The sequence below is a fragment of the Oculina patagonica genome, chromosome 2, assembly GCF_052425735.1.
Source record: "Oculina patagonica isolate OP01 chromosome 2, crgOcupat, whole genome shotgun sequence".
NCBI lineage: Eukaryota > Metazoa > Cnidaria > Anthozoa > Scleractinia > Oculinidae > Oculina > Oculina patagonica.
Genome location: NC_135759.1, coordinates 1404777 through 1475511, shown reverse-complemented (window position 1 = coordinate 1475511; position 70735 = coordinate 1404777). Strand labels below are relative to the sequence as shown.

At 37.5% G+C, this 70735-nt stretch overlaps 6 protein-coding genes across 6 annotated transcripts in view; 2 read left to right on the top strand and 4 right to left on the bottom strand.

Moving 5' to 3' along the window:
* Nucleotides 1-5755, top strand: part of LOC144642544 (microfibril-associated glycoprotein 4-like) — a 6555-nt gene extending 800 nt beyond the window's left edge. The window contains exons 2-4 of the mRNA XM_078501519.1: nucleotides 1030-1144; nucleotides 1236-1659; nucleotides 3654-5755. Coding sequence (XP_078357645.1) covers nucleotides 1030-1144; nucleotides 1236-1659; nucleotides 3654-3888 — 774 coding nt within the window. The 3' untranslated portion in view covers nucleotides 3889-5755. The remainder of the gene's footprint in view (nucleotides 1-1029; nucleotides 1145-1235; nucleotides 1660-3653) is intronic.
* Nucleotides 5756-17526: 11771 nt separating this feature from the next.
* LOC144642526 (uncharacterized) lies at nucleotides 17527-29672 on the top strand. The gene is made up of 19 exons (XM_078501496.1): nucleotides 17527-17864; nucleotides 18651-18731; nucleotides 19301-19379; nucleotides 19739-19818; nucleotides 19938-20029; nucleotides 20108-20163; nucleotides 20368-21170; nucleotides 22395-22511; nucleotides 23176-23256; nucleotides 24017-24074; nucleotides 24212-24294; nucleotides 24520-24614; nucleotides 24835-24866; nucleotides 24989-25129; nucleotides 25390-25503; nucleotides 25994-26111; nucleotides 26251-26369; nucleotides 26804-26862; nucleotides 27389-29672. Exons 1-19 carry the CDS (start codon nucleotides 17793-17795, stop codon nucleotides 28271-28273), a joined length of 3165 nt encoding a protein of 1054 aa, XP_078357622.1. The 5' UTR covers nucleotides 17527-17792; the 3' UTR covers nucleotides 28274-29672.
* A 1787-nt stretch (nucleotides 29673-31459) lies between these two features.
* Nucleotides 31460-44263, bottom strand: LOC144642528 (uncharacterized). Its single transcript, XM_078501499.1, has 12 exons — nucleotides 44063-44263; nucleotides 43019-43099; nucleotides 38877-38952; nucleotides 37422-37495; nucleotides 36834-36931; nucleotides 36270-36364; nucleotides 35902-36033; nucleotides 35196-35309; nucleotides 34949-35066; nucleotides 34336-34484; nucleotides 34027-34061; nucleotides 31460-33552 (listed from the first exon to the last, which is right to left on the bottom strand). The coding sequence occupies exons 1-12, from the start codon at nucleotides 44132-44134 to the stop codon at nucleotides 31729-31731; spliced, it is 2868 nt and encodes a 955-aa protein (XP_078357625.1). The 5' UTR covers nucleotides 44135-44263; the 3' UTR covers nucleotides 31460-31728.
* A 2668-nt stretch (nucleotides 44264-46931) lies between these two features.
* On the bottom strand, nucleotides 46932-48224 carry LOC144640525 (carbohydrate sulfotransferase 6-like). Its single transcript, XM_078499635.1, has one exon. The coding sequence runs from the start codon at nucleotides 48222-48224 to the stop codon at nucleotides 46932-46934; it is 1293 nt and encodes a 430-aa protein (XP_078355761.1).
* Nucleotides 48225-55865: 7641 nt separating this feature from the next.
* Nucleotides 55866-59528, bottom strand: LOC144641689 (uncharacterized). Its single transcript, XM_078500722.1, has 3 exons — nucleotides 58647-59528; nucleotides 58108-58160; nucleotides 55866-57490 (listed from the first exon to the last, which is right to left on the bottom strand). The coding sequence occupies exons 1-3, from the start codon at nucleotides 59488-59490 to the stop codon at nucleotides 56456-56458; spliced, it is 1932 nt and encodes a 643-aa protein (XP_078356848.1). The 5' UTR covers nucleotides 59491-59528; the 3' UTR covers nucleotides 55866-56455.
* Nucleotides 59510-69637, bottom strand: LOC144640514 (uncharacterized). Its single transcript, XM_078499625.1, has 15 exons — nucleotides 69569-69637; nucleotides 69403-69483; nucleotides 67329-67389; nucleotides 66405-66469; nucleotides 66070-66164; nucleotides 65480-65559; nucleotides 64964-65092; nucleotides 64263-64391; nucleotides 63641-63758; nucleotides 62650-62825; nucleotides 62371-62417; nucleotides 61335-61941; nucleotides 60212-60258; nucleotides 59582-59850; nucleotides 59510-59537 (listed from the first exon to the last, which is right to left on the bottom strand). The coding sequence occupies exons 1-15, from the start codon at nucleotides 69635-69637 to the stop codon at nucleotides 59510-59512; spliced, it is 2001 nt and encodes a 666-aa protein (XP_078355751.1).
* Nucleotides 69638-70735: the final 1098 nt, after the last annotated feature.

Below are 70735 nucleotides of genomic sequence, written 5' to 3'. Positions count from 1 at the left end.
CGTTTTAGTGATAGAGACCCGTTACTTTTTGTTAGACACATGTATGGCAAGACGGATGCCGAAACCATTTTGCAGCAAGAATTTGCTACAAAATTTAAAGCAATCAATTTAATTTGTTTGGTCCTTCAGATTTTTAATGCACGCTGGGATATTGAATTTGTTTAGAGTTCCTTGAATTTAATAACTAGAAGAAAGTTCAAGAATAAAACCTGACACAACTAAAAATTAATAAACTTTCTTCACGTTTTAACGTGAAGAAATTTAATTAATTATTTTTTGTTGTTGTTAAAACACAGATGAATCAAAGGCAATCTTAAACTGAGTAGAACGTGATTTTTTGAGATTTATAATTTTAAGTATTGGACATAAAAATTTTCGACGCTTAAAAAATGCCGAGAAGCTTCAGTTACTTAAGAAATACTCAAGCTCCTTCCCAGGGTCTCTCTATTCCCGCCAGCTCCAGGGGAGGCGGGTGAAGAGAGAGAGAGACCGTGAGAACGAGGTTGAGGGCCTTTATCGACTGTGCTATTAAAACTATTATATTATGCCACTAGGAGTGGCCGAGTTTTTCTAAATTATGCTCAAAATTATGTTATTTCTGAAAATTATTCTTCCTTAAGTATGCTTCTTGATGCGATCGTGAAATGTGACTTTTAATTTTTCACGTCAGATAGATGCCCCTGGGTCTTGTATTTGCCTTTAGTTTGGATCAGGATCCAATTTCTAGCAATATGAGCGGGTTCTGGCCTATCGGGCGGCTGCTCTTCTTCTTGTATCTGCAAGTTGCTTGACGCTATTTTGGTGCCTGTGATCATGAAAGCAGGAACTGAGAATGACGCAAACTTCACTTTCGGTGTGCCCCGTCTTTTAGAAGGAAAACGACGCACTATTGTGGTAACTTTCACTCCCCTCCCCCCTCCCGCTTCCATTCCAAATTAACCTTGTACAGCCATGAACCCCAAACACTCAAGCGCCATTTTATACTCGTTTTGTTTTTAACTCTTTCTTAATTTATTCATTTCTGAACAGAGTATCTGTGAGACCGGACCCTTTCCTTGCGGTGACAAAGGAGTCTGTATTCCTGACTACCAAGCTGAAACTTTCACCTGCATTTGCGACGATGGCTATGCGGGAAAACCTTGCAGTATGTTACTCTGATTATTACTTAAACTGTTTTAAGGTAATACAGGTTATGAACATTTCATAATATTTACATGGTCATGGACATTTTGCAGAGCCTAAGAGCTGTTCCCGCTTGCTAAAAGATGGTTTCACAACCAGTGGGGTGTACACTATCAATCCAGATGGCGGCAAACCAATACAAGTGTTTTGTGACATGGCCACGGACGGTGGAGGTTGGACCGTTTTTCAGAAGCGTTTAAACGGCTCCGTTGACTTTTATCTCGGATGGAAATCCTACAAAAACGGGTTTGGAGATCTGAACGGCGAGTTCTGGCTTGGAAACGACAATCTTCACCGTTTGACAGCCGCTGATGACGTCATGCTGAGAGTTGACTTGGAAGACTTTGATGACGCCATCAAATACGCTGAGTACACGACTTTTAAGGTGGCAGACGAGGGAGATAAGTACCGGCTTTTGATTGGAGGATACAGTGGCACGGCTGGTGACATGATGTACGAGACCAGTCAGTCAGCAAAGTAAGAACTGGCAGTTAATTAGGCAAATAATGCAAACAAAAGTAAATTGATCATATTCATTACATCTAAAGCGTCATTGTTAAAAGTTTAGTTAACCCTGGAAATAACCCCTGAATTTCAAAGTTGGATGTAGCCTTAATCAGGAGTTGTGTGAGCTTTCTCTTTTTTCACTGAGTTTTATATTTTCAATGTTAATCATGGCATGATTATATTTTTTATTTTTGATGCCTAAGATCTAAATTTTGATCCTTAGAGTGACACTGAGTGACAATATTAATACAGTCAGAGCCTAATTTAAATAGCAGAAATAAACATCAAAAAATGAGTCAAATGAATACATGGTTTTCCTTACAAAACATATGTCGTTGGGTATAACCAGGAAATGGAGATTGTACTGGATCCAACGATAGACTTAAACTTACCGATTATAAATTATAAAATTAATAAAAAGAACGAATCTTTTACAAAACATGCACGTTATACACTAAATGGTTATGTCATTGCCGTTTTAATTGTTATTTACTCCTTTCCATTTTCATGTTCATTTTTTTATCACTTTTGCTGACATTTTTGAGTCTAATGCTTGCGTGCGCTTTGCGCATGCGCATTAGACTCTTTGTTATATGAAAAAAGCTGTTAGCAATCCCAAGGGAATGGTTCGGGATCGATAATCGTTCGCTGTAATGTAGAAAACAATGATCAGCTGCAAGAACGGACTCCGTACGGACACGCACGATTAGTTTCAATTAAAAAAAGCCAATCAGCGACACGTGTTCCCACGCATAATTAAAAGTTCTTTCTCAACTCACGATTATTCAACACTTGAACAGGACGAAATAATTTTCCAGTTAAGACATTTGTAAGCTTTTTGTGAAAATAAATCTTCGTTTTCAGATCAGTTAAGCACTTGTGTTTTCGTCTTGCTTAAAAAGCAAGACGTCTTTGAGAAAAAATATTTCGACGGCGACTCGCGTTTATTTACACAATGCGACCAAATATTTATTTTGTTTTAAAGAATAGAAAACTTTACCTCGGTTTTTGTATTTAAGTCATTCGAATTTTGACCAATTTTTTCTTTACAGTGCAAACAAAACCTTCAAAAATAAAAGATGTACATGGATAAATGTAAATCAAGTTACGCGACTAAATCAAAATGCGTTTGTTTGGCCGCTTTGCAGTATTACACTGTCCCGGCCTTTGCCATACACTGAAATCGAATTTCATGCTTTTACGACTCTCAGAGATCTTAAGTTCTTCTTACAGCTAGAAAAATCATAAAATGGTTACATTGATATAGAAGTGATGATTCGCGAAATTTGTACATCATGATAAACAGTCTTCGCTCCTGTGTATGGTAGCTCGATAATAATTGCCTAGTTTCCAGCGTTCAAAAGGTCATCATTATATTGACGTGAGCATTTACACCCGTTTTTAGGAAAATCTGTCACTAAGTGCTTACAGTACAATGGAGTAACAGTCACTATTTCAAGTGCTTTTATTGCAAAATCTGTTTCAAGAGTCATCATCAAAATGGTGAAAAATCTGAAAGAAAACGATGTGAAGTTCTTCAACCCTTGTTGTAATGAACATGCTTTTTGTTAATCGTCACGCAATCTTGTCCAAATGTTTAATCGTTTCTGCTTTTACGGACAATACGGAAGAAGTAACATCAACTCCTGTTCATACTTTACATTTTGTGAAGCATATAACATTTATGACTGTTTCGTTTTCATCCATAATCATCCACGATGCCCCTAGCTTGCTATAAGCATTTTAAATTAAACTCCCGAACACAAACCTCTAACCAATTTTAACCGGCTTACGAAAACCGCGCAATCTGTATCACTATGCCATACGGCATTAGACTCATGTCACCCTTGGTGACCTATTTTTGTTTTTGTTGTTATTTTCGTTTTATTGTTTGATTGTTGTTAATGTTTCTGTTTTTGTTATTGTTGTTCCTTTGACTTATGCCTTCTTTGTTGTGCTGACAGTGGCATGCAGTTTTCCACGAAAGACAACGACAATGATCCTGCAGGTGGAAGCTGCGCTGTTGCATATAAAGGTGCCTGGTGGTATCGTACTTGTCATGCCTCAAACCTCAACGGACTGTATCATGGCGGACAGCATAGCTCTCATGCTGACGGAGTTAACTGGTACACCTTTCGAGGACATTACTACTCACTTAAACGTACTGAAATGAAACTGAGGCCCGTTTCGCAGAATTGATGCTGCTAACGTTGAGGAAATCGGTAATAAAGGACATGTATGAAAATAATGCCCTTAAAAAAAACTAGAAGGAAAACAGCTGTTTTAATTTCGTTAGGATACTTTCTCCAGGCTTTTAATTATTTGTTGGTAGGATAATTTATTAAACAACATGATAAGTGAGTAATCAGTGTGCTGACGCCTTCTATTTCTTAAGAAATAGGAGCCGAAGTCTGCACGCAGATTAGTTAGCAAGACGTTTGTATCTTGCCTAGTTCCTAGGTCTCTATCTTCGTCGCGGTCAATAGGTCACCGAAACGAGTAGTGACGTCAGTAATACCGTGAAGGCCTGGGGGAAAAAAGCCGTATAGGAACTAGGCAAGTTTGTATCAAGGTTCTTGGAGTTTTATCGAGATATTTGGATTTCTCACAAGTTTTGCAAATCTTTATAATCATCACATATTTCTGCCAGAGAGGGCACTAATTTCACACGACTGCTGGAGTGATGTTCTAATGTTTTTATTATTGGTTAAAACTGAATAGTTTTGATGTTAGAACCTCGCACTAGGTAACGCGGAGGTAATGCATTCAAATCATTTTTAGCCTTCTTTGCAAATAGTGCGGTGGGGTCTAGAGCAGTTTGTCACTCCAGAAACTTTGAGCAGAATGAACACTAGCTTTCGATATTTCTGGCACTTTTAATTCAACGTGAAAATGTGTGCATCACTTAACTTATTAGCCATTTATGCTGTCGGATATTAAAATCAACAGCTTTTATGACTATATTTTATTCAACAATTTACACATACATATGTTCTATGTTGTGAATAAATGACGACTCGTATAGTTTTAGAGCGGTTTTCACTTGAGTGTCGAAAGTAAATTGCGTTTGCTTTAATTTGGTTTTGCATTACTACGCTTAGTGATTGGTTTAAAAATCTCGCGCCACTTTCTCAGCCAATCACAAGTAAGACCAAAACCAATCGTGACTCGCTCGCGCACGTTTTCCCGCGCTTCGTGCCAGCTACATGTATTTGCTTCGAGTTTTGATTGGTTCACTGGATTGTCTGTGTCCTTTGTGATTGGCCAGAGTAATTACTTTGGTTTTGGTTTTACGACACTCAATTGAAAACTGCTCTAATTACGCGTAACTTGATACACGATAAGTTAACAACAAGAAGCCATGTGGTTTTATAGACGGGCCTGGTATCGTTATTTCCTTTTCTTGTTCAACAATAGTTGCGTTACATTCTAACTGCCCGATCCTTTTTACCGAATAGTAATGAGGTGTAGTGATCATTCTCGAAGTGATCGGTGACGTGTTTCCGTAACTCGTTCACTCCATTCTGATATTAAACCGCAATTAATTCATGCATTTAACGTTGAACGTGCTGACAGAAAGGTTCTTTGAAACGCCATTCCCGGATGTGGTTTTTAAGCGGATAAATCAGTATTGTCAAAATTCTACTCATGATAGGTACCTTCTGTTGTGTAATAACCTTGAATATATTAGGAGTAAAACATATTGGAACATTGCAAACATTCAACATAAATCCCTGTTTAAAGGTTCTTCAGTATTATCTCTAATTTTATCCACATTTTATGAAAAATATAATAGGAAGTTAATTCTTTTCTCTCTTTATTATACCGTGCCATTTTCACATACTGCTATCTGCGGAATTAATTTTCCGTGTACAATGGTCGATGGTCATTTACACTTTTTCACTCGCGTAACTGAAATCACTTTTTACAACAGTAAGAAATAAAAGACACAGTTCATGTCTTCTCTCTTTTAATATTTTCATACGAAACTTTGTATATGGCTATTCTCAATATTCGGTAAAGGTGCTTTGGAAAAATTGTAGGTTTAAAATCAAACATACATTCATTGCCGGGGCACACTTTCTATTGTGAAGTTCGAGTGTTACGGTGGTATGACGTCATAGATTTCGCAACACCAACTGAACATGTACTTCAGTGTTCTTCAAAAGAAAATTTCAACATAAGAAAGAAAAGAAACACTTAATCCACCCACGATGTTTTTTGAGAGTATGTCATGCATTTCTTATCCGTTCACGGATTATATTAAGTATGACGTTATGCAGCACAAAACGGCAAACGCGAGCTTGCCTACCATTTTGTTACCATTTTATCAAATTTTAAAATCAATCCCTCATAAAAAAGGAAAAGATTCCACATTCACAACAAACACAAAACTACTCATTTCCGTTTCCGAATTCCGAACGGCAAACGGCAGAAGTTGAATTTTTGCCGTTTACGGGAAAAATAAACGTCAATCTTAATCTCCCTATTATCAAATCACGTGAACATCATATGCGATGCACATGTTCAGTTCCTTGTCTCCGGCAAAGGACTGAACTACATTGTGTACATCGCGTATGATGTTTGCGTGATTTTATAACAATCCATCCGTGAAAGAATAATAAAGGTAGCATTACCTTTAAGGACTTGTAATCCAAACTATTTACGTAAGAAAGATAGATCACCTTCAGCTAAAGGCCCTGCAAACGAGGAAACATGTTTCCAGACACATGCTGGAAACATGTTTGATTGTTCGATGTAGGTGGACTGCAAGGTACTCTTATAACTACGAATACTTTCTTCTGGAAATAAACTTGATCAGTTATTGGCTTTTGTGGTACGGTTTCTTCAGTTGCTTTCAAACAAAAATGGAACAAGTGGTTATTATTAGCCTTTTCATTTTGAGTTAACTGTAAATAGACCGTTACAAATTATATCGTTTCTTTTTCCGTTTCATGCGGTTTCAGCAGCGCAAGTAGAATGACTTAGTCATCATAAAACTTTCTCTTCATTCAAATTATATCGTTTCTTCTTCCGTTTCATGCGGTTTCAGCAGCGCAAGTAGAATGACTTAGCCATCATAAAACTTTCTCTTCATATGTTCTCAGAAACGAATAACCGCGGCTCTCCAGTTCCTCATTCCTGTCGAAACCACAGTTACCGACTTAGTGATACAAGGAAATGTACTTTAGACAAGTCGAACGAAGAGCCCGAGGGTCAAATTAATGTTTAAAACGCACACCAAACCATTCCTTAAAACACATATCCTAAGCTTAGAAAAAAAAAAATAAACAGCTCTCCAAAGTGATTTGATTTTATACAGCAATTGGCAGCTTAACTAGCTAGTGATAATCTTTTTCAGTTATTTTCAGTTAATCGACAACCACCTCCTACAGAGTTCATGTGGCAATGCAAACAGAAAATATAATCAATAAACTTAAAACGCTTTGTCAGAGACTCATCAAGAGGCAAAACAAAATAAACTAACACGAGCTTCATCTATGTATGTAGTTGTTTTGTATGAATCCTTTTCTATGGTAAGAAAAATTATTCAATCCTACTTTTCTGTCCTTTTTTACTTTACTTTTTTATTTACTCGATTTAATTACACTTAAAAAATGGCGCAAAACAAAAGTAAAAAAATATATTATACTACGATAAACAACTGCGTTTCCGTTTTAAATACCCGTGGATCCATAGCACTCGAGACAAACGACACTGAAATCACTAAATCCATGAATCCTTGCCAGAGGGTTTGTTTGCGGACGACGACAGAACAATACGTATGCAAATACGAACATCCGCCTGGGATGAGTCAGCTTATTTTTGCTGATTGTTTTATTACCGCTCAACCTTAAACGATGTAAAGACAAAAAAAAAAAGATTCAGTTATGGTCATGCGTGATTCCATTCTGCAAAAATGAATCATTTTATTTCAAAACCTTGTGAGATAAATGTATGATTGATGTAACAACGAACTGAAGCATGAATTAAATGTTAACAACAGAAACGATCTTTTTGTTCCTTCCTACGACAAATTGCGCAACAATAGCTTGCAATATTCGTTTGCGCACTTAAATTCTAGTCAAGTAAATGAACCAGAAACTTTCAGTGCTTGATGCCCTAAAATTAATCCATGTGGACTTACACATTGGTTTTCGTATTTGGTTAGCTTATTGTTGAAGCTGCTACTAATATTCAACTTTGGTTCACTTTAATCATCGTTATTGACCTGACGTCATTCAGCCATTAAATTGCCAACTCAAGGTGTGTCCCATCAATCATTTTAAAGACAGTCTCTGTTAAAGCGGTCTGGCTGATTAGAAAAATAGATTTCTCTCATCTCTTGTGTTGCACAACTTGCCGCGTGTAAACATAATTATACTAAAGCCACAATCTGCCTGATCTGATCATTTTAAAACTTTTATTTAGTGTTACAGAGGATTTTTAACACAACTTTGAAGAGAAACGGAACAAGAATCAACTAACTCTGTACAAAAGAAAAACCACAGTAGATTTTGTTTAATGTTTAATTTGCAAAAGCGACTTTTATAAACATTGCGTTTGCACCAAGCCAATAACGAGACACTACGACACCCTTATCACAGAGATGGGTCAAACATGCAGAAACGGACCAGACTCTAAATGTAGTTTTTTTCTTTTAGTAAGCGTGTTGTGTTGGACTTTTTTTTTTTTTTTTTTTTCTCCCGGAAACTTTTGGGGTACAAGACTGGCTTAAGGGGGAGGAGTTGTCGTGTATTGAGCCAGCGGTTAGGAGCATGCGGATTTATGCGCATTCTGTACCATGTGCTTTCGAATGAAACCAAATACATGACAAATTTAAAACCTTATACAAAATGCGTAGCACGCATGTAATTAAAATCCCTCTTCCCCACATCCTACCTATCTCATCTAAGCAATTTCGAAGATAGATTATTAGTAAACTCATCGCAGCCCACGGAGCGGCTGAATTACGAACTTCTTTACAATTATAATTATATTATTCAGGATAAAATATTACAAACTATTTATAACTAAAAATATGGTTCAAGTGGCCGATGACAGATAAGCTGTAGTAAGCCAAACTATACATTCTAGTGAATTCCTCTCTTTACATGAATATTGAGTAAAAAAATCGGCGACGTTAGTTCAGAATGCAAGTTAGATTGAGTTCAACACTCCCATGCAAACATTTTAAACTTCAACTTTTTTGATTATTGATTCTTTTGTTTTTTTATTTGGACATGTGATTACCTCTTCATATTAGAAAGTGTAATAACAGACTTGATAACAGATGTACTGTTTAATATTTGGCAGGATAAGTAAAGAAACGGTATAAACGTTCCTAACGATGGCTCGAGCCGCAAGGGGTTCTGGGGGACACCAGAAAATTTTGAAATCTAGATGCCCAAGCGCTATTTTTAGCAGTTTTATAAGGTATTTCTTCTGAAAGGTCAATCTCGTTTAACTGTTATTTATGTTTCTAACTATAAAAGTTATTGTTTAATGGTGTACTTGACGAGGCAAGTGCCGCGTCTTCCCTCTTGTTACGTACAGCCCTGAACTTATGCAATTAAGAATGAAAAACAAGTGTTCTGAGCTTAAATATGTCTCAGTAAATTTCCTGACTCATGACTCATAGTTAATAGCTTTATCTCGAAGTTATGTGGTTTTTTAATGGTAAAATAATGATCGGTTTTGGTTATTTTGGGTTAATTCTTACAATAAAGAAAACTCCTGACTCATTACTGTTTTGAATTGTTTTTGTCTTATTGTCGTCCCTAGAGATTAATTTTAATCCCTGACTCATTGCTCTCCATATGAATATAGATTTAGTGTCCTCAATATCCTCCAAATAGTGCTGATTTCCCGGATGTGGTAGGCAGCGCTTAAAGTCTTGATTGCTTTCCTTTTTTTAAGCGGATAAATCAGTATTGTCAAAATTCTACTCATGATAGGTACCTTCTGTTGTGTAATAACCTTGAATATATTAGGAGTAAAACATATTGGAACATTGCAAACATTTAACAAAAATCCCTGTTTAAAAGTTCTTCGGTATTATCTCTCATTTTGTCCACATTTTATGAAAAATGGAATAGGAAGTTAATTCTTTTCTCTCTTTGTTATACCGTGCCATTTTCACATACTGCTATCTGCGGAATTAATTTTCCGTGTACAATGGTCGATGGTCATTTACACTTTTTCACTCGCGTAACTGAAATCACTTTTTACAACAGTAAGAAATAAAAGACACAGTTCATGTCTTCTCTCTTTTAATATTCTCATACGAAACTTTGTATATGGCTATTCTCAATATTCGGTAAAGGTGCTTTGGAAAAATTGTAGGTTTAAAATCAAACATACATTCATTGCCGGGGCACACCTTCTATTGTGAAGTTCGAGTGTTACGGTGGTATGACGTCATAGATTTCGCAACACCAACTGAACATGTACTTCAGTGTTCTTCAAAAGAAAATTTCAACATAAGAAAGAAAAGAAACACTTAATCCACTCACGATGTTTTTTGAGAGTACCTTTGTCATGCATTTTTTATCCGTTCACGGATTAATTTTTAAAGAGATTAAGCATGACGTTATGCAGCACAAAACGGCAAACGCGAGCTTGCCTACCATTTTGTTACCATTTTATCAAATTTTAAAATCAATCCCTCATAAAAAAGGGAAAAATTCCACATTCACAACAAACACAAAACTACTCATTTCCGTTTCCAAATTCCGAACGGCAAACGGCAGAAGTTGAATTTTTGCCGTTTACGGGAAAAATAAACGTCATGCTTAATCTCCCTATTATCAAATCACGTGAACATCATATGCGATGCACATGGTCAGTTCCTCGTCTCCGGCAAAGGACTGAACTACATTGTGTACATCGCGTATGATGTTCACGTGATTTTATAACAATCAATTCGTGAAATTAAAGAATAATAAAGGTAGCATTAACTTTAAGGTCTTGTAAGCCAAACTATTTACGTAAGAAAGGTAGACCTCGGCCAAAGGGCTCGACAAAACGAGGAAACATGTCCACTGTTTGATTGTTTGATTTAGGTGGACTGCAAGGTACTCTAATAACTAAGAGTACTTTTTCTGGAAATAAACTTGATCAGTTATTGGCTTTTGTGGTCAAATACCGAGTAGCGTGATATAAGCGCCCATATAAAGGGTTTCTCCCTTGCTTTTAAACAAAAATGGAACAAGTGGTTATTATTAGCCTTTTTATTTTGAGTAAACTGTAAATATATGGTCGTTACAAATTATATCGTTTCTTCTTCCGTTTCATGCGGTTTCAGCAGCGCAAGTAGAATGACTAAGTCATCATAAGACTTTCTCTTCATTCTCAGAAACTGATAACCGCGGCTCTCCAGTTCCTCATTCCTGTCGAAACCACAGTTACCGACTTAGTGATACAAGGAAATGTACTTTAGATAAGTCGAACGAAGAGCCCGAGGGTCAAATTAATGTTTAAAACGCACACCAAACCATTCCTTAAAAAAAATATCCTAAGCTTAGAAAAAAAAATAAACAGCTCTCCAAAGTGATTTGATTTTATACAGCAATTGGCAGCTTAACTAGCTAGTGATAATCTTTTTCAGTTATATTCACAGCGTTCTGCCGTGAAATATAACTGACATTGTGTGAGACCGTTCGATACTAACGTTCGATAACCTTTGCTATCCTCCCTCATACCTGTAAAAACCGCAGCTACAGAACTAGTGGCACAAGAAAATGTAATTTGGACAAGTCGAACGAATAGCCAGGGATCAATTTAATATTTAAGATGCACACAAAAACATTCCTTTAAGGATGTATCCATGAGTTTATAAAAGACTAGACAGCTCTCCAAAGTGATGTGATTTTATACAGCAATTGGCTGCTTAACTAGCTAGAGATAATCTTTTTCAGTTATATTCAATGCGTTCTTCCTTGAAATGTAACTGACATTGTGTGAGATCGTTCGATACTTGGATTTTTACAAGATTCTATTCATCATCAGAAGAGATCTTAGTAATAGACTTGGGTTGGCCGGATATTAGCTGACTGCTTGCAATTGCACGGAACTTCGAACACCAAAGACCCTTACAGAAATGTTTGTATTTTGCATCCCGATCACACAAAACTACTTTAGAGTATGTTCTTCCACAACCTTTCTGACAACCAACCCTAAATTTGCTCGATTACTAAACTATAAAGAAGTTCAATATTTCATTCCTGTGGAAAACCTTAGAAATGGCCAATGTTTATTCGACAACCACCTCCTACAGAGTTCATGTGGCAATGCAAACAGAAAATATAATCAATAAACTTAAAACGCTTTGTCAGAGACTCATCAAGAGGCAAAACAAAAAAAACTAACACGAGCTTCATCTATGTATGTAGTTGTTTTGTATGAATCCTTTTCTATGGTAAGAAAAATTATTCAATCCTATTTTTCTGTCCTTTTTTACTTTACTTTTTTATTTACTCGATTTAATTACACTTAAAAAATGGCGCAAAACAAAAGTAAAAAAATATATTATACTACGATAAACAACTGCGTTTCCGTTTTAAATATCCGTGGATCCATAGCAATCGAGACAAACGACACCGAAATCAATAAATCCATCAATTTTTACCAGAGGGTTTGTCTGCGGACGACGACAGAACAATACGTATGCAAATGCGAACATCCGCCTGGGATGAGTCAGCTCATTTTTGCTGTTTGTTTTATTACCGCTCAACCTTAAACGATGTAAAGTTAAAAAAAAAAGATTCAGTTATGGTCATGCGTGATTCCATTCTGCAAAAATGAATCATTTTATTCCAAAACCTTGTGAGATAAATGTATGATTGAATTAACAACGAGCTGAAGCATGAATGAAATGTTAACAATCAAAACTAAACCAGAAACAATCTTTTTGTTCCTTCCTGCGACAAATTGCGCAACAATAGCTTGCAATATCCGTTTGCGCACTTAAATTCTTGTCAAGTAAATGAGCCAGAAACTTTCAGTGCTTGATGCCCTAAAATTAATCCATGTGGACTTACACATTCGTTTTCGTATTTGGTTAGCTTATTGTTGAAGCTGCTACTAATATTCAACTTTGGTTCACTTAAATCATCGTTATTGACCTGACGTCATTCAGCCATTAAATTGCCAACTCAAGGTGTGTCCCATCAATCATTTTAAAGACAGTCTCTGTTAAAGCGGTCTGGCTGATTAGCCTTGAAAAATAGATTTCTCTCATCTCTTGTGTGTTGCAAAACTTGCCGCGTATAAACATAATTATGCTAAAGCCACAATCGGCTTGATCTGATCATTAATGTTTGAAAGAATTTCTAACACAACTTTGAAGAGAAAAAACTTGCCAGCGGTATCTCCTAGGTGAAATATTTGTAGCTGTTTGAGCTTGTCAAATGTCGACAGTGTTCATGCTTTGCCCCATGTTAAGATACGTACCATCAACTTGCCTCGTAGACATATCTAAACCCATCAGAACTACTAATAAAGGTTACAGTTCGATTAAATGAGAATAAATCGTGTATCAGTTATTTTCTATATTCTGTGATCTTCTGGCTGGAGTTTCTGGGCATTTTATGAAGAAAGTCAGTTTAGATCGATGTAAATTTCTCTACTGACAAAAGGGGAAAATAATAAAAAAAATTCTATCGACATTTTTTTTTTCACCGACTGGACCTTGACTGATTTCTTAACTTTGACCTTCATTGTCATAATTTTTGCATTGCTGCCCCTGTTTTTTTCCGTGAAAATAACCACAATGATTCCGTTTTCACGAGCATGCAGGTTTAACAAAAGCATTCCAAATGAGTAACATAAAATCGATCCTTTCCAGAAGAAAACCACAGTATCCGAGGACCTCGAGCAAACAAAACTTATTAAAATGCAAATAAAACCTCCATCAGTGAGTCAGCTTATTTAGTTATCAATTTGGGCAAACAAACTTGAACCTCAAAAATTCATTTATTATCATATATCATTCTATCTTATTAAAAGGAGGCATTTTGCCGCCAAACCTCAGACAAGCAAACAGATAAAAATAGCATAGTTTGCCAGACCAAAAAATGCAACAGTGACATAGAACTGCAGGCATAACTATTAGCCGTGCAAAGTTTACAAATTCAAATTCAATTGGTGTAATCCGGTGTCTAGGGAAGTTTAAAAGTGTTAACAATAATTCTGCCAAGACAAACACCACCTAATCCTAATTACATCTACAAAGTGAAAAGCAAAGTTCACCTCAATACAATGCAGCAGAAATGAATTATTGTAGGCTTGTAATTAGGACCAGAATAGACGATCTATATAACCAAAGTAAAATTAATTTTAACAGCAGGAAAACCACACATGCCAGCAACTTATGAGTCAGGAATTTTTATTATTATTCAAATATTTCTGTTATCAATTGTCATCCATGCCCAAGCCACACTACCCACCACAGTTAGCTCATAAAAATTGCAAAATCTGGCAGAAAGAAAAAAAAATATTTCTATTTTCAAATTGTAAAAGAAAAAATAATAATTAATAGCTAGATAGTGTAATTGACGGTAAATATGCCTTTTCTTACAGAGGAGTTGGATTGGTAATAACATCTCCCAAAATGTGACGTAACTCTTGACTTCAGTGAAAGTTCAAAGGGAAATATAATGAAAATTTTCACTGATTAATTTGACTGTTTTTAAGGAAATTTGAAATTGCATTAATGTCTGTTCCTTGTACTGTCAACATTTTCAAAAACAAGATCAATTGGACCGGTCTTACAAGGAGACTACTGTGCCTTACTTTCTCTTCTCGAACAACTACGCATCGACTAAAAATATATGAAGCAGAATTAACGGCAGAGCTTATTATTACTCTTTAAGAATGTTCTACTGATTTATTTATTTTTTATCCTAGATTTTCTTCTGTGTCAGTTATATTTGTACTTTTCTTCAGGTTAAACCGACAGTCAATTTTTGTGTTCTAACTTTCAGTCAGTAGATAAAACTCTTATGTGTTACCATTCAAATGAAAGCTATTGAGCAGTAATTTTATAGGATTCTGCTATTTTGCATTAAGAACTGGTTCTTATCCTTAGAATAAATTCTTATATGTGACTATTCAATTGACTTAACACCAATTAGACTAATACTCCCATGTGGTACCCTTTGCTTTTGGTATTGTTGAAACTAATATTTGAGATTACTTTAAAGTCTTGGGGGTGAAATAACGTTCAAACTTATATACTCATTATAAAATACTCATTACCCCGGAAAAATAACAATCCCTCTACAATGACAAGGTTTGTAATAATGACACAGAGCATTTCTTTTATCATGACTCGGCGACACGCCTTGGCCACGTTACTTTCCGATTGGAGTTTCATACACGCTGGTTATAAAATCTTAGACATTTTGCAACAGATAATGAAATTTCGGTTTTGCTTCTTTGCATCATTTGTTTTATACATCGTAAAACTTTCGTCAATGACAATAAACATTCGGGACAAAAAAACTAGGATAATGTTACAGAGCATAATTCGATTTATGTCAAGTCATCGAAGAAAACAATGATAACACGTGTGCTGGTCAGACAGCTGTCACATGGCATCGTAATTTAGACACGAAAATAAGCTCTTTTACCCAAATTGAAGACGCTTAACCTCTAAGGGGTGCATCATAAACGATATTGTCTTTAAAACCAAAATGTAATTAACTGCTAATGAAATCCTCCTTACTTGGAATGATAATAATGCGAGAAAGTGTTATTTGTTTTTTGACTATATAAACAAACATTCTGGTGAAAAAGCTTAAAGTGAAGAGTGGTGTTTATTTTTTTTTTTTGTTTCTCTGTTTGTTTGTTTGTTAGTTTGTTTGTTGGTTTGTTTGCTTGTTTTTTATTATGTAAAATGTACTTCATGATGAGAAGATGAAAAAGGAAATGTATTACTTTTGCTTTCCAAAAGTGCCAATAAAGTTTATGTCAATTTAAGAAGTTTATATGGACTGTAAGCGCTGACGAAATGTGTCTTAATTTGAATTGCAGTTATCACCTTCTTGGAATTGATTTTACCACAAAATTAAGAACAAAACTGTGTGAGTCTTACGAACAAGCTGAACAGTGTCTTAGCTCAAACTCTTTCGTCTAAGACCTGCATTCATGTAAAAGAAAACAATCACTAGATTCAGCAATGCGTATCACTGAGTCGAATAAACAAATCGCTTCTGGCTGCATTTGAGTTATGAAAGGTGGGCTATCACTATTAAGCTCCATTTGGAAGACTTGCGCTAAACAATGTCCGAAATCTCAGTTGATCATTTAGTAATTCAACAAATAGTTTCTTCAAAGATCATAAATCAAACAGTGGTCACAAAAATGTATTCTTACCTTAATTATCGATCAGTAATACTTGAGTTTTATGCGTGCTTGAAAACATGCTCGTTTTCCTAAAAATAAACTAATTACTAAAGGCAAGCCATTTCTTATATTAATATTCTATCGAAAATATCAAGAAAACATCGCCAAACTAGACGAAAATGACCACTTTAACCGCAATGATAAAAAAAGTGACGACCCTGCTTCAGTTTTCAGCGTCATCGAACAAATTACATATTACTCGTGCTGAAACGGAAAAATTAACTTAAGTGGTCTAAGCTATAAACCTAACACCGGTGAAATAACCTGGTAACTATAAAGACTGACTATACAGTGGTTTTAGCTTATTGTTATTACTTTCTGACATGATTCTCGGAAGAACAGAAATTTAGAGAATAAATATATTTTATTTTCAAAAAATTTTCACTGTATCATTTTCAATCTGATATTGCTTTTGTTGTTTCTTAAAACTTAATTAGCTTCCCTTTAGGCAGTTTTCCCTCTTCACTGTGAACTACGTACAACACTTTGTAACTTTTTGAAAAAGCTATAAGTAAATGACTCATATAACGTATCTTAAGTTAAAGATGTGTTAATATTTATGACAATTATTTATACCGACGTAGAAGGTATGGTTAGCTGACACGTTTCACTTTCTTTTTAACTGCGTACGCACTTAAAAGAAATTTTATTTATGCCCATCACAATTACCTAAAAATGTCAAATCCTAAAAACAATTCCTTCTAAAAATATTTTTGGAAGAAATTTCATATTGACTCTCTGTAAGGCGAACAAGCTTCATGTGAAAAATAGCAAAACTTTATTTAACGGCGGTATGATTATTAAAACTATGTCAATGATTGCTAAATGGTAGTAATGGAATGAATGCAATATGTTCCAGTGTAATGGGCTCTATTGAAAGGCGGTTAGAATATTTGTTCTGAATTGTTTACAATACAAAATGTTGTCGTGCTCGGTAAGGGTGAATAGGCTCGAACTTTGCTTTTGAAGTTTGACGAAAACAAACTGTAGCGAGTTTGATAAATGTTGAAAGGAAGCGTGGCTCAGTATTTAGATACATTTCAAGACATTTGCGTGCAACACACCAAGTGCGCTTTTGTTGTTTAAACGTCACAATAGAACAGGATGTCTGGCTGAGCGAACGCAACACGTAACGAGCTGAGCGACTGACAACGCACTTCACTCACTTTGTAAAACTGCATTTTCCGGTTAATTTTTTATCGTAGAAATTTATAACCTTTTACGCACTTTTAAGCTAAAAAACATAAATGAGGCTTTTGTGTTTGATAAAAAGAGCTTATTTTAACCGACTTTCCAGTGACACAGCTCAAAAGAATGTAAAAAACGTCATATTTTGCAAACTGTTTATTTTGTAAATGACGAGTGCATTCAAGAGGCACTTTACAAAACAACGTGTTACAACAACAGTATTCAGTTTTTTACGCAATTGGCGTTAAGGGAAGGATTCATTCTGAGTTGATCTCTTTTTCATTTGTCGTGATTCGTTTGAAAACCTAACGTTCACAGTTCACTTCACCTGCCAATAACGGGTCAATTGTTGATATTCTATTTAGCAATCACGGAATTTTGCAAAAGGGACGCGGCAGCAGAAGTAGTTATAATTATTTCAATTGACGCAAGCTCTACGCCCACGCCAGTCACAAAAGGCTTATAGCGGAAAGTTAGTCGTTTGGAATCATTCGCAACCTAGCACCATGGAGGGCAAGACAGTCCTTACCGCCTCTGTATCGGGAACCGTAACTCCAATTGATGGCAAAGACTCTGAGGTAAGGTTCTCGTATTTTCTTAACTTAGCTACTTCGATTTACATCACTGAGCGAAGAAACGGCAATAAATTGACACAACGATTTTTGAAATAGCAATAGGATTCGGGCTAATGCGCCGTATAAGTTGTTTATAAGGAGCGATTATAAGCCAAACACAACGGCAGATTACTAAAATCATTCGGTGTTTACAATAACAAATCTAATCTCTTGTCTTCTACATTAAAAACTAACAAAGAACAATTTCGGTCTGTTATGGCTGGTATGAGAAGAAGCGTCGAGCCTTGGTTTGAATTCATTAAAAAATTATCATTTCGTGTCACCGCAGAGAGGCCCACAAGGAAGTCTGTTTTATTTATAGACTCTTTCGTGGCTAGTTCTGTCGACCATTTTTTAAAGGATGCATGCAATATACGTAAAACCACGATGAAACAATACAAGCAAAAACATTATTTATAAAATGCTCAAAACATGTCAATTACCTATTGGAGTGTTTGCATTTGAGGGTTGCTGATGTGCTGAAAAACAGGCAGTCTTTTTATTTACAAAGACTTGATTTAAGTCACGAGAATTTTATACACAGACACGTCGTACTTCATGTTTTTCGATGTTTTCGAGCCAGTGAACTTTACTATTATTCTCTTCTACTTATGCTTATGGCACCATAAAATGAACACGAGTTGGCAATTAAATCCTTAAATTCCTGATCAAATGCAACTGTTACATGACATGTAAATCTACAAGCAAGCACACTTCTGATATGCTCTCGATTCCCTTTGAAACTTGCAGGCCTACAAGATTACCGTTGTTTATAGCGATGGCAGCAAGTCTGTTCTTCGAAAGAAGTACGAGGAGTTTGTCGACTTACAAGTAAGTTTGTAAAAAGTAAATTTTTTGACTTCTTATTGAAAGTTTGTCTCTGTTCGATTGGCATGTTTGAAAACAAACAATCTTGATCTGTAATAACAAAAACAGCCTTTAGGGCTCATTTTTAGCATTATTAATGGCAAACAAACACCTCAGCAAATTTGCTATGATGACAGAGCTACTTTTGCGATTACGGTCGTTGCTGGCGAGATAATCGACCGGTCATTGTTCGAGGAAAAAGAGGAAGTCAGCAGTATCCGGATCCATTGCAGACACTTACGTGGCATATATTTCAAGGAAATATCTAACCTTTGACAAAGACAGATCTAGGCCGGGCAGTAATGTCTTTATTATGTTAATTATTCAAATATGCTCACCCTGAACTGTTTAGTTTTCCGTGTTGAAGGACATGCTAAACCATAATGAAGAACAGGAAAAAGCACTGGAATCTGTAAAAAAAATCGTTTTGTGAACTTTAAAAAGAGTTTTATCCTAATCAAAAATACTTTAAAAAAACTTAAACCGGCAGAGCAAAGTACATATCAAACTTTCATTCTTTCTGTCATTTGCAGGTTAAGGTTTACGACTTACTCAAGCAAAAGGGAGGCTATTCCAGAAAGACGTCAAGGACTCTTATTTCTAGCTTGCCAGGTGCGTTAATTGAAAACCTACGGTGATAAACGACCGCCTCTATCAGTAATTCATTTCTGTTCGCTCTTCATGAGTACGCAAGTCTTCCTCAACTAACGTTCTGGTCCAAGTCCATAAACATAACATTCTCTACAGAAAAATAAACAGAAGCCAAACAAGTTGCATTTGAGTGGTCACACACTTGGGTTTCGTCCACAATCGTGAAAGCTAGAGCCGTACAGTTAATTAACTTAAAATTTGACTTGCTCAGGGAGTGAAAAGGTCAAGGCAAATTTGGGCGACAATTGTTAGGTAATTTCAGGTTTTTTAGTTAAAATAGGGCTTGAATTGCTTGACTGATCAGAACATTTTACTTGCAGAAAACAACTCAGCACTATCCCGCATTTTGTTTAAAGACAGTGATTTGAAAAAGATGGGGAGAATGGATGAGTTTATTAAGGTAAATTCTTGCAACTTTCTCCACTAACTAACATTCAAGCGATGAAACTGTGTTCTTACAAGTCACAAAACAAAAATCGAATCCTCGATCCATTTTTGAACTTTTTTATTTCATCACAGGAGCTGTTAACCCTTCCCACTGTGGTGCGAGAATCTGAAGTCATCCTGAAATTTTTTGGTGCCTTACACGGTCAAATAGGAACCATTGAAAGGTAAAACGGTTATGTACTCCAAAGGTGTAATAATCTAGACCATCAGAAACTGACTGATAAAGATTATTTTTTCCTCAGGTCATCAGAGGAAGAGAAACTGAAAACAGTCAACAAAGTGGCTGAAATGTTAGGCGGTAAGAGGAACAAATCTTCTTGAGAAAGAGATCATGTCATAAGTAAATTGCGACTTGAAGTGCTACACTTCATATTTTTGAGAGGTTCAAAATTAAAACAAGAAAGTAACTTTTTCTATAAAAGCCTACTTACATTTCTGAAATAGACCTTGCTCATCTTTAAAATCCTGTAAAGAAAACCATTTTTATTTTGTTTTGTTTTAGGTCGCGATCCACTCAGGGATATACCTGCGCAAAGTCCAGCAACACGGCGTAAGGCAAAGTATAGTTCCACCTGGATCCCAGAAGATCTTCATATCCTCAGCGAGGAAGCACGAGATCATCTTTACCAAAAGCTGAACAGGCTGAACGAACGGCGTCCAAGCAAGGATATCCCAATGATTCCTGGTAAAACGAGAGCGGTTTCAGTCGATGATGACGTTTTGGACAAAAAACCCGCATCCTCAAGGCCAGGTTTGCAAAGGAGGCCATTTAGTGTCGCTGTTGGTATGGCTGATTTGTTCAAGGAAAGCGAAGAATTGAAGGAAAGTAATCCTGCTGATGAATTAAGCAAGCAACAATCTGGGAGCGATGAAAGTATCTCGGGGCAGGGTGAGAGTTCGGCCATCGACTCCGGGTATTCCGAGGTGGAGGAGACTCGGTCAAGAAAGACGTCTACCCTGGGAAGAACGACCCCCAGTAGGACAAAGCACGTCGTTATTTCATCATTCTTTGCAGAGGAAAGCGGTGAGGTATCTCTGGAAGAAGGCGAGGTGGTTGAGGTGCTACAAAAAGAGTCTAGTGGTTGGTGGTACGTTAAAAATGATTTCTGTGAGGGTTGGGCACCGAGTGCTTTCCTTGCACCTGCTGCAGGATCCAGGTCCACGTCTCCAAAAACACCAGATCAGCCCCAAATTATAGACAATCAAGATGAGTCTTGCCAAATTAAAGAAAAGTTGGATTCCTGTCCCAGAGAGCCAGCTGATAAAGAAGAAGAGGAAGGATTCGTCCCACAGGAAAAATTTAAGGTGGGTATTTAATTCATTAAGTGATAAATTCGCTTAGCTGCTCCGAATGACCGGCTTTCTGTAGGATTACGAAGTAAAACGTACAACCAAGTGAAAAGGGTTTAAGTTTTATTACATCTTCATTATGCGTTTTTTCCTTTTCGTCATGGGATAAGGTTCTCCATTTTATTGTTTTCAAACCGTAAACTTGGGGAAAGAGAAAATGTTTTATGTTCTGTTTAATGTTTTTGAACTGCGATATCACACGTTATTTATTGGTCGAAGCAATTCGCGTGAGAGTGTGGTTAATTGTAACAGTTAAGATAAAAAAGCATATGCTAAGTCACGGAAAGGTTATTGTCTCGTCCAGGGGGTTAATTTTCCTTTGAAATATCCGAGCTGTATATTGTACCCGAGCAGGCATTCGATTGAATTGTTCTTAATTTAAATGACAAAAGCGCAAAATTATGAATTGCTAATTAAAAGAGTTCAATTTATTGAATGGTTACCAAATAGTGATTGCTCACGAAATTCATTTCACTTTTTGTTTCTATCTGTAAGACTCAACCTCAACTAGCACATTTCCTTTCTTTCAGAACGGATGAACTAACACATATATATGTATATATTTACATATGTCACGAAAAAGTGATTCAAACCGCAACCCATCAATCTGATATAATAATTGTTCTACGTGAAAATGCCAAACAAAGAAAAGTTCTGTGCCAGAGTTTGAATCTTTTTTTAAACTCTCAAGGTTATTTCCCTGAAGGCCAACGATTCATGTAGACATTGTTTTTGCAGCTAAACAATTAAAAACATGAGGCTCAACTTTTCAACGAAGAGAAGATTAAATAATCCTTAGAAAGGTTAACCTAAACGCTTTTAAAACGTTATTGCGTTCTAAGGTCAATTGGAGCAAATTTTGTTTTAAAAAAAGTTTTTAAAAGACCACTAAACAGTTCAAATGAATTAGCCCAAAATATTTCAATTATCTGTCGCAAAAAAAATGCTGACATTGAGTGACCTTGTTTTATGAATGGCAACCGTTGCGATGTTCTTGAAAGCAAACAAACAAACAAACGAAAATAGGTAAGCACTTAATTACAACACAGTCAGAGGCATACACGTAAGTCCTCTGACGCCGTTTCCTTACAAGAAGTAGGATGCGGTATAACGTAGATCGGCTCAATAGAGCGTAGACGACATCATATAACATGGGCTCTTCTCTTTTCCTTTTATCAGTCTCTGGATCGAAACGTTGCGAGAGCACCTCAGACGAAAACAACCGAAATGAACCGGCGAGCCAAATATTTAACAGTGGAAGGAATTCAGAAGAGAAAGAATCCCGATAAAAACTACGTAAGTAAAACGATAATGTTTTATTTTCAAGTTTAATTAATAACAAGTTATAATGTTTTAAGCATCTCTCAAAACTGTTGAGATTCAATTGGTTTCAGCGGCGTTTTGGCATGACCAATGATATCTTATACAAGAAATTGTTCACAAAGTGCCATGTTACGAACACGTAAAAACAAAGTATAATGTAAATGTTATTCAAAAATTGTTTGGTTTGTTTAGCCAGTGATATTGAATTGAATTGCTTTCTGTTCATTGTCTTTTGCAATGCTTCGCTAGCTTATAAGATAAACAAAATTAAGAAGATTGATGCTACGTTTGAACGTTGTAAAAATCTCTAAAATAACTTTGAAAATAGCTGACGCAAAACTCAGACACGTATCAAACCTTTTCCTCATAGAAGATCTTAGATTATGAAACCAACATTTGGGTAGTCGATTAAGTTTTAAGTTTTTGTAGAAAACTACTTAGGTGTAAAGTAGTACATACAGCTTGTATTTAACGTTCGTAGTCGAAAGCAACATTGGAACTTAATTTTCGTGGCCGTTGCATCTTATTATATGTTTATTATTTTCATAACATATGTTCTGTGGTGGAAACTTCAGACTTAGCTTGAACCAAAAATTTACACATAACTTATATATATTTCTCACTCTTTCATCTTAAGGTTTATATTCTCAAAGTGGTGTGGTCAGATGGAAGTATTAACATAATCTACAGAACATGCAGTGACTTTTTCTTTCTTCAGGTAAAAAGAAAATACATAGAACACAGGCAAATGTCTGTTTTAATTTTCCAGAGTTTCCATTGGCGCGGCGTTTTGTTTCACATACGTCAATGCATTGTAGGCGGTTTTAGTCATTAAGGATATTGGTACGTAGAGGACTATACAATTTGAAAACAAATATTCAACTTGTGTTGTATTGTGGTCTTTTGTTAGAAAATGACAGGGCAATATTAAACCACGCGTGTTTCCATCAAACGCATTCTTTTGATATATTCATGTTGTTTTAATAGCTCATTATCTTTAAGTACTGTGTATTGCAGTGTCATCCTCTGTTGGTTAACTACCCTGAAGCCAATCTGTTAAGTCATGACCGGCATGATGCCCACGTGCACAGCTCGTGGATCAGGTCATGATGTCCACATGCACAGCTCGTGGATCAGTTCATGCAAAAACTTATTTACATAAATAAGACATAACTTTTCAAAACACAACAGCTGCGATTTGTTTCGGGACAAACTGAAAACTTTTGAAGAGAAGTATTTGTTTATTTATAAAAGAATGAGATACAAGTGCGTATCATCATAACTGTATTTACATAACTAAGACATAACTTTTCAAAACACAACAATTGCGATTCGTTTCGAAAAAAAATTTTTGAAGAGAAGTATTTGTTTATTTATAAAAGAATGAAATACAAGTGCGTATCATCATCATGACAAAGTGATTTTGCTAATAATAGATATGTCAAAATAAACCCAATCTTTTTACTCTTATCCTTTAGGAAAACCTCCGAAAAGAATTTCCGACCGCTATTGGAAAGGAAATCCCTGCGCTTAAAGGTAACGAGATGTTAACAGGATTTTGTTTTAATTTTTATCAGTCATCACTAACTTACCTTTCATGGAATCAAAGATCAAATAGTACGTCCCGCATTGTTCATTCGCAAAATTCTAGATTTATTTTTATATTTTTTCAGGGAGGAAGTTTACAGAAAACTGCCAGTTCTGCTTTAAAGATGGAACATGCAAAAGACAGAAGTTTATGAATCAGTTTTGTGATGTAAGTTAATAAGAATTAGAGGTAAATGTCTCTAGATTTAGTCCAGCTACAGGATAGACATGCATTCATCGCCGGGATTCGTGAAGAAATAACGTCTACCTCACACAAAGACAATTTCCAAGGAAACAAGAGGGCCTGTTTAGATTGTGTTGTAAATATAAAAAACATTTTTCTCCAAAGAATACCTAAAAGTTGCTAAAAACCTTTTTTTTTATTTATTTTCAGGAACTCATCAATGCACCTGACAACATCTCAAAATGTAAAGCTGTGATGGACTTTTGCAGGTCTCGCCCCAGTGATGTTCTTCCAGCTCATGGAGAGTGAGTCATTAAAATGTTTTAAACTCTACTGAGTAGTTATTTATTATGCATTGTCCAACATCTGTTGTACGAAATATGATCTAAAAAAACCTGAATTCGTTAAGAAAAAAGATGGAAATTTCTAGTTATGTCATATTCTTTTCAGCGAACCTTTTACTAATATGCCAAAATATTTCTCACCGTCTGTAAATTTTTGTTTAAATCCTTTGTTTTTTCTCAGGTCAGCAAAGAAAGATGGCAAAACAGCAGAAAGTAAGTTCACTCAGACATCAAGTTGTATTTTTCATTGTTGACTCAGTGGCATTTCAATTATTTGGTGGAAATCTTTTTCGATGAAATAGAAATTAAATTAAATCTTTCTATTTGTATTGTAGATGATGATGAGAATGTGCAGATCTCGGGACCAGTGGTGTTTGAACAATACGAAGTAACAGCTGACTACCAAAAGAAGAATAAGAATGACATTTCCTTGACAGCTGGTGACATCGTTGACGTCATTGAAAGGAACGATTACGGTAAGAATAATTAAAAAAATCATTCGTTTCTCAAATAATCTGAAGCGCCAAGTGCCTGTTCTCTAATCAAGTGCGTGTCTTTTCTTTAATCACAAGACATATTTCGTATGACTTTAGTGTAACAACACAAATATGCCTAGCACCTACCTAAGGAAAACTGTTTTGAGAATGGACTTATTGACCTGAGTGAAAATGGTTATTTCCTTCATTCTTTTATCTGCGTATCATTCAAATTGCTTGTTTATTTTTCTCTCTGCAAGGTTGGTGGCTAGTTGATAGGGATGGAGAATTAGGTTGGGCTCCTGCATCTCATCTTGAACCCACAGACGACGGAGCAGAGGTTACTTCATCAAAAACCTTTGCACCTGGAAAAGGTAAGCTTTAGGTGATTTTAATAATACCATAACCACGTTAAAAAGTGAAGGGCAGTTTTGGAACTGAATTTGGTTAGTGACTTTCTTGAAAAATTTGTCAAGCAGTTACACGCTAAAGGGTTACAAATGAGGATGTGCAAAAAAAAATGATGTTAAACTTCAAGATTTGCCAAAAAAATTTGATGTTAAACTTTCCACATTTCAGTTCACTTCACTTAGTTTGTTTGCCATCTAGCTGCTTATCGAGAGCAGGCCAAAAGGCCAAGAGATAGAGTTCCCACCCGAAATTCCTATCCCAAATTGTTTTATCTTTTTATTTTTCCGTTTTTTTTTTTTAAGGTTAGGCAAATTAATAATATCATTTGAAAAATTAATGTTAATGCCCTTTACCCGAATTCGAAGTTAAGCAAGGACCGACTACCTGGACCATAGTACCATACCATAGTAAATACAATAAGTAGCTAACGTATTTTATGTCTTTGTTCAACAGAGGAGATATACATGTCCATAAAAAGCTACAAGGCAAGAGCCGATGACGAGCTGTCGTTTGATGTTGATGTTATGCTTAAAGTGGTGGAAAAGACTTTAGATGGATGGTGGCTCGTAAGGTAAACAAAAAACAATCCAAACTAGTAAAATGATTGTTATTGATTTGTTTGTCAATTCTCCCTTTTATATCAAATTTTTCAACTCAATGGAAGCGGTAGAAAAGGCGCATATTAATGCGTTTTTTAATTGTTTTGTCAGATATCAGGGTGAGGAAGGCTGGGCTCCAGCCATGTTTCTAAAGAGAGTTGATTCCGGTGAATCCTCGACTTCAGCAGGTGGAAAAAGTGATACATTGGACATAGTTTCCTTCAACGGAGGTATGCTGAATATTTCACTCAAATTGTAATGACTTTTGTTAACAAAGCGACCTTCTTAACAGTGTTAAACATGTAAAAGAGACGTTTGATTTAAGAGATCAGCAGGTTGCAGCTGTTAAAATGTTGTCATGTCCAATTTCTTTGTACTTGTCTGACTGAAAAAAAGAAAGAAAAAAACTAACCTAACTTGCAAATATTAATTAAAGATTTGTTCGCAAAATTTTATTTTCTTTAATGTCATTGTTACCAAGATATGAGACCGATATTTTGGGGTGGATGATGTGCTCATTTTAATACTTCGTGATCAACTACAGCATTATAATTAATACTCAGTGCCTGCAGGATATTTTGTAAGTATTTTGTGTATTTTGTGATAAACCGTACATGTGTAGCACCTTGCTGTTGCAAGACTAATGATTCTCTCTTGTCTGCAGATTCTGAAAGTGGCGATGGCAAAGGAATCTCGCGCACACCTCCTACTAGGCGAAGCATGGTGAGTCTTGAGTTCAGTGTTCTGTTTACTGGTCTTCAACCTCGAGTTAAATTAGTTATCAACGTGATTTTAACTTTTAATTAAGTACGCAGATAAACGCTGATGTTTGACCATTCAAATATAAATTCCATTAAACACACTTTGGCACTTTGAGAGTGAAAGGTCGTCCGTGGCATTAGCAAAGAAAACTGGAATGTATTTTTGTCTACTTGGCAAAAGCGTAATTGTTTTAAATCGTTTGCAATTTGTGTCGATGGGGTTCAAATCCATTAAGTTTTCAATAATTTATGGCGGTTCTGACTAAAGTGAGCTACCGTGATGAAATTGGTGCTGACATTAATTTGTCAACTTTATTGTTGTGAAAATATATAGTATTGTGAACCTTTTTAAATATCATAAAAGGCATCAAGCCCATTTAAACATCTTTGTCGCTTTGATCAGAACGTCCTAGTGTTGATTTCATCTTTTTCTTGATGTGAATAAAAATACGGAATTCATCCGTTCGTATTTCTTTTATTATTTAAAGGTTCAAAGAACAGTTCGAAGAAAACCAAAGCGAAACTCCATTGAGCTTAATGGAATACCAGAGAGAGAAAATGGCGACGACGAGACTACACATACAACTGAAACAAAAACCAGCCGATCAATTTCAGTCCCAGCCAGAGCAAATACACCGCCTGTAAATAAGAAGGTTTCACCCCGTTCCAAAGGCGTGTCTCTTTCACGAACATCTTCCCGGCCTCACTCCGGCGAGTTTTTTCAGGGAGATGTGGGCAGCCCATGGCAGTCTCGCCAAATCTCTATTTCAAGCAGTGGGTATGAAAGCTCACCGACTGGTAGCCTTTCGTCCCTTGTATCGAGTGACGTTTTCAACGACGAGCATTCCACCAATGGCATCAAGAAATGTGCAACACTTCCTCGGTTTGACAATATCGAGGAGCAAGTGGCCAAGACACACTCTTCGCCAGTGATGCCTCGTTCCAGATCTGTCACCTCTATGGCACACTACAAAAATGAAAACTCTTCATCAGGCAGAATGTCGAGTTCGGGAAGAAGCAGCCCTATTCCATCACAAAGAAAGATTTCCGCAAGCAGAAGGAGCCCACTGGCGGGTTCGCCTCCAAGAGGTCGCGATTCTGGCTCCATATCACCGTTTAGGATGTCACCCAGAGAAAACAGTTCAGAGGTCGAGAGTGAATACCAGGATGATAATCAAAAGGAAAACATCGCCAGCTCAAGATTGTTCAGAGCAATGTACACCTACGTCTCTCAGGAAGATGGCGAAGTTAGCTTCATGGAAGGGGATGAAGTGGAAGTGATTCAGCAAAGCGAGAATGGATGGTGGCTTGTTCGTACCTCAGAGGAACTTGGATGGGGACCTTCTAATTTCTTACAGTCTCTGGCATACTGAACATGCAATTCTTATCAAAGCAGAAGAGAAAAAGGGAAGAAAAACTGAAATGCACATAAAGCTGAACCTGTCGACAGAACTGCGTCTGTTTGAGTGTCACTTCACTCCTTTTCAATGGATACAGGCCCCTTAATAGCAATGTATTAAGCTGGGTTACAGTCCGCCATGAATATACGAGCCTTCATATTTTGGTGATATCTGGGTGTGTAATGTTACATAACAGTTATTACAAAACTATTACTACCAAATATTTTTGGATAGAACACAAACAAACCGTTCTTTAACTGCGAGCAACATGAAGGAAATAAGGCACTAAGAATAGAAAGCAGTTTTTCCTAGGTTATGCTGCAAGCAAATTTTGATTGTTTTTATTTTTAAGTTTAAGCCCCTCATTTTCTCTTTTTGTCTATGAAAATCAGCAAGTGGATGTATAGTAGTGCCACCAGAGATGTTTAGTTTTCTTTTTCTTTTATATTTGACTTCTTTGCGCCATCATGGCGGGGTATTTTAATCATATTTATTTTGCAAAAACAAGTGTTTATGTTTACCAGTACTGTGGGGTACGTTTTAATATTATATTCTTATAGTTGTATATCGAAAAAGTATAGTACCTATGCAGTGTTTTTGCTTATTGCATATTTTTGCCAAGTGAAAAGATCTAAGAGTATTGAGAAATGATCTTTCGATAGTTATTTAAGGAGATCTAGGTTTTCAAACTATATATTAAGTGATATTGAGTGTGGGACGATTACTGTATAAGGCAAGTCCGTTTTCTGGGAATTCCATTTCGATCAAATATGTACAATGTAGAGTATATCGTTTACAGGTAGGGAATGATTGAAACTAACGTGACTATTTTGCCCTAGCGGTGTTGCGTTACACTATCAACCGTTGAGATTATAACGATTTATTCTGTCGTTAACGTGAGAAATTTGATTGATTTGAAATTCTTCTCTTGCGGAAGCTGGACAGAGAAATCAAATGCCAACCATAAATTTTATATATTCTCTCGATTTATTTTGATAGTGTCACGCGATACCGCCAAAGCCCGAAATTCATGTCATGTCTATCATTTATTCAACGAGTTCTCACATCGTGAGCTTGGCCTTCCTTTGCATAGTAGAGATCAAGTAAAAAAAAATACGATTTTTGAAAACGGGTTATATTTTCAGAATTTTCCAATTGTTTAATAATGACGGTGGAAAATATCCACCAGCTAAATCATGAATACAAAGATAAATCATATTAAAGCTAAGCTTCTAGTAGATAAATGTCCTTTATTGTAAATTTTAACGAAAACATATATGTTCCAATTTTAAGATTACTTGTAAAATTCTATGTTTCAATTTTCTATAGCAATAGTAACATGCAATAAAAAGCTTCGAATTGCGTTGCAAAACTATCATTACTTTGTTGCTTTATGTTGATTCTGTCAAAATGTGTAAGATGTCCAGGGCATTTTATGACCTAGCACCTTTCTTATCAGAGGCGGCGGAGCGTTTAGAAACGTGGGGGGCGGGGGGAGGGGGGCATCGAAATCCAAGCCAAGAGCATACCTCCCGGGGGACGCATCCCACTACACAAATTTGCCAAAATGTCTTTAACAGTGTCTCGGTGTCAGCAGTGTGTCCGTAATCGATATGTGACAACGCATAACTAGGTAGTTCAGATAATCCTGCGTAAGGGTGCTTTTTGGGATGTTTTTTTGACGTCGGAGTGCAAAACATGTATGTTCTGAAGTTGGCAATGCCACAGGTTATGCCAAATGCAAACTCAACAGATTACAGACCTCTCCTAGTAGCGTTTTGGGGAAATAAATTTTGTTGAAAGTCCTATACCAAATTATCCCGCCAAGCACAATCCTATAAAAAGCGATTTGTCTTGATAAACCAACTTTATACTGCGCTAGCGATACTTTCGGCACTGAAATGTGGGACGAGGGGTGCCCCTGCTCCGCCGCTTTTGTGTATGAAATAGAAAACCTGATATTAAAACTACTTTAGTCACACTAAAAACTAAAATGTAAAAGCAGTAACGCCTCCACGCCTTTTCCACCTTTAAATTTGACCAAGGGCGTTATATGGGTTAGTACTAAAAACAGCTGAAGTTTTTTAACAGAATTTCGTTCCATTTTCAATTTCTCCTAATTGAAAAATCATTGGTTTTTGTGTGATTTTTAAATTACGTTGAGGATGTTGCCTTAATCTTTCCCATCCTAGTACTTTCACTGAAATATCGAAAATGCTTTTTAAAGCGACTTGACTAGACAAAAAGCTCAACTGTTTTGCAAGACTACTTGTTTTATATGCCGAAATTTTTGCTCTTTCTTCATCTTAAATACGTGCAAATGTTTTAAAACTAAAACTTCATTCTATGAGAATGACTTTTACAAGCATGATATTAAAAGAGCTTCGGCGGACCGAAACTTAATTAAGTCATTATACAATAACATTAAATTTGCATCTTAAACAATCACGTTTTTGCAAAGTTATGTCTAATAATAACGATAATACGTTTCTGTTGTCTTGTTATCAAACTACTGTCTTTTAACGCCCCACCCACCTCCCCCCTCCTGTTTTAATTTTGAGATAGAAATAACCGCGAACGTTTTATTTTGTCGAGGCCAGGAGTTTTAGCTAGTGTCCCTTTTTTGCTGAATACCACCTAACTGTAATCACTGCACATGCTACAATTAACACAGAGATCTGTCTACCCTATAGAACTTTTCAGAAGACGGTGTCATATGTTAGGCAAATGAACTACAAGCTCGAGCTCTCTTCGAGCGAACAGTCGACGAGGCATAGCCACGTTAACTCTCTCAGGCTCTTATGAAAAAATTTAAAAAAATTGTTTTCGTTGAAGCGTTACTTGTTTTATAACACAAAAAAATAAACAATTTAAATATTAAATCCAGTCAAAACGAGCGATAACGAAAGTCCGCTACGATAGCTATCGCCGGATATTCTATTTACAATGCTAATGGTGATAGGCCACGAAAGTATTCTACGAACGAATAGTTTAAACGCTCTTCGTTCGTAAAATAGGCATTTGCATTAGAACCTCACTTGCCTAACACTAACAGAATCCTCGAGTGGTAATCTTTGTCACGCGCTAATTGAACATTTTAAATACCCTTTTTATACCTGGCACATGTCAGAAACACCTTACCGGGCCACAGACTACACAGCAAGGCAGTCAATATAAGAAGGTCAAGCTTGGCTGGCACGAGTTGCTTTGTTCTGGACGTCTCACTGCGTACTTGGCGTGAGGTTCTGCATGGCTGATTTTGTAGTACGCGCAAAGGGTCTACGGCAGTCATATCCTTGTGAAAGTCTATTGACTTTCTAGCAAATTATTCTTGTCCCGGCTTTAAAAGCACTTCTTGTCACGGCAGTAAGTAAGTAAATGCTATGTTACAGTTCACTATCTAACGCGAGTAAGTGTTGTGTCACAGTTCACTTTCCAACGTGAATTATGTATTCATGATCATCTTCATCTTCAAACACTTCTAGATAGTTTGAAGGAGCCCATCCAATCTCCCCATCCTCATCTTGTATACACCACCATCCGCTTTCACTTTTGTGCAAAACATGCGCAAACTCTCCTTTGCGGAGATCTAGTTCTTCGTTATACGGATCGCCCTTGTAATCCTCGATAATACGGCATGACATCTGCGGCTTACACTCCTCTTCGGTAGCACATGGTCCTCCATCTGTTGATACAAGACATTCTGTATTTCCTGTTACTTGGGGTGCAGGACAAAGGAAGTTAGATGGAGCCCAACCTTTTAGTCCTTCCTCGTTCCGTACCAGCCACCATCCCGTAGATGCTCTTTCTAAAACTTTGACGTACTCTCCTTTGGACAGGTGCATTTCGTCGTCAATTTCACAATCTTCAAATGCGCAATAGATGTCAGTGGATTCATCGTCTTTTATTGGCGGCACTTTTATCTGGATTTCAAGGCTTTCAGTGGAGTTTACGCTATCATTAAGATCATGATCTTCATCTTCATTAGGATGCTCATCCGTTTCCTCTTCTCCTCCTTCTTCTTCTCCATTAGAAATCTTCTCTGTTTCATCAACCACGATCGCAGGAGACTTGCTTGTTTTGCGATGAAGGACGACTTGGTTAAAAGATAATTGCGCCAATTCGGGCTCTGATTCATCACTTGAGCTTGGCCAAAATTGGATTTCTTCATTAAGTTCTACGGCTGTTTCCTTTTCAAACGACTGTTGGCGGATAATCTTTCGGTCGATTGACTGCGGGTTTCTATGGTTCTCATCCGGGTCAAATTCGGTGTTGGCCCCTCTGGGAAAGGTACTGTTACCATTGGGCACAGGGGGAATTCGCCTGGGAGCTGCAGTCCGGGGTGAGTCGAAAATTGAGTTTTGAGATATTGTGGACGGTACAGGAGGGGTTCTCTTTGGTGAATGAAATCTTGGCGAATCTCCACCCAATGAAATTGTTTTAAAATGTCTCGATAGGTCAACAGGCTCCTCGACGTCTGGACTTTGTGCGAGCTTTGTGGAAGAGGTACTTTCGGATCTTTTGTCGCGCGAGTCAACGTCATTCAAGTCATTATTAGTCTCGTTTTGCAAATCAGAAGAGTCGTTCTCGTCCACCAAAGTTAAATTTGAGTTGGGGAGAGAAAGATCGTTGGCCACGCTAGTTGACTGAGGGCTTGAATCTGTTTTGCTGTTTTCAGCTGCATCTTGATCTGGTTTAGGACTCTCAGTGACGCATGCGAGCGATGGCGAAAATGCATTCTTGATTTCAGGCTTCCATTTTGATTCCGGTGGATTGACGTTTTGGTTCAAACTGAATGTAGGCATTGAATCCAAACTTCGACTTCGCCCATTCCCTAGAGACATATCGTCCTTGGATCCGTCTTCAAGTTGCCCATCTAATGATCCAAGAACAAAGGTAGGAGCAACCACAGAGCTGACTGCTTTACGCTGCAGTGTAGGTTTTGGGCTTTTTTGTTCAAGTCTTGGGCTTCTTTGTACGGGTAGCGTTTGAGACTTTCCTGGAGTTCCTGGGCTTGGACTTACTTTCGGCTCTTTCTTATGCAACTGCAGGAACACGGTGCTCATTTCAACCATTGTATCTATGGTTTTATGGTCGTCTTGGGATGTTTTTCTCTTAGCAACTCCATCGACGTCACCATCATCAGCATCTTGGGAATTCTGATGAGAACTTGTCGAGCCCTTGGAATTTTTTTTGCCAAATGCTGACATCACTTGTTGTGAAATTTTTCTTGGCAGAGTCACCTTTTTTTCCTGCAAAAAATTAACCGGTGTGTTTTAGTCGCTTAATTAGGGCTAAAGTCGGTTCTAATACAATTTATTACAGGATCCAAGTAGCGCATCAGTGCTGCATCTTATTTTGGTTGGGTACAGCACGAGGATCTACTACTTCTTTTCTATCACTTAATCTGGCGGCCCTATCAATGCGCCGGGAACCATTTAAGCGAAGAGAGGAACAGTGAGAACTGAGTGCCTTGCCCAAGAGCACAAGACAACAACCCGGCCCAAGACTCGAACGTGGACCTCTCTACCCGAAGACATTGCAATTAAGAACCATCATTTTCTTATTTTTGCCGTCCTGTGCAGCACATTAGGCGGCCCTTTTTCCAACCCGGGGGCAAGGAACTATAAGCTACAGCAAATTAGGTCGTTTTCCACCAAGAGCCAGAAAAATATATTAAAATTTGCTTATTGACTCTGTCCAAATATTTATCCGGCTAGTCTTACCTGTTTGTCTTCTGTATTCTCTTCTTCAGGAACTTCTGTCAGAACAAAAATAAATTCTCTTTAATTTCCTTTATTAAGCAAAAATCAGAAAGAATTCCAGGGTGGGCATTGGTTAAACAGACGCCTGCTTTATTTTTCTGTCCTTCATTTAACATCGAGGCTTCATTGAAGTTATCCAACGAGCACTCTTGTCTCTTTTACATGGGAATTCATTATAAGGTCTTCCCGCAAAGCGTTGGCCGTTTATCTTTTTGAAAAATGAGAATAGTTTTCACACAACGCATCGCCAATCATTTTAAACTTTCTTACCTTGAATAACCTCATCTTCTTCGATTTCATCCCTGAGCTCATGTGAAGAAAACAATCTTGATTTCCTTCGTCCTGTTCTAGATCTCCTTCGATCACTTCCTAATTTTTTCAAGTACATTGCAGGCACCCAACCTTCTCTGCCAAGGTATCTAAGAGCAAAAATACAACCGGAAACGTAATAAGAAACCGTCAAAATAGCAAACAAGGAGCACAACCAGTAAAAGGAGCCTTTAAACCATCGACCCATAATCATGTGATAATCCCCTCACATTTTCCTTATTTACCCTCGCACTCAAGGAGTCAGCCTAAGGTGAAATAGAGTGAGACAAAACCAGTTTGAGTCAGTGGAAGAAACCCCAATGTTTGACTATTGAGGTGAAAGCTGTTATGTTGTTATGTTGTTATGTTGTTACATGGTGACTCTAAATTTTACGTTTGTGGATAAAGCCAAATGCATGATCAAGCAGGACTTCCATATGGTGTTGTTAATTATGCTTCTTATTTTTCAGTCTGTGGATGAAACCCTAGTGTGTGACCATTTAAATATAAGCAATTATTTTGAGCACTACTGCAACATGACATTATCATCGATCACATAATTGCAGTTACTCACGAGGCCTTCCACCATCCATCGAAGTTCTTTTCCACAATCTGCAGGTTGACCCCAATTTCAAAGCTCAGCTCGTCGTCTTCAACAGCAACGTAACGTTTAGATGTGACGTAGATTTCACCTGCGTGATAAAAGACACATTAGAAATGCATAAAATAATACTTAAAATTGCATCAAATCTAAGAAATTGGTAACCATAACTTAAATCCGACGCGAATCGCGTCATTTAAAGACAAGACTACAATCATACCTCTGCCAATAGGGAATTTCAAAGCATTTGACCCATCTGCCATTTCGTCTGCGGGCTCAAGAAACAAGGCTGGAGCCCAACCCACTTCTCCTTCAGACTCAACCAGCCACCAACCTATAAAATTGTTTTCATGTTAAAAAAATTGTTATTAAATGTTCATGTGGTGTCTCTAAGAGCCTGCGTGCAGCCGTAAAAAAGGAAGGGGCACATGTCTCTTATTGATTGTTGCTTAGTTTTAAAAGACCTTTTGCAACAAGCAGCCACGTGGTACAAGTGCGACATGCTGTAAAAAAAATAAGGCAGCCTCCAAAACAAAGCTTCTTCAACCAGTCTAGCTTGACTTTTTTGTTTTAGATGTCCTGGTGCGTTGCTTGCCATCCAGCTTGGCGGATTTCGTACTATGTAACAGTTTGTTGCTTAAAGGTCTTTCTTCGCGTGCTTCAACCATTTAATGATTCAGAGCTACGCCATCAATACGAAATATTTCGGGTTGAATCTTAGGTGTTTCTAAACAGGAAAAAGAATTGAACAAAATTTTTTTTTTTTAAATATAATTTTTTTTTGGAATATTTTTTTTAAATAAAAATTTCAAAAAATTTCAGTAAGCTCGTTTGGCTTCATTCTTCATTTAGACGATCTGAGCCCGCGAGCGTGGCCACTGGATTATGGAGGTTGCTAAGTAACAAAGTGATTGTCATACACTTACCGCATTCTCGCTTCTCGATAACGTCAACAGTCTTTCCTTTCTTCAAATTAATATCGCTCTTGGCTTGTTTGTTATAATCTTCCATGACCACAAAGTGCTCCAGGACTATTGGAGAACTTATTTTGTTACCAACTGAAAAAGATATAGCAAAGATAAGTAAGTTAAAAGTACGAAGACGATATGGAAGATTATCTCGTTGTAATATCACCCTGCTTCGACCATATTTTGCAATTCATCCCCAGTCGTTTAACAACATACACAATCAGCTAATCTTCAACTACGTATTACAATAAAATTGTTATTATGGGCACACACCAAATATCAACATTAATTATTAAATACCCACCAACTTTTTGGCGATTACTTACATACTCTGGTCTTTCCAAACTTCTGAAGCCTTCTCACCGTCTGCGTGAAATTACTACTTCTTCTTCTACCGGTTTTCTTCTTAAAACGCACCCTCCTAAACATTAAGTAGGAAATTATGTTATTAGTTTGCAGCATTTTATCGAGTAGACTTACTTCCTTTATTACAAAGACTTGCGTGTCCCACATTTGAAATTCCTAAAAAGAAATCTAGAATTGAATGATGCTTTCACGAAAAAATGGCTTATTTTTTGAAAGGCAACTATCAAGCCTAAACAACTGTAGAGATTTCAAGCCATTATCACCGGTCGTTTTGACTTTCGGGATTTTTCAAAAATCTTCTGAAGTCAATGAATCGGCAATTCTCGGAATCAGTGGTCACCGTCAGAACTTTTTGAGCTATGGAATTTTCGTAGGTCCACAATCAATTTTTGAGATCTTTGTAAAGATTTTACCTCTCCCTAAGGCATTACCCAGAGTAATTTTACCGGCCATATTGTAAAGTAAGTTAGTTATGGTCTGTATTAACGATCTGCTGAGTAGGCTGATGGTTTGCCTCTTCTTACCTCGGCTGTGGACGCGGTTCTAAGTCTTCTTGTGTTGGAGTCAAAAATCGCCGGATATGCTGTGACTGTGAAACGTTATACTCAAGCGACAAAATTTCCTGTAAAAAGAAAATCAAAGGGCGACTTTTCTTCAAAGTAAAAATTGAAGATATTACCAACAACAAAATTAACGACAACTGTAACAAAACAGATTACGCTAAACTATCAAATCCTAGATCCCTCATAGCCTGTCTCCCCCCCTTTTTTATTAATGCGAAAAAACAACACCAAGAACCGTGAAAGGGGGGGGAGGGGGCGCAAAGTTTGTTAGGGGAAGTAGTCCCTAGCCACCGCCCCCCACCCCACACCTTCACCCAATTCCTCGAGCTCCACGCTCGCGCTCACTTCCAGTTTTTTTCTTCCGCTGGTAGCGTCTTTGAGCAGCTAATCAAATCCAGAAAAAATGAGTTGTGTCGTAAAAATTTTAACTCAGTGATTCAAGCCAGCGAACGCGTGCTGTGGTATGAGGCGAATAAGAGCATTGTTAATAGCCCTATATGGGATACTAGTCTATGTAACTTCTAGTTATATATTAATTAAGGTACTAACCTTAAGAAAAAAGTTGACTTGTTCCATTCTTCTGAAAATTGTTTCACCAACATTTACGCGTGTTGTTACTGAATCTAAAATGATCGAAAACAAAATCAAAATTCAATTTTTTTTTTTTTTTTTTTTTTCTTTTTTTTTTTTTGTTTTTTAAAAAATTTAAAAAAAAAAAAAAAAAAAAAAAGAAAAAAAAAAACAAAAACAAAAATCCCACCGCTGAAATAAACATCACCTAGGAATATTTTTTAAACAACTGTAAATCAGTAAATAATGTTACTCGTGTATTCCGATTGGCAACTCTTGGCTAATTATAATTAATCCGTACTCATTATGCCATGGGCCGCAAAAGGCACCCTTGGCTATTTAACAAATTGATTGCATTTTGAATGGTGTACACTCTGATATACCATACCCCCCCCCCCCCCAACCGAAATGATGCCTTAACAATTCCAAAACACAAAGTTCTGGACGTTGAATGGCGTCGCGTTTATGGTTTATGAGTGCAGACCAAGGCAAAATATGGGCGGGTAGCAACTCTCGCATTTTCTTGCGAAATTGTACACAAGTGTGAACGCTTTTAAAATCATTGTTTTCTGCTTGAAGCCGATAAATTCATCGACAATTTCATCCAAATGTTCCAATTGACTTTTTACAACTCTCCAATTTTCATTAATTGAAAACGTCACGGCAATTTCATTAAGTTTTCCAAATTAAAGTTGCCTCAAGCTGCGAGTTACACGTTTATTTTCATGATCTGCATTCTCATTATCAAAAGCTCACAATGTGCACCCTAGAATTCTGCCAATTACTATAAAAATATATTCACACAACATTCAACACTAAATGACTGGTCCCGAGGGAAACAGTTAATTTTGTTTCCCGAAAATCAAAATGTTTCCCGAGACGGAGCCGAGGGAAACATTGAGGCCCCGTCCACACTGACCCGGGTAAATTTGAAAACGCCGGGTAAAATGTTTTGCGTCCACATTAACCCGGGTAAATTTGAAAACAATACCCACTTTAGAGAGCGTTTTTAAAAAGCTCCGTTTTCGGTGACCAAAAACGCCGTTTTAGTGTGGACGGTTGGCCTATCCGGGTAAAAAAAAAGATGCGTTTTCAAATTTACCCGGGTCAGTGTGGACGGGGCCTGAGATTCGGGAGAAACAAAATTAACTGGTTTCCCTGGGAACCAGTCATTAAGTGATTTGTTATATAACAAAACGAAGTCTTCGCGGGCAGCAGTACACTGTTAGTACCCTCTGACGTCAAAGATTTGGCCATGTCGCCCACTCAGAGACTTTTGGCGGGAAACAGTTTTATTGTTGGATGTCATATGTCCTCGAAGTAGCCAATGAGAACGCACGTTGTCGGGGAAAAAATTCCCGCTATATAAAAATTCTTCTTAATTCTATGGTTGATTAGCAGTAGAAGAAAATATATAAAGATCTATGAACTCACTTGGAAGTGGTGTGATGGACTTGCGTTTGGAACCTGGTCTGCCAAGCGAGCCAGGGAATGCTTGAAACAAAATTGTCTAAAACCACAAAAAAAAAACAATGTTAAAAAAATTATAATCAAGTTTAAATCATAAAGTAATTCAGTTATTTTGGCATTTTGTTTTTCTTTTGTGACCGACTCTAGATTTATTAGAAATGTCTTAAGCTGCGTTCACATTAGGCCGAAACATGATTAGTCTGATCACGAATGAAACATGTTTCGCTGTGAAGTGTTCACATCAGGCAGTGCATGCGCGTCATGTTGAAACATGATTAGTCTGATCATGATTGAAACTACCTCACGAGGTAGTTTCAATCATGATCGACTAAACAAGTTAAAAATGGCGGACATGCGGCGAGGAGGCGGTGCCCAAAAGCTTCAAATTTGGGCTTTCTATGAGACCAAATGTTTATTTAAAATATGGGCAAATAAAGCGATACAATATGAATTATCGGTGACGAATAGAAAGCAGAATATTTGGCAAAATATCGCCACGAAAGATTACGACGGCGGCTACAAGCACGCAGCATTGTAGCATTGCAATTGAAAAACAAACTTCACAAAATAAAAATCTTCTGCTACCGACTGATAGTGCAAATTCGGACAATACTGTCTTCTTGCTAAACGCTTGAAAGCCCTGCTTCATCGAAGGGCTTGAAAATAGACAGAAAGACAAAGATTTGATGGAAACTTTATTGTAATTTCGAGCTATATTTTTACGGTGAAGATTTATGCATGAACCGTGAAGCCGCATAAATTACACAACAGGCATGAAACGTGTTTGAAACTAACACCTAATGTGAACAATGTAATAACAAGCATGTTTAGATGAAACATGTTCCGTTGAAACATGTTTTCTAAACATGTTTCGGGTTAAATGTGAACGCAGCTTGAATGTCTTTATTTCTAAAATTTAAGTTTGTCTTAGTCCACCTGATCGAGGGCATTGAAACTGACCACGATCAAGCCATGGTTAGATTAATTTCTTGAAAGAAAAAATATGTATTTGTCAGTCTTTTATTTACAGTTTTTGTTACCTTTTGCATAAGTACCCATCTTACCATTGCTATGACAATTGCTAAACAGGAAAATATCATTATCCTACAGGGTATTCGCGGTAAATTTTCGATCATAGATATTTTCGAGTAGAAGGTATATTATTTATACACACGGAAGCGTTTGACGTCTTTAGGTACAGAAAATAGGAATTTTAATTATATCAGAGTGACCTTTTCCTTCACCTAATTAAGAATGTGACCGAAGGTTTGCCATGCAGTGACGCAAATGTGAAGTCTGCATCGCCGCGCGCCACAACAATTCGGTGTAACTAACATAAACAGCCCCCGACTTTTCTTTTGCTTTTTGCTTATCGTATTACGTATTTTATAGTATTTGTTGATCCAAGTGATAGAGAAATGACTTCAAACCTAATATTCTTGTCGATTAACTGAACTGAATAATTAAAAATTTTAATAAGCCATTCCACACTCCAGTGGCCAATGTGAAAATACGTTTTGACTCCTACATGTATTGATTGCACTCTAACATGGATTTTATGGAATTATCTTTCAAGACAATTAAATTCCTCCTTGATGGTCATTTTTCTTTATCTTTACGACTTAAGCCGCTGAATGACTTTGCATTTAGATGTTGAGTTAGCACAAAAAGAATGACGCTCGCCTAAGAAAAAAACACGCAATTTATTTTTTCATTCAAGTAGTCAGTAATTAAAATTTACGGCTTTCTCAATCTCGATGAAACTTGCCAAATAGACGAGTAATGCAATAACAAATTGGTATGAAAAATTAGAAATCGATGAAAATATCTCTGGGTGGTACCACAAGAATTCATACGTTGCTTTGTCACTAAGGCCGCTACAAACAGTGGTTTAAGAGCACTTCAAGTTACAAGATGTTCAATATCTTAATGACCTTCATAACTCTTGTAAACAGCAGTTTACGTTCTTAGACTTAACTTCAATAAGCTATGTTTGCCGAAGTATCGATGATTCAACCTTTGTACTGCTCAGGGAAACTAAGGCATATTTCCATGAGTATTTTTAGCTTTAACTGAACTTTTGACACCAGACTAGAAGAACATTTGTATAAATTACCCCATGATATTTACTATTCCTTGACTATTCAGCCATGTCTACCGAGCAGAGCTGTCGCTTGTTAATTTACAAGTGCTATCAACTCAAAACATGGAACATTCTTTACCAGCAGTTCTATACTTACGAGAGCCAAAATTTTAAAAACCGAAAACTAATACAAAGACGAGATGAGAACATCGAAACTGAAAGCTAACACTTTTTTCAAAGGCAAACAAACGCATTGGACCGATTCATTATTTCAACGAAGTTTGAACGGCTTCTAAGAAAGCCCTGGTCTAAAATAAGTTAAAACACGGCCACATTAGTAAGATCTGTTTTACCACGTCTTAACATGAGCACAAAGCTCATCTACGTTGTAAAAATTCGAATACAAAGAATACTTAATCTTATGGTAATTGTGCAAATTATTTTAACAATAACCAAGTCTATTATGAAATTGGCCAAATGTCGCACCACATAAATGCACGTACGCAGATGTACGACAATACTCACTGCATATGAGGAGCTCAAAGCAAAGTGAGCAATCTCAAGATAAATGCACCTGAAAACTACCCATTTTGCTTAAAAATGCAATAAAATTGACCCTTTGCCAAAACATAGCAAATATTTTAAATTTCTTTTAATGATTCTCTGAGTATGAAGCACACTTTGACAGTATTTTGGGTTTTCCCAGTTGCAATTCGCAGTTTTGGAACGGTTGGCCACCTTGCTTCTAACCCCCTCATATCATATTCTTTATACCCTCTGTTCGAATTAAGTTTTTAAAATGTTTTTTTTTTTTCATTCGGGATTTCTTTTTCTCTCTTTGTTTTTCATATATTGGCTTTTGCGCATCAAACTTTCCACGAAACAAAAGCACCGAGAGGTTTATTGACTACGCATGGAACAAATTAAATCTGTCAAAATCGAGCACAATTGAATGAATGCATGAAAAAAAACCAGCCCATTCTACTGTTGGTCTCGTAATGTATATTGTAACAATGTCGTAAATAAAGCGATTATAAAAGAGAGACTTTACAGCTAAATTAACGGTGCGTGTTTGGAGTCTACTTTTTGTAAAGGGTTTTTCGTGACTTTTAGAAATTAAGCGTGACTTTTCATGTTTTGTATTGGCTTCAGATGTAATAATATCATGATTTGTCTGTAATTTGTTTAGTCATTTAGGAATGCTTAGGAATAAACCACACTGCGACACAACAGCGATGTCTGGGCTGAACTTAAACTAAACAGCAGGGACGCCTTTGAACAATACAATGCCCTGGAGTCTTCAAGCTTCAAAGATGTCTGGTGCGTGCTTGAAATTGATGGAGCGCCCCTTTATCCACATTAGAATACCAATGTTACGTTTCAAAGAGAATACCTCGACCACGGCGGTTGGGTTGAAGGAAACTAGATAAGCGGCAATTATTTCATAATTAGGCGATAATGCTTTTATTACTGTAACATATTACATATTCTGCCTTAAGTATCTTACTGAGCCCATATCAACATCATTTCTGTATTACAAAAAAACGACCTGTTCTGTTCTATGTACATGTACTGCGGTGAGTTGCCTCCGCGAGCGGGCAATTCAGAAAAAAAAATCATGTTTGCATTATATTTGCGCCTTTTTCAATTAAAACTTACTAATGCAATTGTCACAACTCAGTAATTTAATTAAAGGAAAAAGCATATTTGACTCCGTGCTATAAAGAAAAACTTCAAAGGTTTTTAATACACAACACAAAATATGTTTTACGTAAACGAACACTTAGGAAAAAAGGTTCCTTAACAACTCTCTAAGATGATAGTCATTTTTCGAGGTTAAAGGACATTCTTATTGGTCTATCTTATTAGAAACTATTATTATTAGAATTTTATCCTTTCTCTCTTTGGGTCATTCACAATACCGTTGAAAATAGAAAATAGGCTTTGAATTGACAATCAATTGGCTGAATTAAAAATTTGTGTCACATTATGACCATGATGTTATGAATTATGTTTACAGTACCTGCAGATGAAGGAATTCACTGTATCTTCTATAAATCAGATTCACTGTGCCATCCGACCATGAAACCTTGACACAAAACATCTGGGGAAAAAAGAATAAAAAACAGCTTAATAAAAAACCATTAAGACTTTTAAATAAATTAAAAATTAAGGAATAGTGCCATTTTTCAATCTCCATTGGCATTCATAGTTCATTAAAGTCCTGTGAGATCAATTTTATTTCATGTAATATTTTTTCTTCTCTAGTAGATAGCACAATGCTATTAACTTAGTGCAAGTTTTAAAATTTGGTGCAATAATTCTAGAAAATTAAAAAAACTCACTGAAAGTTCTTTAAATCTTCTGTTTTTAACAAGCAGTTCCGTTTCAGCATTTTTGATTAATTTGCTGAGTATGTACATTTAAATGTTATCAAGCGTAAAGCCGGATTCACTCATACCGCCATTTGTTTACATATTTATACCTTATAACGATTTCAAAAGTAATAACAATTTTCTTATTTAGTGTAATAAAAAAGCCCATTGATGACCAAGAAGTTAGCATCAAAGCCAGCGGATATATCTGTTTTATGGTAAAACGAAAGTTAGTTACTAGTTTTTTCCCTCAATTCTTATAAACAAGGCCAGAAATTAGCATTCGCGTAATTTGCAGCTCTACGCAGCAATCAATGTTCACTCGTCTGAAATTAAAGTCGATCGTAAGATTTTAGACTAGTGGACTTTATCAATCTAATTTCTTTAATCAGTAAGTTATCTTTTGTTCGGAAACGCTAAAATCAATATTGTGTTAGAAAAATACTCGTGTACTGCTCGTGTCCATGCTGATAAAGCAAATACCATGCATAACAGAACTCGAAACAACTTTTGCTCCTAAAGATTGTTTAGAAAATGTACCTAGAAATGGCCTGTATGGTAAAACGTGTCATTCTCTCAAGGCGAACTTATCCAAACCGCTTACATTTGACGATACAAAGAACGACAATTTGGAATTGCGTATCGATTCATTGAATTACTTGTTAGACATTGATAAATATGAGAAAGCTTACAAAGTGTTTCTTGGGTTGGGTTCGTCGCTGAACACCTTCTACAGATGCCTCCTTCACCGTTCGATTCTCCATGGTGAATGAACTTTGATTGTCCAAATCTTGCGAGACACACGCTTAGAAACGAAACCCTTCCCAGTATTGCCGCAAACTCTGAAATCTTGACACAATAAAACAACGCGGAAAACCTATTAGCATCAAAGGAAGTCGACTCATTCATTTAATGCTTGGTTAGCCAAGTTTATAAAAAAAATTACCGTCGGAATTCAATATATAGTTTGACGTGCAAAGATCGAATGGGTGTGATTGTCAAAACGCAATTCTCCTGGGAGTGTACAAACAGAATATAAAACAATCGGCACTAATGAAGAGTTTATTAGCCACTGTATGCGTTTTTAAAAATCAAATATGACAAACATTTTTTAAAGATTCAAAACAACACACACTTCTCTCGTTGTGCGTCAACGAAATCCATTCACCGGCCCGAGGGCATTAACAACTGGTCCACAAATACAATATCAGCACGCACGCAAACAACCCGTGATTCACGCAAAACAAGCAAAGGACTATACACTCAGAAGACATAGTGGAACTAAAATTATATATGAGTGGTCAATGTTGAGTTTACTACTCTCAATGATACGAGGTTTTCCACCGCAAAGCGCCATCAATCATTATACACCATAACAACGGCGCAAACAGAAAATGAGTCGCCCATGCTTTTATTATTTAAGTATTTCATTCGGAATTGCCCGCTTTGTAAATATTGGGATCTCTTCCTACAAGTTAAAATAGAATCCCACGGAATCAACTCGCCAAGTTGGAAAATTTGTTTAACGAAAAGTTAAATTGCAATACTTTCGTCTCGGTAATAACAAAATACTTATTTACATATACATGTATTTCTGTTTAATGTATGTTTAACATGTACAGTTAAGTTGTGCTCCAAACAAAGAGCATATAACAACAAGGGATCGTAATGAACACAGAAAAAGGCCGTATTTATCTTCGATTATCTTGACGTATAATATGTCTGTGATGTATTTTCCAATTCTAAATTTAGCCATAGTTCTTCAGCTTGGTTCAAGTTTTGACCCTGCCAAACCACGCTTTGTTTTGACTCCGAGCTTTGTTTCAGGAAATGGAGCTTGTTATTTGCGAGATCGATCACGCACAATTGAAACGCTTTACGTCAACAGTATATCTGTTACGTCACGAAGGTCTAACTTTGTTCGCGTGTCGATCTTTACAATAAAGCAGATTGACAAAACAGGAAACCTTTAAAACAAATACCAAAATAGCAAATGTGATACAACAGATTTTTTGTTTGACAGGACAGCAACAGAAGAGAGGCCTTGAAACACGTTGCAGATTATCACTAACTTGTCCTCTCCCACCCCACCCCGGCTGTTCAATATTGTTTCATGAGAGAGCAGAGCGGAAGTATCATACTTTGTTGGTTTCTCTGCTAATGAAGCTTTATTCTTTATCGACAACCACATATCCAATATCTCAAGTGTGGTGGCATTGTACAGTGATTCTGCCTTGTTCTTTCTTCAAAGTTAAAAATAGTGGCGTTGTGTTTTCAACTCCTCAAAATATATCATTAAACAGCATACAGTCTCTAAGTTAGATACTAACCCTATACAATTGATTATTTCCTTAGTCAAGTCACACATTTGCTTTACAGTGCATTGATGCACAAAAAATGCCAGAAAATGAGTACTCTGATTAAAATAATGTCAATACAAATTCCGGCCCTCTTCGCCCCTCGATCAGTCTTCTTTGGCAATTTTTTTGGCTCTCGGCGTCAAATTTCTTTGGTCTCCGTCATACACAAAAGAACCTCTCCACTGACGAGCACCAAGAGCGCATGCGTTTTCGGCCACAGAGGTCACAGGTGTGACGTCATTTCAAAGGACTCTCTAGACAGTACGTAATAAGCTTATGCGATCTGATACTGCATGGTAACCAAATCGAATTTTGTTTATTTATTCCTTAAAAACAAATTGAATCCAGTACAAAAGGGGAGAAAGGAAAAAGGCCACAGAATTTGCTGGAATTAAATTCCTTGAGGAACAAAGAAAAATTATTCAAAACAATGGCCACAAAATCACATTTCTCGAACAAAGCTGCCAAAGATTGAAAAACAAAATGTAAGTATTTTTCTTAAACTAAGCACTAACCTTCAAAGCGAAAAAATAGTCTGGATCAGCCGACTCAGTTACCCGTTAATTGTACGACACAAATTTCTGTTTCTTTTTAATTCATATTTTTTGGTGAGTTAAGAGACGAAGGTTCGTTTGAACTGTCCGAACCACAACTTGCTGGAAAATCTGCCTGGACAAGAATCAATCACATTCGAGCAACTTGTTACTTTAGCTATACTTAGTTGTTTCAGACTTGATCTTATTTTACCCGAATCGTATTTTGTGTGCTATTCGTTTTGTGCTGAGTAAGCTTAACATGGTTAATGTTTTTGCACTTCTCGTAGGCTCAAGATCATAATCTTCAGCCCATAAATGAGTGAACTGTACACATTTTGATTGGCAACCGACCAAAACTGCGACAAAAGCTCCTACTGAAAAAGGCCATTTCCGAGTACCCTTTGCCTCTGTTTCAAAACGAGTCTACGTGCGAAACCATTCAAATGAAAATGAGTTTGATTTGCATGAAAATGGACCTGAAGGTGAAACTCATTTTCATATCAATTCCCCCGCCGCTTTACCCTGGTCCGGCTGGGGTTCGCCCCGCCTCCCGCACAGCGGTCCGGCGCTCTACCAACGAGCTAACCAGGCGGCGGTTAAAAGGTTTCGCACGTGGACTCGTTTTGGAACAGAGGCAAAGGGTAACTCGGAAATGGCCTATTAATTCACATGATTTTTCTATCCTGCTTTATCAATTTTTCGTAGCCAAGCAAATCCATTAAATTTCCACAGATATCTTCAATAGCTCTTATAAAGTCCTTTGGTGCATTTTTCCACTTGTCAATAACATCTGAAGCATTTCTGTAAAGGGAATAAGCATCTCTTTCTTGTTCATTGCTCGGTGGTCTGTTATGAGCAGATATCCATTTATCAACACTTATCGACCAATCAAATCCTGCGAATCTGTACAGTTCGTGCGCGTTATTTATGGTATTGACTGCAATGTCTTCGAAGCGAATTACTTTAAAGCGATTTCTTAGCCAAGATGGAGGATTTAACAAGCCAGTTCTTACATTCTGCTCTATAAGATTACACATCTTACTAACATATGAACGAAAATCGTCGTGCGAGTAGTTTTTTTCTATCCATTTCACTGAATTAGCCATCGAGTAAACCACCGCTCTAGGGTCGCGAACCAAGTGAATAATCTTTACATCATATCTGTCTTGTTGTTGGAAAAGCCCCTGGATACTTTGTATTGTTCCGTTCGGCACACGGGAAGTCAGGATCTTGATAACTGTATAATTGTAAGAGTTACAGGCCTTGCTAAGCAGTGTTTTTGAGAACGGCAGACATCTTGTATTGTTCTTGCCAGGGCATAAAAGCCCACTAGTCAGCGATTGACTTCGATAGCGAAAAATGTTCCTGGAAAGTTTTAATAACGTAGCTTTGGTGATATTACTGAAATTGCATTTAAAGAAGCTGTCGATTAAGTTGATACAAGTTTCTTTGTAGGGTATTGGCTCCTTTGTTCCGTTCAATAAGTTCATTTCTTGGTATACTGTGTAAAATGGCTCGAACCAGTACATGACGTGTGGATTACTGTCAAACATTGCTCCAAGGAAAGAAGATCCTCCTCTACCTGGGCTTAATATGATGAGGTTTGTCCTTGGAGCAAACGTCTGAGGATGTTTGTTTCCATTCTTCCTTCTAATCAGACGAATCAGTTCATTTCTGATGAGTTTACTTGATCGTGTTTTATTTCGTTTGTTTATGAACTCAAGTGCTTGTTCGTTCTCAGAAGTCTCTCTGTGTCTCCCTATTTTAGTCGTGGTTTCATTTTTCCTTTGCTGCTGTTGTCTTTTTTCGTTAATGTCGTGGACACTCCAGTTGGAATTGTTTCTTAGAGTAAGGCGCAGGGCTGGTTTCCATGGCGACACTGGAGCAAGGTTGAAGAGAAACACCATATACAGCGAGACAACGACACAAACTATAATATACACTACGTGATACTTCATGGTCAAGCAAAGGTAGCAACCATTCTATTCTTTAATCTGCGAAGACAGAAAGCACAAGTTGCATATAAAGTATTTAATATAGAGGATAATACATGGTTGCACGGAGATATAAAATTTATCTTCGAGTGTTCAAATCGATAGATCATGAGTGAGCGCAGCGAACGAGTGAGTGTCGCTTTTGAAAACGAGAAGATAAATTTCATATATCCAAGCAACCATGTATTATTCTGTTTATTATATAAAACTTCTAATTACGATGTTTTTTTCAAAATTTTGTCCGGAGGTTGTACAAATGTTTCCGAACATTTTCCGAATTTTTCCGAAGATTGCCGAAGGTTGCCGAGAAAGATCCGAAAATGTTTTGACTAAATATCGATTTACTTTGCCTCATTGATCATTGGAACGTGGCAAACTGCGAGATGATTGGTCAAAAATGATATCACGCATGTGTGGATATCACTTTTGTCCACACATGTGTGATACCATTTTTATCAATTTGCTACCACTCGCTAAACCACTGCAGTTTATATAATTAAAAAGAATATCATATGAATCATATCTGCCTCCATTTACAACGTAAGCCATAGCTTAATCGTTTATTTTTAGCTTAAAATCCTGGACTCTGGATTTCTCTGGGCATAAAATACTATACTCTGATTCTAAATCCAAGCATAACTAAAAGAATCATTAAAACGGCGTTTCTTTTTTTCTTTTTTTTTTTTCGGCCAGGTTTGTAGTCTCAGGCATTATCATGGCGAAATTTACTGTTTGGCAATGCTGTATTTCGCTGCCAAAATTGACCGTTTTTGGAGCCAAACGGTGACCAGGCCCTGGAACCGAGTTTATGAAGTCACTGGTCGAATGACTTGTTAAATACCACTGAATTTATTTATCATATTGTCGTAATCTTCTTGATTTCTAACTAAAAAATTTCGCCGAGACTTCGCCGCTCATAATATCATTTTTTTGCCTAGAATTATTACGAACGTTTGTAAGTTACTTGGGAAACAGCAATATATGAAAGGAGATTTAGAGAAGCATGGTTGGTCCATGTTATTTTCTTTTGAACGGTTTAAGAATGTGCTGTGTAATCTCAACTGTTTTTGCCTAGCTTGTGATGCAGTATAACTGATCCAACTGTGATAGCCTGACAAAATCTATGAAAATATACATAATTGACTATCTTTCAATGCTTTACCGAATTGTTCGAGTGAAGCCAGATAGATACCTTGAAGAATACTGCGAGTCACAATCTCAGCTCTCCGGATCATTCATTTTTAGAGTCGCTTTTATCGAGGATCTCTGCCTATTTTACATTATGAATTTAGATATCATTAAATTACTGCACATGCCTCTACCGGACGCCATTTCCGCTGCGTCTATTGGTTATTTTGCACCTTGGGGAATAATTGTGTAATTTCTAGTGCTGGGTTCTACCAGCCAACTATAAAATGTTGAATGATTGCTTTTTTGTGAACCTTTGGCGGGAAAATTGTCGACAGTAGTAGAAAGGAATTGAGACTTTAATGATTTGTTTTACACTTTAGGCTAATACAGGTTCTCATGTTAAGGGATCTTAATAAAAAAATCTTAGCCTTACAGGTTCTTATTAACTAGGTTCTTATACGTAGGTTTTTTGTGTAGGCATTTTCAAAGACAAACTTACAAAGCAAACTGTGAAAGGCTAAATGTACGCTTCTGTGAACCTTTAAGGAAAAATAGTTGACAGTGGTAGTAGAAGTAGGGTATCGAGACTTAAGTGACCTGTTTGACTTTTTAGGTTAAAACAGGTTCTTATGTTAAGGAGGCCTAAATGGAAAATCTTAGCCTTACAGCTTATTAAATCACTAGGTTCTTATATGTCGATTTTTTCTGTAGGCATTTTCAAATTTACAATACCAACTGTGAAAGGCTAAATATTCGCTTCTGTGAACCTTTGGCGAAAAAATAGATTACAGTTGTGTAGGAAACTGAGACTTCAGGCTAAAACAGGTTCATTTGTGAAGGGGATCTTAATGGAAAATCTTAGCCATACAGATAGTAAATCCGTAATGTCTTGCCAAACCTAGTGCGTTTTTTTTTCTGTAGGCATTGTCAAAGACAAACTTACAAAGTGTTCTTGGGTTGGGGGTTCGTCGCTGAACGTCTTTCACAGATGCCTCCTTCACCGTTCGATTCTCCATGGTAAATGGAAAAAAGTTGACGTGAAATCAGTTAACCTTCACTATTTTAAAAGCTCTATTTTCATTCGTTCTTGTTTAACCTGTACCTTTATTGTTCTTAAGGCTTGGGCATTTTTTCTGTTCTTTGTCTATTGTTTTGTTTGACCAGTGCTAAAAAACCTTGCAAACGGTGAAGGTCGCCCTGCGGCTTGGATCGCCAGAGAGATAAATCGTCCTTTTTATTGTAAACGAGTGTGGTGACTTTCAATACTTTTTTTTCGCAGTTTTAGTCTAGCAATCGCCTTCTTTCTATAAGATGAATATAAACCAATTTCCTTCATTAAAAAATGAACATTTGCCAGAAATCTGAACTTAACCAGTACTCGTAAAAAATATGATTGGACTCGAGAACACTGTATGTCAGGATCAAGTTGAATCAGGGTTTGTCTTTTTATTTTAAAATCTAGGTTTCTGTGAAATGGACAACTATTAAACAAAATTTAAAGGAAAATCTATTGTCAGTTCTATTTCGATGGGAACAGTACATAAAACGAACCCTTCACAATATTGTCACAAACCTTAAGTCCTTACACAATTATAGAACAACATAGAAAACCTTAAAGTATTTTTAGCATATATTTGACGAGTATTATGTTCATTAGGAAGGTCCAGTAATTTACTTAATGCTCGGTTAGCCAGGTTTCGTGTACAAAAAATAAAACTATTAGTTACGTTACGCCTTTCTTGAAAATCAAATAAGAAAATCATTTTTAGATTCAAAACAACACGTTCTTCTCTCTCTGTGCGTGAGTGAAGTTATTCACCGCCCCAAGGGGACACTTATGTCCAGGATTGAACGCAGGTATTGTTTAATGAGTACTTCATGTTTGACTGTGTTATTTGACATTTCCATATTACTTCATATTTGACATAATTTGGTGTGTTTTGGTGAATTTTTATTAATAAGGACACTTTGTGATGCCTGTCATGAGGAACGTGCATCTCATTAGCGTTCAATCCTGGACATATCTGCAAGGGGAATACCGGTACCAACAGGAACACAAGAGCAATATTCGCACGCACACAAATGATCCGTGCTTAACGCCAAACAAGCAGATGACTATTTACTGGAACTAAGTTAATATATGAGTGGCCAATGTTAAGTTTACCGCTCTCATTGATTATAACTTTCTCACTACAAAGCGTTATTTATCATAATATACTATAACAACGGCACAATTAGAATAAGGTAGTTATTATGTCAAGTATTCAACTCGGAGTTAAGCTGTGCTGACAGAGATCTATTTGTGCAGGTGAAAATAGATTCCCAAACAATAAATCTTATTAAATTACAATACTTTTGTTTCATTAATAACAGAATATTTACATAAACATTTATTTGTATTTAATTTATCTATGAAATGTGAAGTTTAGTTGTGCTTGCAACCAAGAGTGAAGGCTGTAGGGTGCAATAAAAACAGGAAATGGTCATTTTTAACTTCGATTCCGAAGTGTTTGATTTGAAGCGTAATACATTTGTATGTGACGTATTATTTCCAAGCTATATCCAGCAATGATTTGTCAGTTTGGTTCAAGTTTTGACCCTGCCATGTCCGTAAGGGCAAATTCGACTGTACCGTAAGATCGCTGATAAAATTATTTCATACCTTTTGTTTCCCCTGCGTTAATCGTTAGTCTCCTCCTGCCTATTCGTAAGGCTTTCTTCAAGTAATTCAGTTAGATGCATAGCTTTACTTCACTGCATCCTTGTAGCTTCACAGTTCGCAGTGTTACAATGCAAATCAGTATGGGTTTCTCTCAGGCTATATGGTTTTGACACTGTTCTTTTCTATACCCTGACAAAAGGCACCTGCCCCATGCCCCCGCGTCTCCTGCCTGCCCCTGATAGGCTCCTGTGCAGGAACGTCACTTTTATGGTACTTGGTGTGTAGTATGAGAGATGGTGAAAACAGCGTTATACATTTGATTTTCTGAGCTGGAGTCAAGGAAAAGTACTGCAAAAGTTGATTTTTTTTGTTTATGAGCACGTTGTCTTACATATATTTTGCCCTTTATATTTGTGGCTCACCCTCGGTCCCCCCGTACGAACCTGTGAAACTCGCCAATAACGTAAAACAAAGAACCGTCAAAACAACAAAGAACCTCGAAACAATATAGAGCAGAAAACAATATGTCCAAAACAAAGAAAAATTTCATAGCTTCTCACACCAAGGAAAGCCCAGATTTTTTATATTTGTCATGGAATATTTTATATATCCTCTAATTAACAGCTATTCTTTTCGTAGAAATATTTTGTTCAAGCATTATTTATTCTGTAGGACGCGATTACGTAACTTTTTTTCACTATGATTGTAATTTCATGACGTAACCAGTTCTTTGAAATATTTATTTTTTCTAATCAGCCTCTATTTAAATCGGCAGTATGATTAAAAAAACTGCAGATTGTAAGCCAGCTTAATAACTGTTAATTGTTAGTCACTAAACAATAGTTGTTCTTTTCTTTTTGTTTGAATGACGCACGGTTTGCATAATCAGCATTTTGGAGTTGTTTTCAGTTTAAAGAAATCTAAATTTCCTTAAACGTTTTCTTTTTTATGGAAGTTTTCATCAGTTTAGCCACTGTTAATAGAGGGAAATGGTTATGAAGCCCAGCAAACATCAAAGGAGCAAACAAAGAGGCCAAGAGTTAGGTTGTAAGTCCATGAGAGTGCACATCTTTTGTTTTGCGCTCATACACAATGCATAAGATTCGTAGTTGCAAAGTTTTTATTGGTTAGTTGCACGAACACATGTAACCACCTATTGTATTTTGTAAGGTTTTGTGCACTCTAAACCCCAAATTAGCGAACAAAAACCTATAACAAAGACCTTTGTCGGGCTTCATAACCATTTCCCTCTATAACTATGGTTTAGCTTATTACAAGGTCGCCAAAGAACCGTGAACAACGACAAACAAATCGAATCAACCGCTTTCACAAACAGTTGAAAGAATTCTTAGATTTACAATTGCTTCTACAATGAGGAGATCGTTCGATTTTCCTTTTTTGTGTGCTGATTAATATATAACCTATATTTTCATACCTTTATTAATGCTCCCAACCCATGACATGAAAACAAGACAACAAGTTCAGTGGGAGAAAAGGGGTAAGGAGTGAAGTGCTCGAGTTGCCAATAGGAATCATGCAGAGTATTACAGGTAAGTTGGTTGGCAACGAGAGGTTGGGAACAAACACAACAACATTCCCTGGTTCCCAAGCAACTGGGGTCCTAAGACCCTTGGGAACAAACACAACAACACTCCCTGGTTCCCAAGCAACTGGGGTCCAAAGACCCTTGGGAACAAACACAACCACATTTCTGGTTCCCAAGCAACTGGGGTCCTAAGACCCTTGGGAAGAAACACAACCACATTCCCTGGTTCCCAAGCAACTGGGGTCCTAAGACCCTTGGGAACAAACGCAACCACATTCCCTGGTTCCCAAGAAACTGGGGTCCTAATCTCCAGGACCCTTGGGAACAAACACAACAGCCAACAACAGCAACACTGGGGGCCCACTCTACAGGGAAAGCTGACCCTGTGAGGCTATGGGGCAAAAGGGCGAATTGTATGGAGCACTTCACCCCTTCCCGTGGTTTATTTACTTTAACAAAAAACAACACTTAGGTAAGATGTTCTAAACCTATCGAAGAAGATCATAAATAAAAGTCAGTAAACGAATAACAGAATGGTTGAGTTAGTATGTGCCAGCTTGACACTTAATGAAACAGTTATATCAATGTCTCGAGAAGAAGAGATATTGCTCAAGGCCAACAGCTGTAAGCTTGAGTTGGCATACAAAATGTGAACAATAGTAACATCTTAATAAGCAGACATGCTGCTTCAGTCCATAAGCTTTAAGCCTGAGTTAGCATACAAAATGGTAACAATATAAAACCAATGTCTCTATAAGCAGACATGCTGCTTCAGTCCATAAGCTCTAAGCCTGAGTTAGCATACAAAATGGTAACAATATAAAACCAATGTCTCTATAAGCAGACATGCTGCTTCAGTCCATAAGCTCTAAGCCTGAGTTAGCATACAAAATGGTAACAATTTAAAACCAATGTCTCTATAAGCAGACATGTTGCTTCAGTCCATAAGCTCTAAGCCTGAGTTAGCATACAAAATGGTAACAATATAAACACAATGTCTCTATAAGCAGGCATGCTGCTTAAGTCCATTAGTTCTACTGAAACTTGAGTAGCATGCGAAAGGTAACAATTATAATAGTGTCTATATAAGCAGACTTTCTGCTTTAGTCTATTGGCTCTGGCTAATGTGTGAAAATAATAATAATCATAATCATAATAAAGGACAACCCTCTACATGGCAGTATTTGTGTGCAGAATTTTAACATTGCCTAGATGTCTACAAGTACTATGCTAGAAGAAAACCAAAGAGGATTGGGTGGGTGGGAATCATTGTCAGAACCATTCTAGAGCTCAGAGAATTTGAAGTAAAATTAATGATGTCTAGATGAAACCGCATGGTCTTGATTGACATGATAGAATAGGGGCAATATGATTGGCCAGCCCGAAATTGCACAACATACTGGTGCAGAGGCGACTTTGACCTTTGAATGTAATGCAAGAGTGTTAGTCTTGCAGCCTATTGCGTGACAGATCTGTATATTTGACTGGGGTGCTCTTTTTACTTCTCTGATCTCACATTCATGGTTGTGGCATTAACTTAAATTTATATTACACATAAATTGGCATTAATATTCCATATAAATTCGCTTAAAAAACGATACATAAGTTCTAAATGTTGCGAGTCATTGGCTTAATTTCTGGTTCTTGTACTGTATTAAAATTGTCACTTTCTGTTTTAGTAAGTGAATCTTTCAGCTCTTGTTTTCAAATACAATCCTCCCCTGATCTGGTGTACAGAAAAAGGTAAACGGGTAACTTTATTTAGAGTCGTTAACGTAGGGAGTGGTTGCCAAATCTCCTGAGCCAGGGGCTCACGTTAAAAAAGCATGTTTGGTACATACAACTTTACGAGCACTTGTTATATACCTTTGCTTTGTAACGGGCGCCCATGGATCAGGGTTCGGGGCATTAAAGAAATGGCAAAATCGCGAAATTAAAAACAATTCTGTTCACTCTTTTCTCGTAATCGCAAAAATTTAAAACTCGCGAAATACAGCTCCTGAATTTTCGCTAAATTAAGTACGCACGAAAACTAGTAAGAATAAGGAGATCGAATTCCGTTTCATTTACTTATGTTTTCTTTTACTATCAGCTATTTCGATTTTAGCTATTTCAAACTCTCCGCTATTTCATACTAATCCTTCTTTCCCTAGACCTAACATCAACCCCGTTTTTTCGAACTTGTCAAGAACAGAATACGTCAGAGCACAGATAGAAACGTATTGTATTTTATTTGAACTCATATTACGTATTGATGACTCGACGATGCTTGACTTATGTGCAGTATATCCATTACCGCTAAGAAATTTCAAGAAACTGTTATTCAGTTAAACAACAATAAGCACTGCATGTCGTGAACTGTTTCTCTGGCTCAAATACGCATGTTCGAGCCCAATTTTGATCATTCGACATCGGATTAATTTTCTGTATTTTTGGGTGAGATCTGTTTGATGGTCCTTGATGATTCCATCGTGCAACAGTTTGTTTGCTGCGGAGGGAATTGAGATTCGACTTCAAACTAGTCAGCTACTTTTTATGTTAGACAAAAGCATTTAAACAACAACAACAGAACAATTAAAGATTTTTCGTAGCAACAGCATCTCCTGATTTATCTGACATATTTTCCTTGTTATTTAAACCGTGTCCCTTTCCATACAGTAGTTCAATAAAAATATTTCATTGTTTACGAATTTTTTTGCTACCCCGGCTATTTTGAAATCCCGCTATTTCGAATTTTTTGTCGTTTCCCCTGGGACTTTGAAATAGCGGCGCTCGACTGTAGTTATTTCGCCTCTAATGTATGTTTGTACAGGCTGTCTGGAATACTCTCTCAAAGTTTGTAAAATGGGTACAAGTTCATTCGTCATAGCAGGCGATTGGCTCAAGATAGTTAGACGGTGCCCACCCCAATTCGTCATCAATTTGCACGAACCACCATCCTCCCCTAGTTTTCCGAATGACATTCACTTTATCTCCCTCATACAAGTCGATCGTGCCGTCCGTCGAGGCCTGGTATGAAGCAATGGCTTGGTAAGTCAGTTTTGTTTCACGACCTTCAGATTGGTATCTGCCATAGGGACCATCTTCCTGCATTGAGTATTTGGGTAATTTTGGTCGATTTCTCTTCTTTCTTGGTCGCAGCGTGTATGAGTGACCTGTCAAATCATCACAAGACGAATCTTTGTCTTCAAAGCAATTCTTTGTTGTGGAAAACACCTCATCGTCAGATGAGTAATCTGCATGAACCATATTTAAGGGTGCTCTGTCACCTCGGTACTTAGGCAAATTTCTAACAGTGTATTCCTGGTTAAATTTTGAGTGGTAACCCCTGGACGGCATCACATGCGAAAGCCTTTTGTGGTGATTTCCGCTGGTATCATGCGGCGACGATGAATGTCTCATCCACTGGCCAGCGTTTGTTCTCTCGTCTTCGAGAAATCCAGAATCATAAGACACTGCATTTTTCTGTTTTACTAGCGGCAACCTGTGCCGTTCTGTGGGGACGGAATAACTGGCCTGTGACGAACGACAAGTACTATCCATCGTCTCAAAACGTTTGTACCATTGTCTGCATACTCCCTCTTTACAACAACTCGTGGCATTATAACAGTGTCTTGTGTTATGACCTTTTCCTGTCTTGTAAGCTGGCTTATCATTATAACATGCCTTCTTTTCGCTGTCCATTTTTCTACTTATTTCATACCTCGGCGCCTTGTCACGGTTAGAAGAGTTGGTCTCCGTGCTGCTCTTGGACGAAGTCCCTCTTGATCGTTTAGTGACATCACGGTTCTTAACGCCAAGGTCACATGAGCACTCCTTGCTTAGGCTGGGCGCATGGCAAGAACTAACCGATCTCATTCCGCTGTACTTGTATCTCTTCTTGTGGTAACGCTGTAAATAGAAGTTATGAAAAGATAAGCAAGAGTCGCAAAACCTTTTTTAAATATCGTGCTTAATAAATAAGTTTGAAAATGAGAAATTTAAGTAAAACCCATGCCAAAAAGGCTGGCATAACAACGTCAAGAACCGTAGCTATAGCTTAGCAGTTGTTGCATCAAAATGTCACCAAGGGACACTAATGGACATCTTTTTAATAGTTGTATAATGATAGGTTAAAGTTTTTTTAAAGTTTTTTCTTAGTCAGGTGTCCACAATTAGTAGAGGGGACTTTTCCCCTCAGCTAAACACTTTAGACACGTTAATAAAGTCATTCATTCATTCAAAAACATCCTGAAGTTAAACCACTTTCTAAATTTGGTGAAGAAAACTAGTCGGTGGGACATTCTCCCCCTCCCCCGCCGTTGTAAGGTTCGAACAAGCCGATCATTTGCAATACACTGTGCCGTTTCCAGTCAGAGATTTTCAGTTCATTTCTCGTCATCCCTAGTAGTATAAAACGATTTCGTCTATGCTCTGTCCTTGCGTTTATCGACTATGGAGGAACTTAGTTTGTAGCGTACCCTTGAAGCTAGAGTAACAACATATTAAACTAGAACTGAAACGCTTACATCCTGATGTGATCCTGGTCTCAGGACTGGCTGCGTCCACAATACGGATTGTCCTAAAAACAAAATGAATACTTCATTTAAATTAAGAGATAACGTTTCTCTTTATAACTGTTGGCTTGTACAACCGAGAGTATTTATGCAACATTGCTTGACCTGACTCGTCCCCAGTCGACTCTTATGCGAACAATGCAAGACACAAAGGATGATGGCTTCTTTTTTTCCTTCCCATGATTCCCTCCGTGTTCAGTTTCATCCAGTCTTCCTAGACTCAAAACGAACTCAAACGACTTCTGGGGACAAGTCAGTTGCTTGACAGGAATTTTCCTTTGACAGCAATTTGTCACAAATCGTAGTTCAAAATCTTTCCAGCGTATCAAAAGTATCTTTGACAACAGTTTAAGCCATTCATTGACATCTTTGCTCAATACATAAAAACCTTTTAACCATTGGTCAAGTGGTTTTAGTCAACAGTTTGAAAGGGTTAACGTTATTTAGACAAGTTTAACTGAGAAAGCGTAACTGTTTTTATAAAAACTTACCTTCAGTTTTGGGAGAGTGCACTCCAGATAAGATGTCAAAGTCATCATCGTCGTCGTCATCGTCGTCGTCGTCTTCGTGTTCATCGTCGTCACCATCATCTTCATCAAAGGAGAGTCTTTCATTTTCTTGATCAGCGTCTGACTCTAGACTTTCTTGGTCAGCTTCGTCTCCTCCTCCAGGCACCAGAAAATTTGACGGCACCCAGCCTGATTCACCGTCAGCGTGGATCATCCACCAGCCATTAGGAGCTTTACTTACCACTTCGACTTCATCTCCTTCGCACACAGACATCTCGCCATCTCCACTGGCTACGTAGTTGGAAACAGCAAAGTAAATGTCGGCATCTGTTTCTGAAGAACTTTTTGATTCAGGATTTTCTTGTTGTTCGTCAGCAAACATTTCCTTTTCAAGCCCCTCTTTCTCTGTTTTCACTTTATCTATTAGACGCCCTTCAGTTCTGATGTCTCGTTCCTTTTTATTGTGTCCCTCTTGGACGGTGTCTCCTTTGCAATCGAAATCATTGCTCCTACCTTGTTGTTGTTGTTTATGTTCTTCTTGTTTCTGGTACTTATTTGTACCATTCGTTTTGCCACATTCATTTTCTTTCTCCTCTACTCCTCGCAATTGCTTGTTTTCTTTTTCTTTTGTCTCTTCTTTCGCTTGTATTATATGTCCTAACTGATTGACATTACTAGCCAGGCATTCATTCCCTTCAAGAGCCTCGGCATTTTCTAGTGTGGAGCCCAGTTTCCTTGATAAGCAAGGCGATTGTTCTGGCGGTGTGATGCAAATTGATGGCAGTGAAATTCTTGATTTCCTGGGGCTTAACGAGTTTCCACTCATATTTGAAGAGTCAAGACTTTTAGAACAAGCCTTTATTCTGGCCAATGCTAAGGAGGACACTTTCATAGGAGTTTGGACATTTTCCGATGACCCAATTTCTTTTGGATTCTTTTTTCGAAACACTTCCTTGATGTTGTCGGAGAAACTGAACGAGGAATTTTGTTTCAGTGCATCAGCGGCCAGACTTTCTTCTTCTTTACGATGTGCTAGTCGAAGGTCGAGTTCGGAGATAGATAGTCCACGGTTTGGTAGCGCGTCTCTTAGATCTCTTGTGGAACGCATGCTGCGCGTACTCCAGGAAGATCGACGACTTATTAAGGGGTCGTTCTGGGTTTTTGTCTTCAATAGAGATACTTCAACCTGTAAAAGTGTCAAAGTAAGAAGTAAAGAGGATAATTAACGAAGTAACTTCTTCTCTTCCTTTCTTTTAGCCATTCCTCCTTCAGTTAAACGTCCATCCCTTTTACTTCTAGAAAGGATTGAGGTCATGCATATATTGTTTGAAACCATCGCTTATTGCCGCCTCACTCCGCCCTTTCCTTGTATTATATCACCTGGAGACTTAGAAGAAGTTTTACAAGTGCAAAGAGCAATATATTCTCCAGGTTGCTTTGCATGAAATTGTTTACGTCTACATTTACCAAGTTTCCAAAACTTGTATCGACTATTTCTGTTAATGATATCTGAATAAAAGGAAAAAAAACATCGATGCAAATCTTACCTCGCTGGTGCTGTGTCTCCTGCACGTATTCCAAATGGGCGTCAAAACTAAAAAGATAGGTCATATTTAATTGTTTATTATATGCCAAGGAGACTGAGAAGTTAATTTTAAACCCACTGCCGTCGGCGAAAAATACAGTTCCTGGAGCATGGCTTACCCAGGAGTATTTCTCTTCCTGTAGAAGAAATGCTACCCCATTAAAAGCCTACAAGTCAGAATATTGTCAGTTATGTGGACTCAACAATTGTCTGATTTGTTTTACGCTTCTGCATAGAGAGAAGCTCTTTGGCTGGGGAACAAGGGCCGTTTTGGCAATTCGTCCTTAAAGCATTGGTAACGAAGTTTACTTTTTTGCGCAAGCGATGGAGAGCGCTCCAAAGCTTGTCACGTCATCATGACACAATCAGTTGCTTAGCAACTTCAAGACGAAAAAAGTGGGCTCAATCTGGACTTGGAGACAGGAATTCGCCATCAACTGGTACTTGTCCCCCCCGACCGCTTAAAGAGTGAAGTGTGTTGCCCACAACAATCCAAGTACCCCAGCCAGGCGTGACCATTCTCGAGGTTTCTGGGTCTTATGAAAAATGGATATTTTTCTTCACCTATCATTAATCAATGACAAGGAAGCTGGTCACTTGAAACTGCATAACAGTCTGCCTTATACTGTAGCCACACACGTTTTGTTAAACTTTGTCGCATGGCGACAACTTGGCACGCATCACTGCAAGAGGTTGTGACAAAGACAGCTTTGTTGTTGGACACATCCGGCCCTCAGAGTGCCCAAACAGTGACTGCATCACAGCTTTAACTTGGCCAGCAGAAAGAAGAAGGAAGAGAGAGGGGCCAAATACAAAATCGCGGTGGAAAGTAGAAAGGGTGAGGTCAAGCGGTAGGGAGGAAATCTTAGGGTGAGATGCGTGCTGCAGTGGATTGAGGTCGCTGTTGGACGAATGTGTAAGCCTTATGCGTTTCTTGGCGCAAAAAATTAGGAAACAGTGTTAAGCACCTCCTTAAAATGTTTTGTTTTGGCCTCTAACTGCATGCCAATCGCCCGCAAACGTTTCAAACTTGTTGGCGAGTTACCAGCTGTGACACCAAATGAACCCTATTTAGTAAACAGTACCTTGTTTCTCCTCTGCTCCTTCCTTCTCTGTCTCTTCTGTAGCTTCTTCCCTTTTTCCCAAATGATTAACGTTAATATTTGAACATTCATTTTCTCCACGAGCGTCAACATTTCCTGGTGTAGAGGGTAATTTTCTTGATAAGCGAGACGAACTTTTTGTTTCACTAGCTGGCGGTGCACGTGTGATGCAAATTGTTGGCAGTGAAGCTCTTAATACCCTATGGTTCAAAGAATTTTCACTTAACCTCCGTTTTAACTTACTAGAAGTCGAGTCAAGGCTTTTAGAGAAGGCTCTTAATCTTAGCAGTGGTGAAGAGGACACTTCCACAGATGTCTGGACATCTTCCGATGACACACTTGCTACTGCCTTCGTTTTTCCAAAAACTTCTTTCATGTTGTTGGAGAAACTGAACGAGCGATTTCGTTTCAAAGCATCAGCGGCCAGACGTTCTTCTTCTTTACGATGTGCTAGACGAAGGTCGAGCTCAGAGATAGATAGTCCACGGTTTGGTAACGCGTCCCTTAGATCACCCATCGAGCCCCAGGTAGACCTGCGACTTGTTAAGGAGCTCGCCTGGTTCTCTGTCTTTACTTGGGAGACGTCAGCCTGTTAACATGAATAGTAATGAGTGTCAATGACGTCTATAACTATTCACCTCTTTTAGCAGAATTGACAATTAAGCCTTCCTTTCTTTTAAGCTCAAGTCAGAAAAATACTCTTGTTGGGGCGTCTGAATAATGTAAATCTAAAGTAATAAAGGTATTAAATTATTTAAACTATTAAATGATGGTTTTAATCAGTTTATGAGATAGTTGTTTGAAACACAGTTGGACAAGTTTAAATTTTCCACTTAAGCACCGTTAGCGTCAAATTCCTTCTTTTAAATATTATTTACCCTATCCCTCTTTAATATAAAGCAAAAAGGAAAGTCCTGCGAGACTTAATAATAGAGGAAAATGATAAACAAGGAATTACAACGACACATGTGCCGAGACTGCTACCTAACATTACTATTGTCCCTATTGCAAAACGTACCTCGCTGGCGCTGTGTCTTCTACTGAGGTTCCAAACAGGCGTAAGAACTGAAAAGAGAAATGGTATTCAATTGCCATTTATATACATGGACTCCCTTTGGCACTTAACGTTGGTATCCGTAAAACCTCTGCATCCGCTCGATAAGGGTTATGTTTAAAATTAAGTGGAACCCATCAAGAAGCTTCCAAAAATAGGTCGAAAATTAATCAAAGTTTTTGTCACGTGCACAACACTGTAAGAAGTTGCAATAGAGATAGCTTTAACGCAGGTATTACTTACGGGAAGCCCCTCCAAGTTGGCCTTCTGTATTTAGCACTTCCTCGAAGTCTCTTGTTTCGTCTCTCAACTGCATACCCATTGCTGACAAACGTCTTAAACTTGTTGGTGAGTTACCAGTTGCAACACCGACCCTCTTTAGGTATACGGCTGGCGCCCAGCCTTCCTTGTTCATATATCTGAGAAAGTAGTTAATTGGGACAGTAATAAATTGCTGCAGCCATCAAAACTGCAATTACAACAATTGCAGAATTTTGATGACCTCTAACGTTTGCGTCCAAGCTGCTTGCAATTTTGATTCAAACGTATTGAAGCTGCGTATTGATAACCTGTGTGACGTTACCTGAACCTAAGGGAAACATTTCTGCATGTCAAGTGTCAGGAGCCCTGCAGGTGTTTATTCACATGATCCCTTTTTCCTTGGCCACCATGTATACTACTTATTAACCGAGAGTGAGGTCATTACAGGGGAATCTCAGACCGAGGCCTTGATGTATTGACCGAGCGATAGCGAGGTCAATACATCAAGGCCGAGGTCTGAGATTCCCCTGTAATGACCGAACGGACGAGGTTAATAAGTTATTTATTATATGGCCTTTTAGCGCTATTTTAAAAAATATCTAAAAAACATCGAGGTGAAACTCGCTCTCGCTCTCTGTGGCTCTCTTCGTCTCTCGTACTAAAGAAGTATCGGTATGCCAATATTTTTCTTTCAGTTATTGAAAAGATAGTTACATTTTGTCGGTATTCATTGTCGTTTTCGCAATTGCGCTAGTAGCTTTTACTCACAACTCAAAAAACCGTCGAGCCGATAAAATTTTTCATAATGCCCGGTCATTACAAGAAAATAATGCCCGCTCAGCAGCCAATCAGAGCGCGCGTACTATTGTAGCCATATAATAAATTGGCATATTGCACCACCGAAATTAGGAGGTTTTTTCTTCTTACTGAAATCTCTCATTGTAAAAAAGAGAATTTAATATGAATAACTTACATCACTCTCCACCATCCATCTAGAGTTTTTTCAATCACTTGTAGATTAACACCGATATCAAAACTGATTTCGTCCTCCTTCTTTGCCTCGTACGAATGTGTTGTCATGTAGATTTCTTCTGTATAATTAAGAAGAAACGACAAGAAGATAAGTTATACTTCAACTATAAGTCAGAAATACAGGTCTTGAAGTGTTATTTCTGGCCCCTTGGTTGTGCACTAAGGCATCACGGCCATTAAAATCTTCCATGTGGACGACTAAGGACAACTACGCGATCTAAGGACATATAGGCTACCAGGAAGTATTAGTTGATTGGTTGGTAGGTTGGTAGGTTGGTAGGTTGGTTGGTTGGTTCCTTTCTTCGTCTTTCGTTCGTTCGTTCGTTCGTTCTTTTGTTCGTTCTTTCGTTCTTTCGTTCTTTCGTTCTTTCGTTCTTTCGTTCTTTCGTTCTTTCGTTCTTTCGTTCTTTCGTTCTTTCGTTCTTTCGTTCTTTCGTTCTTTCGTTCTTTCGTTCGTTGGTTACCGGTTGGTTGGTTGGTTGGTTAGTTGCTTTGTTTGTTTATGTTTGTTTGTTTATTTGTTTGTTATTTACTTGTCCACTGTTGAGATCATACATTCTTACCTTTTCCAGCAGGAAAAATCTCAGTTACGATGCTGTCGCCATCTTCATCATTATTATCACCACATATAGGCTCGATAAATGAAGCAGGTACCCAGCCAATATCGCCTTCACAATCCACATGCCACCAACCTGATATCAAGGAAAAAAAAGGAATAGACTCTTATGTGCTTTGTGTTCTTTTCACTACTCTTAAATTTTGTACGCGCTGCGGACCTAAAAGCGAGTGTAATTCAGATTCATTCTCGTCGCCAGAGCCGCTTGTCCATCTTAGCCGGCTGAGCCTGAGGCACGAAAAACAAGTGGCTTTTGGGACACATGACTAGTTTGGCTAGATCTTTAACAAAGGAATTTAAATTTAGCAAATCAAATCAACCGTTTTAATATCCCTTTCTTGTAAGAGAGTTTTACTACGGTTGATTTGACATAAATTATCTTCGTTAAAAATCTAACCAATCAAATCATGTGTCCCCAGAGCCACTTGTTTCTCGTGCCCAAGCTCAGCCGGCTAAGAGGGACAAGCGATTCATCGCAATATCGCAAGCACTTTTTGGTACGCCCACTAATATTTTCTCGTGATATTGGTGCTATCGCTAGCAACATTTGTTTATGAAAAACCTGAAGTGGAGTATTTTAGCAAGAGAAGATTCAGAGGTAAAAAAAATTCTTATTTCTTTAAAAGGACAACAGGGCTATGTGCCTACCACTCTCGTGCTTTTCAATAACATCCACTGTATATCCTTTGGTAAGACTAATGTCGTTTCCATGCTGTTTCTGATAATTCTTGAGAACAACATATTGTTCCAGGACTACTGGCTCCCCAATGCAACTTGCTGTAAAAGAAGCAAATGACGCAAACACCTTAGAATAATTCTTGTCATCATTCTCTTCCTTGTCCTTCCTTGCTTGCTTCCTTCCTTCCTTCCCTCCCTCCCTCCCTCCCCCTCTTCCCCCGTGTCGGGGACCCATATTTTTCCCTTTGTCCCAAGCTCCGAAACATCATAACTTACATTTTAAGCATCCTATAAGACATTTTAGTGTGCAATGTCCCTTTACACGTTCACACGTAATTTATCTCTTGGCTCACTCTACCGGCTCTCCAGTAACAAGCACAGTATATAACTGAAATGCCATATTCAATGTATGTGAGCTACCTACTTGCAACCTGTCAGACAATTCTTGGATGATATTTATTTAGAAAGGGTTTGACTGAAACAAACCTTGTTTTGAGTGTCCTAGAGAAATCTTCCTAAGAATATTTCCAGCTAAATTGGCTTTGGATTTCTTTCGACCAGGATTCCTGTCAGGAAAACATAAACAGAGCATTAATTGTGGCGATATACTAAGTCATTTTCACAAGGCACAAAACTACCGTCAAGTCAAACTTGTTAAAAGTAGAAAACTTCAAAGATGTAATAATTGACCAAGATGCCATCTGTAATTCAGGTTTAGTTAGGGTTACGTCTGGAATATGTGTATACGTGATACACATGCATGACTACACTTTACTGAAGACCTTCACTTGAAGACAAGTAAAGGAATACAAAAACAATTTAAAACAAAATTATTTTATCTTAAATGCTGTACCGTCAAATGTATTGGATTTTTGGCGTAAAGATTCATGGCTCTACGGTCTTACTAAAACGAACAAATCTATTGCGATGAGTAGCTAAGTCTTACAACACCGCGATAGGATTCTTGTAGAATCCGTGGCTTCGGAAAAACCATGGTGGTAAAACAAGAGATTCCTTCGTGCTAATTAACTTCTGGAATTTCTCTAACGTCTAGCTTCTTATAATGAGTTACTTACTTTGGTTCAACAGACTCTAGATCTTCAGGTCGTGGAGTGAAAAAGCTTATCACCAGCTGGCATTTGGAGATGTGATCAGGCAAAGAAATCAAATTCTGAAGAATGACAAGAGTAATTAATGCAAGAGGTATCTGACTGTAAATCTTGTACATGAAAACGGGTATTTTAATTTATTGTCTCCAGCATGCATTTTTTTTTTTAAAAAAAAAAAAAGAAGTCCGGGCCTCCGGAACTTAAAATTTCTTTGGAATCCTGATTTAAAGTAAACCCATTTTTTCACGTTGCTCGTTGATTGCGAAGAGTTGACAAAGACCTGATATTGCTGTGAAACTTACCAATAGAAAGTCTCGGATTCTGTCAACTTTTGTATGCACACTTGTTGGTACGAGTTTAATTCTCCCTGAAAATAAAGATCCATATCGTATAAACTTTGTGAACTCATCCGACAGACTATATGATTCTTAGAATCCAGATAAAAGCCTTATTTTTAAGGGACACGGTGGCTTGATTTACCCAACATATACATATTAAATGATTATTCAACAGTTTATCACGACGCCCACGTATGGTCAGAAAGCCTTCGATATCTCTCACCCGTGAATGACAGATATCCCACGATATTCCATGTGGTTTGCCATATTAACTGGGCCTGAAGTGAGCCCAGTTTACAAAATCGGAGGATATCATTTTTTTCGTCGGTTTTTCTCGGCGACCAGTTTCGTACCCCTTGCGGCCAAATGAACCAATTTTTAAAACAACACCCGTGTTTTCGGGAAAATTACCAGCTTAAAACTCAAAGAGCTCTAGGCTTATGTAGTTGTGATTTTGGCCCAAAAAAATACGATTTTCATGGTAAAATGAAGTTAAGAAAGTCACCGAAATCAGAGTGAAATATTTAGGGAAAGACGAATTCGCTGGGATCTGCAGTTTAGAGAGTATTTTGTCTATAATTGCACAATCACAATTTAATATCTAGCCGTAAAAAAACCGACTCGTTGACAATTTAATTTTTTGTTGTGGAGTAATTAAACAAATATCCTGCTCACTCTTGCAGAATATCGTCTAATTTTAGTTGGCCCATAGCCTCATCGGCTAAGTGAGTGTCAGTCACTATTCTGCACGATTTCACAAAATAGATGTTAAAAATAAAGATAGCCAGTTCAGTGCCTGAAACTGTACATTAATTTTTGATGTGTAAAAACAATAAACTGACTGTAAAATCACTGGGATTGGTTAAGTGTTAAGACATTCCAACCTACCTTGAAGTGAAGGAATGAATCTACGTCGTTTGTTACTTGGAAAAATTTCCAGGAGATTGCTCTGGGACATTGGAAAAAACAGACGTCAAAAATAAGGAAAGAATTTTTAAAAGAACTAAAAACGGATGATCCAAAAACAAACATAATGTATCCAAAGCAATAAACTTTCTTCTAAATTATTGTGAGGTTGTTTTAACTTATTTATTAAAATACCTCTTTATAAAAATACGTTTTAAAACGTCCACAATTGATCCAAATCGTACCGTCCTGAAAGTACGAATAGGAACTTACAAGCAGGGTTAACACGGGCAATTTTTATTTGACAATTGTTATGTGACAATTTTAATGTAACAAATATATTTGATTGTGTACTGAGATGACACAATAATTGTTTAGCGCGCCATTAATGACCTTGGACAGCAGAGATACGCACAGAGATACGCGCGTACAATGCCCAGTGGAAGAGTGGGAGATTGGGAACCACATATGCTGACGTACGCAATATTTGCCAACCGATTTGCCACATTTTATGTGACAAGTCGTTTACACGAGCAATTTTTCGTATGTGACAATTTTAATTTGACATATAAAATCTGACACGCTAGATTTTTTCATCTCCATATAATACGATGTAAATCTACTCTAAACTTTCCTAGACTCGATTTTTTGGTTTCCCTGCTTTGTACTCTGTGAAGTCTATCAGCTATGTCAATTGAATGAATAAATGAATGAATACAATGTTGAAAAGTTGAAAAGAACCAGGGGCGGATCCAGGGGGGGTGGATTGGGTGGCTAGCCACCCCCCTTGATCCACCAGAAAAATGAAAATAAGAATAAGAAAATAAGGACAATGTCCATCCACCTCTCATAGTCAGGCGTCCGTTCAAAGTTAAGGACGGCCATTTTTCCATAATAGGAGATTTTCGACAGCCTGTTTTTCGAACTTCTGGCTTAATGTAACAAAACATGTGTGTATAATTTTGAAAAAATAGATTCCTTTTAGCTTTCAAGAATTGTTTTAGCCTTGCTAGAATGATTTTCGTCTTTATTTACGTCTTTTTTTAGCGAGTTTTCTTACCGTTTTTTCGCATCGAAGCGATTTCACAAGCAAGCAAAGTCGCCAAAGTTGTCCCAAGGCCACTTTGCCAAGAGCTAAAAATTTCTACGCACGTGGGTGAGCAAAACAACGCATATCTGTTCTTTCCTGTAAGTTCGTGGCCTGTCAAATTTCAATCACTGTTCATTTCATAACTGAAAACTATACTTTTTCTCCGAAATATAACTCAAGGTAAGTTGAGGAAAGAATATTTTGCCAAATTATCAAGGAAAAACAGTGTTTTAATAACTTAATTGACAGCTGTATAAAGCTGCTCAGAATCGCGGAAATCACGTCTAAGAGGCTTCAACTTTTCAAAATTTTCTGCGGGGAGCATGCCCCCAGACTCCCCTAGGGGGATGGAGCCTATGGCTCCATGAAATATGGTCCTCAGACCCAAAATAATTTGCGCTCCCATTTTCAAAAAACTGCCTAAAAGCCTGAACCCCCCCCCCCCCCCCATAAACAAATTGGGGCTTAAACAATTTAGAAAACAAAAATATTGGTAAACAGCCACCCCCCTTTGAAAAATCCTGGATCCGCCCCTGAGAACGCGCCGGATAATTCATCAGCACGAGTTATGTATATCGTCTTAATGAACAGCTGCTTTTTGCCTTGCAACTTCTCTAAGTCATGTTGCTGGTAAAGATCGACAAACCTCTTTAGCACAGATAGGTGAGAGAGCACCAGTTGTGTTGCTAAGAAATTTCTGCTAAACCGCGAGCTCGATCAATTTTAACGACTTCATTCAGAAAACAAACCGCGTAATCCAACAGATGTACAGTTGGCTGTAAAAGGCGTAGACTCCCAAAGCGCGTTCACCAGGATTGAAGGACGGTACTAAACAGACATGCTCTCTAAGCAACAAGGTTAATACTTGTTATAAAATCAATATCCATTGGAAAATATGAACAAATTTAACATTGACAACGAGGGCATACTCGTCATCACATTTTACTAAGTTACTTCAATTTTCACCTCAAGTTGTAAAACTTCGCTGTATCTTCGATAGATGATGTTGATCGTTCCATCCGACCAGGAGACCTTGATAGAGTAAACCTTTAAAAGCAAGCAAAACAGGCAACATATGTTAATAGAAGTTAATCAGCGCTTACTCTTCAAATAATGAAATGAAAATACTTACAACGTGATTGCTTGGTTTCCTTCGCTGAGCGCCTTCCACAGAAACTTCATGAATCGTTCTCCGTGACATGTTCCTCGTTGAAGAAAATTTCAAATTTTACACCATAAATACTAGGCTTTCAAGACGTGCGTTGTCCGTTCAGTACACATTGAAAGACTTGAAAGGCCCAGCAACCAAACAAGAAATGAGGCAAGCGCAATTAGCCAGCGTTCTTTAACATAATAAACGGACGCAGTCTATTTGACACCTATTTAACACCAACGAGGAATTCATGACATCAGGCAAAGATCTGGAAGGAAAAAGACCATGCAAAGCTTGTGAACAATCTAGAAAAGCGTTTTTAAAACTACTGTGCAAAAATAAACTACCAGCAACTTTTGAGAAAGACGCGCGAATTTCTTAAAAGTCGCAAATTTACAAATTACCACTGTGTATGCCTATAAGAAAGGACATAAGAGTTCTTAATTAGTTTGATTTCTTTTGTGCTGTGAAGGAAAACAAAGCGAAACATAGCGTTGTATAATTAAAATTAAGTTTGAATGAAATTCGCCGCGACATGGAAGCGTTTAGAAGACCAGAGACCAACCATCGACTGGCAATCAACTTCACAGTTGTTCTCGTAATGTTAGACGCCAACAACATCGCCTTTCAGGACCACCGATCACACAAAGGGGATTATATTTTCATCTTTTTGATATTTTCTTTTACTTCAATAGTTGCTGGCGTTAATTTCCGCTTTCTACTGTTTTTTCCATGTCCATTGGGATTAACTCATTAAGTCTCACGCTATAATTAAACCGATTTTTTTACATCAGCGCTGTGCAGTGCATTGTTTCTGATTGTTTGTTAAGTACCGTTGCGGACAAAAGAGAGCCGATTATTAACGGGACCATGTCACGGATTTAACCAGATTTTTGAACAGCCAAAATTTATATTTGCGTCACAGGAAACCTTAAAATAATAGACCATTTTTATTTTAAAAAAATCCAATATTAGAGCACTGAAACTGTTAACGGCTGCGGATGGCTCGGATAGATCAGTGCAACTTGAAAAAGTAAGGCTTACTTTTTCAAGTTGTTTTCGCCCGTCTTCCAAAAATCGATATTTATAGCCATTCCTTGGTTTCTATCCGCAAATTAGGGTAATATCTTCCTTAAAATGTTGAAA

What these genes read in the sequence shown, in the direction of transcription:
- LOC144642526 (XM_078501496.1), top strand. Translation starts at nt 17,793, where the DNA reads ATGGAGGGCAAGACAGTCCTTACCGCCTCTGTATCGGGAACCGTAACT. An exon ending in AGTGGCTGAAATGTTAGGCG is followed by an intron (nt 20,164 to 20,367) that starts GTAAGAGGAACA and finishes GTTTTGTTTTAG; the next exon opens with GTCGCGATCCACTCAGGGAT. An exon ending in CTCCTACTAGGCGAAGCATG is followed by an intron (nt 26,863 to 27,388) that starts GTGAGTCTTGAG and finishes TATTATTTAAAG; the next exon opens with GTTCAAAGAACAGTTCGAAG.
- LOC144642528 (XM_078501499.1), bottom strand. Translation starts at nt 44,134, where the DNA reads ATGGAGAATCGAACGGTGAAGGAGGCATCTGTAGAAGGTGTTCAGCGA. An exon ending in GTCCATCACACCACTTCCAA is followed by an intron (nt 37,496 to 38,876) that starts GTGAGTTCATAG and finishes CGATCATTTTAG; the next exon opens with ATTCAGTAACAACACGCGTA. An exon ending in GATGGATGGTGGAAGGCCTC is followed by an intron (nt 34,485 to 34,948) that starts GTGAGTAACTGC and finishes TTTTGCTCTTAG; the next exon opens with ATACCTTGGCAGAGAAGGTT.
- LOC144640525 (XM_078499635.1), bottom strand. Translation starts at nt 48,224, where the DNA reads ATGAAGTATCACGTAGTGTATATTATAGTTTGTGTCGTTGTCTCGCTG.
- LOC144641689 (XM_078500722.1), bottom strand. Translation starts at nt 59,490, where the DNA reads ATGAGTGGAAACTCGTTAAGCCCCAGGAAATCAAGAATTTCACTGCCA. An exon ending in GCACTCTCCCAAAACTGAAG is followed by an intron (nt 58,161 to 58,646) that starts GTAAGTTTTTAT and finishes TTTTGTTTTTAG; the next exon opens with GACAATCCGTATTGTGGACG. An exon ending in GACCAGGATCACATCAGGAT is followed by an intron (nt 57,491 to 58,107) that starts GTAAGCGTTTCA and finishes TTCTATTTACAG; the next exon opens with CGTTACCACAAGAAGAGATA.
- LOC144640514 (XM_078499625.1), bottom strand. Translation starts at nt 69,637, where the DNA reads ATGTCACGGAGAACGATTCATGAAGTTTCTGTGGAAGGCGCTCAGCGA. An exon ending in CTAGAGTCTGTTGAACCAAA is followed by an intron (nt 65,560 to 66,069) that starts GTAAGTAACTCA and finishes TTTTCCTGACAG; the next exon opens with GAATCCTGGTCGAAAGAAAT. An exon ending in GATGGATGGTGGAGAGTGAT is followed by an intron (nt 62,826 to 63,640) that starts GTAAGTTATTCA and finishes CTACTTTCTCAG; the next exon opens with ATATATGAACAAGGAAGGCT.